General features: G+C 36.2%; 2 protein-coding genes across 2 annotated transcripts; one reads left to right on the top strand and one right to left on the bottom strand.

The window, feature by feature from the left end:
• Positions 1-36,223: 36,223 nt before the first annotated feature.
• Positions 36,224-37,141, top strand: LOC114756763 (uncharacterized). The gene is made up of 2 exons (XM_028945703.1): positions 36,224-36,436; positions 36,515-37,141. The coding sequence occupies exons 1-2, from the start codon at positions 36,224-36,226 to the stop codon at positions 37,139-37,141; spliced, it is 840 nt and encodes a 279-aa protein (XP_028801536.1).
• Positions 37,142-49,748: 12,607 nt separating this feature from the next.
• LOC114756762 (uncharacterized) lies at positions 49,749-51,152 on the bottom strand. Its single transcript, XM_028945701.1, has one exon. It carries the CDS (start codon positions 51,150-51,152, stop codon positions 49,749-49,751), a length of 1,404 nt encoding a protein of 467 aa, XP_028801534.1.
• Positions 51,153-72,089: the final 20,937 nt, after the last annotated feature.

The raw sequence follows: 72,089 nt of genomic DNA, 5'->3' as shown, positions 1-72,089 counted from the left end.
TATGATCATTACGAAAAAAATGGTGTTACATTCAACACATCTCAATATTCTAAACTCAACCACATCATGACACATACACAAAATACAAACAACAAATACAATTCAATACCAAAATTATAAGTTCTTGTTACCTCTTAATAAAATTGACTTCTTAATCTCTTTATTTTGTTATGGAGTTCTTCCTTGTCCAATTCCAATACCTATCAAACAAAAAACAATGACATTTCCAATCAAGTAATAATTCCATTAATACTTCAACCTAAAACCCTAACCATTTAACCTTCATTTTAGTGTTTTAGCATCATCTTCTTTAACTTAACTTCCACATGCTTTTCCTATATAATTTTTCATGTAGAATCCATATATGAATTTAGATTTATCAAAATCTAACCCTTTCCCCCATATCTAGACTTGGCCGAGAGGTATGTATTAGGGTTTAAAATTTTATTTTTAATTTTAATGCTGCCAAATACATGTTCTTCACATATCTTTGCACAATTTCTCCTTCCAAACTCATTGGAAGCATCAAAATAACAAAAATCAAACCCTATCTCTAAGAACTAGGTCTGGCCGAATGATACCCCTAAATTACGTAAGTTGATATTCTTTCAAAAACAAGGTTCTAACACCATTTTTCAACTATTTTCTATCCTCTAATCCATGCACAACCTTTAAATCATTCATTTCTCAACCTCAACCAATTCAAGTAGCATCCAAGATTAGGGTTTTAATGCTTGAAACTCTATCAAAACCATATTTAAAGCCAACAAACCACAAGACGTCATAAACTAGAAGGAAAACCAAGCCCTTACCTTGATTTGGAACTTGATTCTACCTAGCTTGAGCTCGATCTTTCCCTCCTCTTTCTTCTTCCTCCTTGGCCAAACACTCTTCTCTCCTTTTGCTCTTCAAGTTGGCCAAAAATGGCCAGGAGAGAATAATGGTGGCATATATATAAAATGATCCCAAAAATCTATTACATGGTAAATTCTATTTACCACTTACTTTTATGCTTGAACACTTGGCTTAATCTTGCTCCATTTCCCTTCATGATCTTGCCACATTAGTCCCCTTATGTGCCCTTTTATTCAATACCAAACACCACCTCACATAACACCTCACATGCCACCTAGCATGCTAGGAAAATGGTAATTTTTTATTCCATAATTCATTCTTCCAACCCTATCTTTAAACAATATGCACTATTCCACTTAGATCCTTCTTTCCTCTTTTTGGAGTCATTTTAACCAAAATCTTCCAATATTAGTTGAATTTTTCTTGGATCTTGTTAAATCCATTACTTTTAAAAATTCAATTTTTTTGCACCAATACCTTCCTTTTAACGAGGACAGGTTTTTCAAATTTTCTCATATTTTATTTTGACCTATATCTCCTCTAACTAAATTTTTTTCAAAATCAGCCTTTTACCAATATAATTCAACCTTGAATATTTTAAAGCTAACCTCTGCATCTCTAGAGGCTGGGAAAGATTCTTTTTTTTCTTTTTTTTGAATGAGGCTGGGAATAATTTTAAAATTCATAACAAGCTTTTAGATAATTTTCACCATTTTGTTCATGAATTATTGAGGCCTCTAAATATTTTGAATAATTCAATTTGACCAATTTTCTATTATTTAGCCAAAATTTCATGAAATCATCAAAATTCCAAAATAAATTATTTTTATATTATTTTTATTTTTCAAGCCTCAAATGTTACATCTTACTATTGGATCTACTTAAGGTTCAATCAAAACCATTTTAGATCACATTAGATGGTCTTGGGCTCAATTTTTAGAAAAAATGTTGATTTTCGAATTTTTACTATTCATTTGGTAAAAATCCAGTTTTCTTGTCCAATTTCAAAAAACCATAACTTAATCTAAAAAGATCGAAATAGAGTGGTTCAAAATTATTGAAAAGCACTTTGAATGCTCTTTCAAGAAAAAATAAACTTGTGGACCAATTCTTTTTGAGAAAGTGTCAGGTTTTTTTGGAAGTCACCACTGTCCTTTTAGTAAAAATTCTTTTTTCAAATTCTGGACCTTAATTTTGAAAAATCATTATAAATAGTGTAGTTGGCTATTTTTAATGTGCTACCTATCAAATTGAAGCTTAGAACGTGATCTACATTGACGCAAAATTTCATGATTTACTGCATTCAGTAACCTAGTCAAAATGTCATTCAAAGTTAGCTATGTAGTTAGAATTATAGCACTAAACAGCATAATATTTACATAACCAAAAGCCAATGAAATTTTTATGGTTTGGCACCATAATTAACCTTGAATCTGCAGCTTGCCCTTTGATGATTCAACTCCAAAAAGGTTAGATTTTATTTGGAAGGAATGAGATTTCAAAAAAATCCCAATAGCAAAATTAACCAACTATATCATCAACAAGCATCATTATTATACATAACCACATTAACTACTATTGGTGAACTAGCATGCTTATCATTTGGCATACTCAATCATGCAAAGGCCAAAACAAGAAAGTGCAAAGAGGAGCCATATCACAATCAAGAAAGTTCATCCATATAATAGCAATTAATCATGCAATAATCAATAATATAAAGTTAATGTTAGTAGTTAGGTTAAACTTTGCTGCCTTGCTCCAAAGACTTGAGCTTTCTTTGGTTTTCTTCCTTCTCTTCAAAAATTTCAAATCCTCACATAATAAACCACAAAAGGGACAGTAAAAATCATCAACCATTTCATATAAAATTAACAACATAGCTCAAGAACTCTTAAACCCTTTGAAAGCTTCTATCCTTGTTCTTGAAATTTTTAGAGTTTGTGTTCTTTAACCCTAAAAATTCCCTCCTAACTTATTCCTACATAGTTTTTCAAATTCTAAATATGTACTTGAATTTAAGAAAATAAAACTCCTTCTTCCAGTTTTGAACTGACCGAATCATAGGGCTTAAACTTTTAAAAATTGCAACTTTGATTGTAATGCTTCCAACACTTGTTCTTTAGGTTTATGCTACACCATTTTTCATTTTGAACACAATAGAAACATCAAAACATTAAAAACTCATCTTAGGGTACAGCTATGGTCTTGGCCAAAATGGTCCTCATGAAACATACCAAAGAAAACATTTCAAAAACAACCTACAACCACTTAACTATCATGCTTTGAAGTGTTCTAACAAGTTTGACCAACAAACTTTCTTCCCCTACCATATATATGTTTCTGCTAGTATAAGAAAAAGGTTTTTAACCATACAACCCAAGCAAATAAAGCAAGGTACAACTTAGAACCAAAAACTAACCTTAAACCTTGCATGGATTATCAAAGTTGGTGCTTCTCTTCTTGATTCCTCTTCAAACTCTTTCTTTTCCTTCTTTCTCTTCTCTTAGCTGAACTAAGGTTTGAAAAATAGGGGGAGGAAGAGCTCTTTAATGAGCAAAATATCCCAACCACCTTCATTAATGAAAATCCAAGTGTCATTACCCCCTTTAATCTTGTATTCTCTTTCTTAACTAACTAAATCTAATTGAAATTAATTACCACAAGTCAAAATCCTCTCTATTTGAGGTGTGACTCTTTGCAAATTCAAATCCTCTTCATTAGGGCTTGACACATGGCAAAATGTGAGCCATTTGAATTGCAAGACTCTAGTCTTTACTTTATCGGTGCATTTTGACTCCGTATTTAATTTTTTTCTATAATTACAGTACTTTGGCCTCTGTAATTATTTTTTGTCAGATCCATAATTTATTCTCCTCATTTTTATCTTCACAAAAAGCCCTCTTTGTCTCAAAATTAAATTTCTAAGAATTAAATAAAAAGGAAAACTAATTTCCTTCTCTTTATTGATTTTTCCACTTTTCAAAGGAGTTAGGAAAAATCTTGGATATTTAAGAGTCTTCTTTTAACTCCATAATCTCTTGTAATTTCTTGGGTATCATACAAATTTTTTTGGAATTTTATTCTCCTTAAAAATATTTATTTGGAATTTTCCAAATAAAATCCCTTAAATTGGCCTACATTACCCTTAAATTCCGTTGTAATTTATCTAAGAGTAATTTGGCCATAAAATCAATTATATGATCTCATATAATTCTCAAAGGATATGATCCTTATTTTTTCTTAGTTTTCTAAGGCTTGGAAATATTTTTTCATAATTATTTTTGACCAATTTTCCTTAATTAGTCAAATTTTCATAATTGACTTGGAAAAATCATAATAATTATTTCCCACCAAAATTATTCTATTTCTTCTTGTCATTTTTGGCCCTTAATTATTTAGAAATATTTTTTATTCCTAATTATCCATTTGTCGGATGTGACATTTCTCCCCCTAAATAAATTTCGTCCACGAAATTTAAAACATACCTTAATGGAAAAGTTCAGAGTACTTTTCCCTCATCTTAGTCTCCATCTCCCATATTGCTTCCTTAGAGGAAATACCTCTTCAGACTACTTTGACCAGCAAAATCTGCTTGTTTCTCAGTTGCTTGACCTTTTGATCAATGATTCGCTCTGGTCTAACCTCAAAAGATGGATTGTCTTAGAGCACAATGTCATCATAGCTCATGACATGTGTCAGGTCTGGATGATACTTCTTCAGTTGGGGGACATGATCATGAATTTGACTCAAGTTTGGGGGAAGGGCCGACTTGTATGCTACCAGTCCTACTTTGGACAAAATCTGAAATGATCCAACATACTTCAAACTTAGCTTCTTGGTCTTCAGGGATCGACCGACTCTCGTTGTTGGTGACACTTTGAGAAAAATGTGATTACTAACCTCAAACTCTAATGGTCTCCTTCTTATACCTGCATAGCTCTTCTATCTATTCTGAGCCATTAGAAGCCTTTGCTGAATAGCTTTAGTCTATCGGGAAGTTTGATCCACTATATCTGAACCAAAGATGCTTCTTTCACTAAGCTCTGTCCAACATAAGGGGGATCTACATTTCCTCCCATAAAGTGCTTCGTATGGCACCATTCAAATGCTTAAATGGAAACTGTTATTGTAGGCGAATTCGACTAACGATAAGTATGTATCCCAATCACCACCGAAATCCAAAACGCAAGCACGTAGCATATCTTCCAACATTTGGATCATTTATTCCATCTACCCATCTATCTAGGGATGGTAGGCTATGTTGAATCTAAGAGTAGTGTTCATTTCTTTCTGCAGGGACCTCCATAACTTAGAAGTAAATCTGGGGATGGTAGGCTGTGTTGAATCTGAAACAATACTGCTTGGGACACCATGCAACCTAACAATCTCCTTGATGTAAAGCCTTGCCAACTTTTCTAGAGAATCTTTAACATTCATAATGAGAAAATGTGCAGACTTAGTCAGACGGTCCACTATAACCCAAATCGTATCATGTTTAGCTGCTGTTATTAGTAACCCTATAAGGAAATCTATAGATATACCCCATTTCCACTCAGGGATATCTAGGGGTTGCAACTCTCCTACAGGCTTTTGATGTTCTATTTTCACCTTCTGGCAAGTGAGACACTTTGCCACATACTCTGTAATATCCTTCTTCATCTTAGGCCACCAAAAAAGCTCTCTGACATCATGGTACATCTTTGTCATTCCTGGATAAAGAGTATACTTGCTCTTATGGGCTTCTGACAATATCTTTTCCCAAAGGTCGGCTACTTGGGGCACATAGGTTCTTTCTTTAAACTTCAATAACCCTTCTTCAGAAATTTCAAAGTTCTTAGTCTCGCCTCTAGACAACTTTCCTTTGAAAATTTCTACTAGCCGATCCTGTGACTGCGCTTCCCTGATTTGATCCTTGAGCAGAGCTGTAAACTATGTTCTACCTCCACTTTCATGTACCAGCTGCATCTGATATAAAGGACCCCAATCTCTGAAATCCTCTATCAGCTTCTGCTCCTTGATTATTAGTAATGCCACTTGTACTGCCTTTCTACTCAAGGCATCTGCAACCACATTCGCTTTGCTAGGATGGTACTTGATTTGAAGATCATAATCCTTAAGCAAATCCATCCATCTTCGCTGCCTCATATTCAACTCTTTCTGATCATGGAGATACTTGAGCCTCTTGTGGTCGTAAAATAGTTCTATTGTTGCTCCATACAGGTAATGTCTCTGTATCTTTAACGCATAAACTATCACTGCCAACTCCAGGTCATGGGTTGGGTAATTCTCCTCATGAGATTTCAACTAGCGTGAGGCGTAGGCTACTACCCACTCTTACTACATAAGCACAAATCCCAGTCCCTACTTGTTAGCATCTGTGTAAACCATATAGGTTGCGAAGGATCAGGGAGTACAAGTACAGGAGTAGAAGTGAGCTTCCTCTTCAGCTCCTAAAAACTAGTCTCTCTCTTCTCATTCCACAAGAACAGCTGGTTCTTCCTAGTTGACTTGGTCAGCAGAAGAGTAATCTGAGAGAAGTCCTTAATGAATCTTCTATAATACCCTACTAGTCTAAGGAAGCTTCTGATCTCAGTCACCATCTTGGGTCTCTCCCAATTGAGTACTACCTCAATCCTACTAGGGTCGATAGCCACTCCCTCTTGGGAAATCACATGGCCAAGAAATCGGACTTCCTGTAGCTAAAACTCATACTTACTAAGTTTGGCCACAAGTTGCTTGTCTTTCAAGGTATTTAGGACAATTCTCAAGTGCGTCTCATGCTCTTCAAGAGACTTGGAGTATACCAGGATGTCATCAATGAATACTATCATGAACTGATCTAGGTAAGGGCAAAAAATCCTATACATGTACTCCACAAATATCACAGGTGCATTGGTCAATCCAAAGGGCATCACTAAGAACTCATAGTGCCCATAGTGAGTTCTAAACGCAGTCTTAGGGACATCATTAGGCTTAATCTTGAGTTGGTGGTAGCCAGATCTTAAACCAATCTTAGAGAATACACTGGCACCAACTAACTGGTCTAACAGATCATCTATCCTAGGGAGCGGATAGTTGTTCTTAACTGTGACTTTACTCAACTCCCTATAGTCTATACATAATCTTGGACTACCATCCCTCTTCTTGATGAATAACACTAGAGCACCCCATGGCAAAACACCTGGTGTGATAAAACCTTTTTAGAGTAATTCCTCTATCTGCTTCTTCATTTCTACCATTTCATTCAGGGCCATTCTGTAAAGGGCCTTAGAAATTGGTCTTGCTCCAGGTACTATATCAATCATGAATTTTACTTCTTTGTCTGGAGGTAGTCCTGTAACCTCTGTCAGAAATACTTCCAAAAACTGCTTAACAATTGGGATTTCTCCTATCCCTTCCTCCACCTCTACTTGCATCGAGAAGAAAACTAGGAATCCTTAGCAACCTTTCTGTAGGCATTTGTCCGTTTGGACTTCCGTTATGAAATTCAATCTAACTTTTGGATTCAACTCTAATTCTCTCGGAGGTAAAATCAGGGTTCTGTTCTTATAGTCCATTAGGATATTATGGGATGACAACCAATTTAGTCTGATTACCTCATCAATTTCATGGAAGGACATACATATTAAGTCTATGGTAGTACAATAGTGCTCATAACAAACTATACAGTGTAAACACACATTAGATGTAATTACCTATTATGTGTTAGTGTGGACATATGTATATCGTATGGCAACGTATTTATAATCAAGCTAAGTCTTTTAACATAGGCATATGAGATAAAAGAATGACTAGCACCTGAATTAAACATTACAATCACTGGGGAATTGTTAATCATGACCGTACCTTGGATCATCTCCGGAGATTTCTAGGATTCTTCCCCTGTGAGAGTAAACACTCGGCCTTGGGTGCGTGGTCGTGCCTTTTAAGTGTTCTGCGGGCATTCTCTTGAAAGATGTCTAGGTTTGCCGCATGTGTAGTAAACATTCTGCCCAGCCATGCATGGTTGGTCACCATGGTTCTTGCCATACTTTGCACACTCCTTGCCTTTTGGTGGCTTACCGCCTTTCTTGTTCTTGTGGTTGTCCCATGGTCGCTTTCTTTTATTACATGCATTAGAAGAGGTACCACCTTGACCTCCCTTTTCTACCCTGGGAGTAGTCTTGACAAGCAGATGATAGTTTAGACTCCTTTCTATGATTCGGTAGGCCTTAACTGCCTTGTTGAACTGTTCAAATTATCTGGGAGCAATCATCTGCCTCAAGGACTGCCTCAATCCTCAAATCATCTTCTCTATCATCTACCTCTCATCGTCTCAGTAACAGAGATAGCTTGAGTAGTGAGAGAAACGGATGAACTTAGCCAAGTACTCGTTGAATGGCTCATCATCTCTCTGCTTCAGGTTTAGAAATTTTGCTTCCCTTTCGTCTCTTACTAATCTCAAAAAGTATTTTTCATAAAACTGCTCTAGGAACACTTCCCAAGTCACCCTCGTGTTCCGAGCATCCAGAAGGATTTCAGTATTCTTCCACCAACGATCCACGTCTTTCTCTAACTTGTAAATTGCCATTTGGGCTTTTGGTTCCGTTGGGCAGTCTAGTACCTTGAAGATCTTCTCTAGGTGGTTAATCCAGTCTTCTACCACTTGGACATCAAACATTTGGTCGAATGATGGTGGGTTGTGTTTACAAAAGCGAGTCATCCACTGCTAGATGCTATCGGGGTCTGCTGCTGGCATTGCTGGTCTAGGCAATTGTTTTGATGCTTATGCTGTGGAGGTTTCTTCCTTTGGCTGCCTTCTGTCGAGGTTAGCCATTGTCGCTGCTACTGCTGTAGCTATTACGGCGTCCCTCTCTTGCTCCTGGCGAGTTTGTGCCGCCCTCATATACTCAATGGTCTTTTGCTGTTGCTTAAGACGATCCAGAATTAACTGTAATGGATCAAGAGGAATCATCACGTCCTGAGTTGGGTGTCTCTCTGGTGAAGGATTTCATCAAGTTCTGACCATCGTGTTTAACTAATTGGATAGCATAGCAAAGGAACAAGAAGTAAACATCATGCTTGGATTTCATTTAACAAAATAGGCATACGTCATTCAATGTTTAAGCATCAGCTATCAACAATGCAATTTAAACATACATACACCAAGCAATGCTAGCCTAACCTACTATGGTTAGCTATACCAAAATACGTCCTACATTAGTGATAGGAGGGTCCTAATTATCTAAAGAAAATGAATAATAACAAAACCCTTGAGACTTCGGATCCAATCCTCCACATTATCTCTAAGTATGTAGTTCAGGTAGACAATCTTGTGTGTCCAGAAAGGGGTTTTAGGTAGGACCTCTACCATCTCACTTAACCAATCAAAAAGTTCCAGGTAAGGGTTGCCTGATCCATGGGCTAAGTACAGCTCTCTCACGCCCTGGAGGTAATCTAGGTGTACTCTTAAGTCTGCGTCCACATTCTTCCTAATGTGACGCTCTAGAAACCTCAGTCTGTCACTCAGCTAACCCACACTATAGATCTCATGACTAGGCAGAGCTGGGGCAGGTACGACTGGTACTGCAGGTGGTACGGGTACTGCAGGTTTTCAAAAAAACCTGATTTTCAGATTTTTACTGTTCATTTGGTAAAAATCCAGTTTCTGGTCCAACTTCAAAAAGTTATAATTTAATCTCAAAAAATTGAAATGGAGTGTTTTAAAATTTTTTGAAAAGCTCTTTGAATGCTCTTTCAAGAAAAAAATAAACTTGTGAACCAATTCCTTTTGAGAAAGTGTCAAACTTTTGTGGAAGTCACCACTATCCTTTTGGTAAAAATTCTTTTTCCAGATTTTGGAACTTAATGTTGAAAAATCATTATAAATCGTGTAGTTAGCTATTTTTAATGCGCTACCTATCAAATTGAAGCTTAGAACATGATCTACATTCATACCAAATTTCATGATTTATCGTGTTCAGTTACCTAGCGAAAATGTCACTCAAAGTTAGCTGCGTAGTTAGGATTATAGTACTGAACAACATAATATTTACATAACCAAAAGCCAACAAAATTTTTATGGTTTGGCACCATAATTAACCTTGAATCTATAGCTTGCCCTTTGATGATTCAGCTCCTAAAAGGTTAGATTTTATTTGGAAGGAATGAGATTTCAAAGAAATCCCAATAGCAAAATTAACCAACTATATCATCAACAAGCATCATTATCATGCATAACCACATTAACTACTATTGGTGAACTAGCAAGCTTATCATTTGGCATACTCCATCATGTAAAGGCCAAAGCAAGAAAGTGTAAAGAGCGGCCACATCACAATTAAGAAAGTTCATCCACATAATAGCAATTAATCATGCAATAATCAACAATGCAAAGTTAATGTTATTAGTTAGGTTAAACTTTACTACCTTGCTCTAAAGACTTAAGCTTTCTTTTTTTTCTTCCTTCCCTTCACAAATGTCAAACCCTAACATAATAAACCACAAAAGGGGTAGCAAAAATCATTAACCATTCCATATAAAATTAACAACATAACTCAAGAACTCTTAAACCCTTTGAAAGCTTCTATCCTTGTTCTTGAAATTTTTAGAGTTTGTGTTCTTTAACCCTAAAAATTCCCTCTTGACTTATTCCTACATAGTTTTTTATATAGATTCCAAATATATTCTTGGATTTAAGAAAATAAAACTCCTTCTTTCAGTTTTGAACTAACCGAACTATAGGGCTTAAACTTTCAAAAATTACAACTTTGATTCTAATGCTTCCAACACTTGTTCTTTAGGTTTATCCTACACCATTTTTCATTTTGAACACAATGAAAGCGTCAAAACATTGAAAAACTCATCCTAGGGTTCATCTATGGTCTTGGCCAAAATGGTTCTCATGAAACATAACAAAGAAATCACTTCAAAAACAACCTACAACAACTTAACTATCATGCTTTAAAGTGTTCTGACAAGTTTGACTAATAAAACTTCTTCCCCTACCATATATATGTTTCAGCCAGCACAAGAAAAAGGAGAACCATACATTTTTAACCATACAACCCAAGCAAACAAAGCAAGGCACAACTTAAAACCAAAAACTAACCTTAAACCTTGCTTGGATGATCAAAGTTGGTGCCTTTCTTCTTGATTCCTCTTCAAACTCTATCTTTTCCTTCTTTCTCTCCTCTTGGCTGAACTAAGGTTTGAAAAATAGGGGGAGGAAGACCTCTTTAATGAGCAAAATATCCCAACCACCTTCATTAATGAAAATCCAAGTGTCATTACCCCCTTTAATCTTGCATTCTCTTTCTTAATTAACTAAATCCAATTGAAATTAATTACCAAAAGTCAAAATCCTCTCCATTTGAGGTGTGACACTTGGAAAATTCAAATCCCCTCCATTAGGGGCTTGACACATGGCAAAATGTTAGCCATTTGAATTGCAAGACTATAGTCTTTGCTTTATCAGTGCATGTTGACTCTGAGTTTAATTTCTTTTCTATAATTACAGTACTCTGGTCTTTGTAATTATTTTCTGTCAGATCTATGATTTATTATCCTCATTTTTATCTTCCCAAAAATCCCTCTTTGTCTCAAAATTAAATTTCTAATAATTAAATAAAAAGAAAAACTAATTTCCTTCTCTTTATTGATTTTTTTTTCACTTTTCAAAGGAATTAGGAAAAATCTTAAATATTTGAGGATCTTCTTTTAATTCCATAATCTCTTATAATTTCTTGGCATATCATAGAAATTTTCTTGGAATTTTATTCTCCTTAAAAATATTTATTTGGAATTTTCCAAATAAAATCCTTTAAATTGGCCTAAATTACCCTTAAATTTCTTTGTAATTTCTCTATGGGTAATTTGATTATAAAACCAATTACATAATCTCATATAATTCTCAAAGGATATTATCCTCTTTTTTTCCCTTAATTTTCTAAGGCTTCAAAATATTTTTCCATAATTGTTTTTGACTAATTTTCTTTAATTAGTCAAATTTTCATAATTGACTTGGAAAAATCATAATAATTATTTCCTACCAAAATTCTTCTATTTCTCCTTATCATTTTTAGCCCTTAATTATTTAGAAATATTCCTTATTCCTATTACCCTATCGCTGGAAGTGACATCAAATACTGTCCTAGACCCTTTATTCTATTTTTCATGAATTTTTAGAGATTTTTCAGAATTTTGGGCATAATTTCTAATTTTATCTTTTCCTGACCGAAACTTTTCAAAATGACGGTTAGGTTCTTTCTCAGATTTTACTTCAAAAGTTGTTTCATTTATACTTCTACTCTACTACTTGGCCTTTGGTCAGTCCTAGATTTCTTACTTCCCATGATGAAATTAACAAGATATGACATAAACCATAGAATTACCCCTCATTAGCCCTTACTCTCTCTATATCATTAGCAAAGATCTTTCACCAAGTCTATTAGACCTCTTGTCATATCAAACTACCTCCCAAAGACTCAAAATTCAGATCCATATCATCAAAGCTAAACAAAATCCTCAGGCTATTATGGCCACTCTTCATCATCAATGGTTTACAGGGTGCAAAGCCACTCTTTAGATCTTCATTTTCCAAATTCCAATTAGGATGCTCTTTACATGTTTACTGATAGATATCATGGCCTAGTGATGAGCCCTGTCGCTTGAGTATCAAATAAAACTAAGCTAAATGCAATGTAGTGGCACTAACCTAGATGCCGAACTCTTAAGGAACCTATGGATGTCTTAGTAATCTAGCACAAATATCAAATTAACCAAGCAATATATGTGAGTTGATTATGCAATCAATGAGTCTACCAATAACTAAAAGGAAAATTATCTAAGCTTTTTATAATTTCTAATCTTATGAGTGAGGAAGAATGCAATGTATAAATTATCCTTGATGGTCAAATCCACCAATCATCCTAGTTCTTCTCTTGATTGAGTTTCAATTGCTTTATTAGATTTGGTTTGTGAAAACCTTCTCTAAATAATGAATTCAATAAGTTAGAACCCTAACTCATCAAACTCATCTTAATGCCTAATATGGATTATGTTCTGCAAAAACTATTTTACTCTCTGAATTAACAACGTTAGAACCCTAACCGGTCAATGAAGAGATTCAAATACTTAAGATGAAAGAATCAATATAACAGAAGGAAATACCAAACCAATCTAATCAATTAAAGTGCATAATATAGTCCAAATGTAACACCTCATGTTTAAATCAATTAACTTTCCTTGCGAAAGCATTTGGAATCACTTTTGAAGGCTACAATTGATGAAAAATCAAGTTTGAAAATTTTCATTTACGGGTTACTATTCATTGTCACCTTAAAATGTGACAAACTTCAAAAATTCATAACTAATTGTAGAAAAATTGAAATTGAGTGATTCCAAGTTCTACAGAAAGCTCTTTGGATAAAATTTTGAGGAAAAATAGTTTCTGAACTGATTGCCTTGAAATTCGAGCTCAATTTCCTTTGAAAAAGTTACTGTTCATTTGGTCATTTTCGGATTTTACTGTATTTTTGCCTAACTTTAGAAAGGCATAACTTTTTGCTCGGTTACCGAAATCAGGCAAACTACCCCTCATTTTAAAGAGAAACATCAGATCTCTTTGCTTGCCAAATATTATGACCTAACTCACTCGTTTGATAGGTCAAACTAGAGCTACAAACTCACTGCTCCAGGACTTACGTTTTATCCCTTAACATCTCTTTAATTCTTTTTATTTCTTTGGCATACATAACATGGCCTTACTCTTTCCCGTTCATGCTCATACACTTTCATTCATGCCATAAATATTATAATTAAATACATGGCATCATTGGCATCCATAACATAGTTCACAAAATAGTAGAATTATACATTTATCAACAGTCTCATCCAGTAACAAGAATAATTTTGTGCTTACTTCTCCTTGCTTCTCATGCCATTATTGTCCATCATTGATTGACCTAAATGGTTGGTTAGGGAGGGGTGAGATTCGGGGGAATCTCAGTAGCAAACACTACCCATAAGCATGAAAGACATAATGCACATGCATGACATGTTATAACATTAACACATGAATACCATGGAAAGTAAGCTAAAGCATTTCATGCTTCCATAACATATTGCCAAGGCAAAACATAACATAAACTTGCAAACATAACTTTGCAAACATTTCATCATAGCTTAGTCACATTATGGCAACACAATCACATCATGCAAGCATACATATCAAGCACACAGTATAGGTAAGTTCACTACCTTGTAACATGGCTTTCCCCTTGCTTTTCCTTTGATTCCCTTGTCTTTCCAACCATGTGGACATTCAGTCAACATCACCAAACATCCTCTTGGATGTTCTAAAGGTCCTAAACATAGTCACATTGATCATACAATCCATTAGGACCACTAGATTACATAAAGTTCAAGACTAGCTTTCTTGAACCTCAACCCTTTCTCTTAGTCTTGGGGTTTTCTTTCCAACTTTTCTAACATAAATCTTATCATTTCTCATCCTTAAGATCCATTTCTTGTCAATTAGGACCACTTTAGATGGCCATAGATTCAAGAATACCAAATCTGGAAATTTTGCTTCGCGGGTACTGTTCACGCAGAATTTCCAGAATTTTTGCTCAACTTTGAAAATTCATAATTAATTATAGAAAAATCCAACTCGAGTGGTTCCAAGTCTCACTGAAAGCTCCTTAAGTTAAATTTACATGAAAATTAGTTTTAGGAACCAATTCTACACGAAACAGCACCGGAATTGTACAGAACTCGAAACTCTTCCAAAAGTTCAATACTGTTTCCAGATTTCAAACCCTAACTTTGAAAAATCACCATAAATCGTACACATATCCAAATGAAGTGTTCTATCCATGGATTTAAAGCTCATAGAGTGTACTTTAAGCATGCAAAATTTAGAATCAGATACACACAGTAACTAATCCGAAATAGGCATAAAATCAGGTGCTATAACCATCACATACCTTGTTTTAGAGCTTGATCTGGCTTGGAACCACTTGGCCTTTCTTTCTCCCTCTTCTTTCTCTCTCTAGAAACCATTTTGGAAGAGCTTCCCCATGGATTCCTTATGCTTGGACGAAATGGTAGGGAGGGGAGGGGGTATTTATAGAAAAGCAGACTGAATCTGGACCGTTGATCTTAAAAATACGTGGCTCAATCTGGACCGTCCATTTTCTCTTTTGATCTTACGGTGACAAGTGTCCTATGACATCATGTTTACCTCATCATGATGACATCATGCTTATATCATGAAGCCACATGTCTTTAATCCAATCGCACATGTGTCTTACATCCGACCGTACATGTGTCTTCCATCTAGCCGTACACGTAATATTTTCTTTTTCTCATTTAACCATACACTTGTCACTTTCATGTCTTTTCATCATTTATGACATTAAAATAGGGAGAAAATAAATGGGAAATTCGTGCAAAAATATTTTCTTAATTATTTCTCTACCTATCAAGCCAATCTTGCACCATATCAGATACTTTTTGAGTCTTGACTTACCCTGTACCGTTGGGACAACTTCTTCTTAAAATTCTGACAAATAAAAGATACATATATGGGGCCATCTCAGAGGAGCATAGATGAAAATAATTAGCTCTACTGACAGGCTACTTAACCTTACTGAGTCATGCAGTAGAGATTTCACTATAACGGGTAGATAAAAGACTGTCTAAAATATTCCTGTACTGCGTTCTAATTTTTATGATGTCCATAAATATCTTCTGGTGACTCAGCATGATGACTCATAGGTGTCATGATTACGCTTGATGACTCAGCATGATGACTCGTCGGTGTCATGATTACGCATGATGACTCAGCATACTGACTCAGTATCGTCATTATGGCTCTTAGATATTTTCTTTGGTTTTGTCTCCTATTTAGGGGACAAAATTATTTAATATTTGACTAGAGCATTTTATTCAATCCAGAACTCCAAAAATTCATCCAAAAACATCATAAAATTCCTCATGTTCTAGAGAAAATCTGTGAATTTTCTCAGGCCATAACTCAACCTGTAGCCCTACTTAAAAATCATTCTTTAAAATGCCCTTTTTTAGCACAACTGGCTTTTAAGTATTCTTAAAGCCATTTTGCTGGTCTTCTGGGGATGAGACTAATTTTATAATTTTCTATAGTCTCTTAGATCATACATCCCCATTTTACCATAATTTTCTGAGGTTTTCTTATGACTCAAACAATTAAATCTACCTTTACATCTCAAATTGAGCCATAAACTTATAAATTCCTTTTAAGTTACCTCAGGGGTATTTTCGTCATCTCTCTTCACAAAAGAGCCTTAGAATATTATTTCCCATTTTCTGGGATGTTCTTAGAATTTTCTAAGTACTTTTCCTTTTTACCCCTGATGGCCGTAACTTTCTGAATTTACGGTTTTACCCCTGCTTAGGCTCAACCTCATAAAACCATCTCTTTAAGACTTCTAACTTAACCTTTGGTCTGTATCTAGCCTCTTTTCTCTTTCTGGGCCTTTGAGACTTTATTGGAGCCTCTAACTTTGATTACACTTTAGCCCCTTAAAACTTTCACTTTGCAGTTTAGTCCCTAAAACTGCTTTAACTTCCTTTCTCATCTTTAGAACCTTTACTAAAAAGGGGTCTAGTAGCCTATCCCATTCAGGCTATTTCTAGTACTTCTAGGCCCAAAAATCAGGATGTTACACCAAATCTTAGTCTCAATGTAACCCAATCAAATTACATCTCATTACAATCACAACTCACAGATCTAAACCTTAGAAATTACAATCTATGAATGTAGAGAGTGAAACTAAGAGTAAGGTAGAAAAAAATCCCAACATAGCTTCTGGAACTTAGATTGGCTTCATTGAACATCAAGGAATAAAGATCTAGCCTCTCATGACTGAAATCACAGCTTCACCAAGCTTAAAAACTTCAACAACCATGGCAACAATGATCTAAGGAGGAATGGAGGAGAATAATTAGTAAACAACAGAAGAATTGGAGTAGAAATGATAAATTGATGATGGAGAATGATAGAGAAGTGAAGAGGGATGAAGTGAGAGAGTTTTGGATGGAGAAGTCTAGCAGGGAATAGAAGAAAACATTGAATCTAGTTTCTGGCATGTGATCTGATATTTAAATGCAGATTTCGGTTCTTTCACCGTGGCATTCCTTCTCATTCACCGCGGCACATACCAAAATGATGCCGTTTGGATTAGTGAATCTATACTTCTAATTAGGCACATTTGTCATGACGGAAATCAAAGTGTGTTGCAATAAAGTGAGGCAGAGTAATTGCTTCCTTGATTTCTTCAATCTTTGATCACCTATAATAGTCAAATTGATCTCATAGTCATCTAATGCAAAATATATATGAGGTATATAAGAGCCAATGAATGCATAAAACTCAAGAACTATCATATAAAGACACATAATTGACTCCCATACCCTTAATGCACAAAAACCTCTAACTTAACCCAAATTATAAATTAAAAGCTACAAAAACATAAGTTTGGGCTAGGAAATATAGGTCAAATATGAGATTTATCAACTCCCTCACACTTAGCCTACACTCTTGGGCAAATTATTTCAATACAAAACAAGAGGTAGGAATAAATGAACCATACAAGCATCAAAAATCACATTTGGTAATCACAATTCCATACTCACATCTAATCCATACTCATGTCATATGCTGAAAGAACTAATTAAATGGTGCAAAGACTAACCCAAATGAATGCTCAAAGGAACCTCCCAAGGACAAGTGTTTCACTCTTTACTCTCAGGGAATAATTTCACTCAACATCCACTTAATCATCCTTTACCATATGCTTGTAATGGTTCTAAGCTCTCTACCACTAATGGCAATGACATAAAAGATCAATATAACTTTTATTAGGTTGTAGTGTTGGATAGGTAAATGAATGGAAGGGTAAATGTATAAATATAATGGAAAAGAGATATGAATAATGGAAATGGACACGAACCAAATGCTTGCATGAAATTGAATGTGTGGGAGTATAGATGACAACTCAATAAAGTTCACTTGTTCCAAATAATACATCTTTCTCTTTTTTTATATATATTGTTTTTCTTCTTTCTTCTTTTCCCATTTCTATCCTTTTGGCCTTCTTTCCTTTTTCTCTTTTTTTCTTCTCTCTATTTTTTTAATTTTAGATTGTTCACCACAGTGCTTCCATATTTTCATGACAACGAATTATACATAAACGCTTTTTTTTCCTTTTAACTTGAGCATCGTGATGCTCGGTAGACTGCATCGTGGCGAAATTCACAGAATGGCAAACTTTCTTGCATTTCACTAGTATGAAATGTCACTATACTCAAGAAAAGATTGAGATGCAACACAATTGAGTTCATTCCCATATGAGAGGGTGAAGAAATAAAATGATGGGCTCGAAGGGCTAAACAAAGGATTAATGTTTAAGGTTGGCTTTTTTTGGTCAAACTAGCTTTTTTTTTAATGAATGCCTATGTCCTCTATATCATATCAATGCAAATGCAGCATCAAGCAAGAACTAAGACAAGCTCTAGAGAGTAATAGACTAGGTGGATATGTCACACATAAGGAAAATGAATAATAGGCTCAAATCCTTCCAACTAGGCTTTTATTCCTATCACATTCATCAAGCTTAGGCTATGCACCACAGCTAGAACTTAATGCATATGACATTCACACTTCATTTCAATAAGTAAGGAATCACAATCAACCAAAATGCAATTGAGATACAAAACATGGCTAGTTCAATCCAAAAGTGCAAAAAAATTTTGAAAAAAATTGAGCCCTTTTTGCTACAAGAGCTTTTTGAAAACCAAATACAAACAAAACACACAAATATACACCAAAGCAAACAAAGTACTAAACACTCCCCCACACTCAAATCTTACATTGTCCTTAATGTAACCCAAAAATAAGACTCAAACAATATGTTTGGAAATATAAACAGTAAAATAGAAGAACAATGCATCACACAAAATTTCAAAAACTATCTTTTTCTACTGGTATATCCCTCCCCACACTTGTTCAACTACATAAAGCAGTTAATTCAATCTAGATGCCTAAGAATAAGAGAAAGGAGAGATACAACCTTAGTTATAGAGGCTTGTAACTAGTATGGTAGAGGCGGAGGTGGTTAGCACTTGAGTGAAAATGCTTGCCAAAGCCATCCTTCACTTTACATTTTCTATTTGAGAGCTTTGAGACCACCTTCAAAGGTCCTATCCAAGTCTCCTTGAAGTTTTCATGAGGTGTGGAGTAATAAGGAATATATACCATGATGTCACATCCTGAAAAGTTTACCTTGACATAGGGAGTTAAAAATTAGAATGAGGGCCAAGTTAGAAAGTAAATAGATGAGCGAAACAACTTTTGATGTGAGACCCCGATAGGGTCCAAATTGATATTTTTGAAACTATCGGTCTAGGAAGGGCAAAACATAAAAATTTGAGAAAAATTCTAGAAAATTCTCAAAAAATAGTAAAAAGGTGAATTAGAGGTTTTGGAACCTCAATTGAGACCCGGAAGATGAAAATAGCTATTTACAGGATTTCCTGAAAATAGAGGTTTTTGGAGAAAAATTAAGGAACAAAAAACCGGATCAGAAATTAAACCGGTCAAGGCAGTGGGTTAAGGGTTATTGGTTGGACTGTGGTCGAACCGGGGTCGAACCGGTCATATTAAAATAATATAATTTAATTCATAATATTAAAAATATCATATTAATTATTAATCAATACTTTTTTTTACCAGAAGATTACTAATCAAAAAGTTGAAACCTCAATAAAGAAGATTGTGGAGATTGACTTTAAATTCCCCTGAATTTATGTCCACCGTTTTTGACGATGTTCATCAGCTTTGAAATCTCAATAAAGAAGATTCTGGCAAGTGGTGAAGATTTTTATGTCTGCAAATTTACCTTTGCTCATGTTCATATTTGTCCCTGGCACTTGTCAGCTTTCTCTCTCACGGTCAGTGATGGACACAATTTCATTTTCTTCAAGGGAAGCTTCAAGTTCCAATAGGCAGTGAAAAGTAAGCAAAATTTGCAGTCAAAAGTTGTTCTTTTTCTTCCATAGTGCTCTGGTCGTAGAATTCACCCGCTTAGTTTAAGTTCTCACTAGTTCAATCCCGAAAATCTGACTCGTGAATCATCTAGGAAATAGGTATCTCTTCTTCAAACCTTCGGATCTTCTTTTCCTTGGTCAGAATATGATTTCCACAATTTTGTTCCCTAATTGAAGGAGGGAGGAGCTAGTGCTGTGCGAGCGAGAAGGGAGGGAATCAGGGGAGGGAACATAAGGGACCCTAAATTGATTTTCTTCCAAAAACCACATCATACACCACTTAAACAAGCTTGTTCCATATCATATTTAAGATTTCTATCCTTCCCTAATAGCCAAGCAGATCAACTGAATTTGTGCAGCTTTTTCCCTTGATTTTTCATGCCAAAAACCCAACCAAAACTAGCTTAAAACTTAGGGATAGGAAGGCTTGAACATACCTTGATGTTTTTTTGATAAAAACTAAATGATTCCTTACCCAAATACCTCACAAATTTCAGCCTCCTTGGTCTGGACACAAAGTGGTAGCACCTCCCCCTCTTTTTTCTAATTTTCTAACATTTTTCTTGTATTTTAGGGAGGAGTATTTATAGAAAAATATATTTCCATTTTCCTCTGAATTTTGGACGCATAAAATGCCCCTTAATAGATGAGTTGGCAGCCATCAAATGTAACTTCAGATCTGTACAAGTGTCCCTTTTACTAGAGTTTTCCAATTTATCACATGAAATAAATGGGTTTTATTTTGATAAAATTATGATATCCAGAAGCTACATGACATTGGAAATTAATTGGGCTCAATATGGGCCACACAAATGGTCTAGGCTGGCCCACAAATCAAATCACAATCTCAAAACTATTCCGAAATTTTATCAGTTACTATTTACTAGTAACATTTCATAATTTTCTCAGACATCTAAAAATTCATTTCTCTTTATGATAATTTCTCTTCTAATATAAGAATATGATCTAAAAATTTTCAGAATTTTTTGCCAGCTCTAGGTATTTATTTTGAATTTTCTCTGATTAGGCCTCTATAGGTGTCATTGTGAGAAGATAAGTTCCCTAAAATTAATTCCTGACCTTCCAAGGACTAAAAATAATTTTATAAATTCTAAAAATATTTAGATGATTTTTCCATATTTTTTTTGAGAATTATTGAGCCTTTTAATTAATTAAAATAATTATTTTCCTTTGATTTCCCAATATTTCCTCGAAAAACCTCTGTTTACGAGAAATTCCATAATAATTTATTTTCATAATAATTCCACTTTTCAGGCCTCAACCGAGTTTCCAAAACTTCTAATTTCTATGTTTTCTATTTTTTGGAATTTTCTAGAGTTTTCTCAAAATTTTCTGTTTTGCCCTTCCTAGACCGATAATTATGAAAATGTCAGCTCGGACCTTATTGAGGTTTGACATTAAAAGTTATTTTGTCTCCCCATCTAGTTTTTACATTGGCCCTCATCTCAGTTTTTGATTGTCACATTCCGTATTATGGTAATTCGAAATAAGGAATATTTCTAAATAATTGAGGGTCAAAAATAATAAGGAGAAATAAAAGGATTTTGGTGGAAAATAATTATTATGATTTTCCAAGCCAATTATGAAAAGTTTGATTAATTAAGAAAAATTGGTCAAGAATAATTATAGGAAAAATATTCCAAGTCATAGAAATTGAGGGAAAAATAAGGATAATATCCTTTGAGAATTATATGAGATTATAAAATTAGTTTTAAGGTCAAATTACCCTTAGAGAAATTACAAAGGAATTTAAGGGTGATTTAGCCTAATTTAAGGGCTTTTATTTGGAAAATTCCAAATAAATATTTTAAGGAGAATAAAGGTTCAAGAAAATTTCTATGATATCTCAAGGAATTATAAGAAATTATGTAATTAAAACAACCCTCAAGTATCCAAGATTTTCCCTAAATTCTTTGAAAAGCGGAAAAATCCGTAAGAAAAGGAAATTAATTTTTCCTTTTATGTTAATTATGGGGAAATTAATTTCGAGACAAAAGAGGGCAATTTAGAAAGATAAACATGAGGAGAATAAAATAGGGCTCTGATAGAAAATAATTACAGAGCTTAGAATACTGTAATTATAGAAAAGGATTCAAACCCGGAGTCAAAGTGCACCGATAAAGAGCTTTGCATTTTGAATGATCCTCATTGAGCCAAGTGTCAAGCCCTTAATGGAGAGGATTTGAAATTGCCAAGTGTCATTTTCTAAATGGAGAGAATTTTGACTTTTGGTAATTAATTTCATTTGGATTTAGTTAATTAGGAAAGAGAAAGAAGGAACCAAGGGGGTAGTGACACTTGGATTAGCATTAATGGTGGTGGTTGAGATATTTTGAAGTATTAAATGAGCACTTCCTCCCCTAAAATTAGACCTCCATTTCGTGCAAGCCATAGCCAAGAGAGAAAAGAGAGTGTTTCAAGTAGAACCAAGGAAGAACTAAGAAGAAAGATAGCATCTTGGAGCACACAAGTGAGATTCAAGGTTAGTTTTTGGTTCTAAGTTGTTCCTTGCCTTGTTTTCTTGCTTTGTATGGTTGGAATTCTTGTTTCTCCTATTCTTTGGGTGCTGGACGAAATGATGATGGTGTAGGGGAAGGAGTTATGTTGCTCAAATATGGTAAAACACTTCAAAACATAAAAGATCCAAGTGGTTACAAGTGATTTTAGGGTGTTTGGAAGTGTGTTCTTTATTGTGTATTGTAAGGAGCATTTCGGTTTTGACACTAAATGGCCCCTAGGATGAAATTTTTAATGTTTTGATGGTTCCATGGTGTTTAAAATGGAAAAACATGTGGGGATAAGGCAAGAAAGGATTTTTAAACCCTATGGAAAACAAGTTCAAAAGCAAATAGCAAAGATGGAACCTTTATGAAGCAAGAGTATTTTTTAGTTATGTTCTTGCTTTTGGTTGAAATGGATAATGATTCTTGTTGTCATTTTTATGGATTATGATGCTCAGGTTTGACCTTTGTGAAGAAAAAGAAGAGAATCAAAGAAAGCACAAATCTTTGGATCAAGGTAGCAAGTTAAACCTAGCTACTACCACTAACTAGCATTGTTGATTATTGTATGGTTAATTGCTATTATTGTGGTTGAGCTCTCTTGATTGTTATGTGGCTGCTCTTTATAGTATCTCGCTTTGGCCTTTGCATGATTTAGTTTTCCAAATGATAAGCATGTTAGTTCATCAATAGTAGCTAATGTGATCATGCATAATAATGATGCTTGCTTGGTGCTATAGTTGGTTAATTTGCTACTGGGATTTTCAAAAATCTCATCCCCCAAAAATAATGTAACATTTTAGGGCCTGAATCCTCCAAGGGAAAGCTACAGATTGAAGGCTAATTTGTGGGGTTTAGCCACAAAAATTCGTGAGCTCATTTGGTTATGTACATATTAAACTAATAGTGCTGGAAGCACACTGACACTGATTGGTTCACGTGACTTTTTGATTATACTCCTGATTGCGTTTAATTATGAAATTTGGTATGATGAAAGAGAACGTCTTGAGCTTCAAATTTATAGCTAATACATTAAAAACGGCCTAGTATACAATTTATAATGATTTTTCAAAGTTAATGGTCAGAATCTGGGAATCAGGGTTTTTGGCAAATGGACAGTGTTGCTTTTCTCAAAAACCTTACTTTTTCGCATAAGGAATTGGACAATGAGATTATTTTTCCTTGAAAGAGGACTTAAATAGATTTAATTATAATTTTGAACCACGCCAATTGGATTTGTTTGGAATAAGTTATGAATTTTTGAAGTTGGGCCAGAAAAACTGGATTTTTACCCGATGAACAGTAAAAATCAGAAATTTAGCGTTTTTATGGTAAAAAGTGAGCCCGAGACCATATAATGTGTTCAAAAATGGTTTTAAAAGGAACCTAAGTCAATATATTAGTAAGGTGTGACATTTTTAGTATCAGACCGGAGGTACTGGCATAGGATAGAACGCTCCGCTTAAGTTACTCGTTAGATAACGGGATTGGTTAAGGAGGATTCAGTGAGATGGACCACTGATAAGTCTCATTATTTGCATATATTTCTAGCCCTAAACTCATGCTTTTGCCATTTATATTTGCATACTTTGGGTATAATTAGCTTTCATTGTGCATAAGAGTTGGTGAAAGGAATTGTGAGGTTTTGTAGGTGTTTTTGCATGTTTTTATAGATTTTATATGTGTGTACTTTTGATCCCTGTTTTGGTGTGAATTTTAGGGATTTTCACTAGCATTTTTCACCATTCTGTTTGAGGTGCCACGGCGGATTTGGGAAGGAGCCGCGGCGGATTTCCAAAGGTAATCTCGGTCAGAGGCGTCGCGGTGAATGATTAGAGGCGCCACGGCGGACCGAAGTTTACATGGAGCTCAAGATCACTAAGTGAAATGACACCGTATAGGCTAGGAGCTACGGCGGATGGACAAAGGCGCCGTGGCAGATGACGTAAAATTTCAGATTAAATACAGAGTCGTGCGTTACAACCAGGACGGCCAGATTCAGTTCTTCATTATCTCCAGACGCCGATTTTCTTGTTCTCTCCGCCTTCTCTCAATTCTCTCTTCCATTTTCGTCCAAATCCATCATTTTCCACCGATCATCTATGAATCTTTCATTGATTCTTGCTATTTCTGCTCCAATTCAGAGTATGAGTAGCTGAATTTCCAAGTTCTCCTAGCAATGAAGTTGACCTGAGTTCATAGGGCTGAACAGGGAGTCGTTTCAGATCTAGTTTCTTCTTTCTATTCTAAGATTCATTTGTTTCAGTTAAACATTTGTGATTAGAATGAAGGTTGAGTGATAGATTTATGTTTCTTGGAATTTAGATCTGATTGAACATTCAGATGTGAGTTGTGTCCTTGATTCAGTTGAGTAGAGGATTCTCTGTTGATTTGTAGATCTAATTCATTTTTACTTGGACTGTTGTTCTGTAATTCTGAATTTTGATTGAATGAATTGATGATTCACAGTTGTGATCATCCTTAGAGAATTGCAACTTGCCTCTCAAGTGTTCTTGTCAATTGATTTTCCTTCTCTACAGAGCAAGACAATGAATCTAGTAAGATAGTTGTTTTTGATATGTGTTTAGAGAGATTTGAGCAGTAGTTGAATCTATCCATTTAATTGACTTTGAGAGACTCCACATTATAAGATTGAACAAGGAAGGTTAGATAAATTGCTAGGGGAACTACTATCTCTTATCTGAATCTCTTTTGCATTTTACCTTTCATTGGATTTGTTTTCTTGTTTCAATTTCTCTTTTCTGGAACTCAAGCTTTCACCTTGGTAATTTGATAATTAAAGTGAATTGTTAAGAATTGAATTACAACTTAAGGCTCCTTGAGAAGAATGACCTAGGTATTGCCTCACTTGCTGCATTTCCCTAGTAAAATTTTGATTACCTAACGACAGGGTTTATCAAATGGCACTGTTGCCGGGGAGCCTTACTTGTTAAGGTTCGCAGCAATTCACTAGTTTGTCAAGAAAAAGAAATATATTTGAAAGCCCAAAACTACATAAAAAGTAGTTTTAGTGTTTCTGAGTTGTTTTTGCATTTTCACTCTTGTGCTTTGTTGTTGAGTTGTCTCCTTATTGTTGCGTTCTAAATTCATTCCTTAGGTTGTCAAGGAGTTAACACAATTTGGTCAGCTGTGAATTGTTTGAATCCTTGCTGTAGCAACCTTTTTCCTTTTAATTGTTCTTCAACTAAATCTGATGATGGTTGATTGTTTTTATACTTTTGAGATCTTCTTCTTGTAGGAAAATTAATACCATTGTGTTAAAGGTTCAATTTGCGGGAGTGAAGGTGTGAGCAGTGTCAGAAGCTGCTAGAAATCAGTTTACCTGGTTTATCAGGAGAAGACGCCGCGGCGGATATCACCAGACCGCAGCGCCCTTGACAGTAGCAATTATGTAACAAGAGCCGGGGTGGATTTCATCGGGCGCCGCAGCGCCTACCCAAATTTGGCTCGGGAGTTGTCTCTGTAATAGAGGCCGCGGCGGATTCGAGGAAGTGCCGTGGCGGATTTCACATGATTTCCTCTTAACTTTTTGGCTTCTCTCTGATCTTTTTTTTTGTCTAATTGCTTTTTCACATTTATTTCATTAGTCTATCCTCTTGTTCTTTAGTTGCATGTCCCAGGATAAGACCCTTTTACCTTTTGATTGGGAAATCAATAGAACTCTAAGGCAAATCAAGAAAACCAAACAAATAACTGAATCTAGTAAGCAACCTATATTGAGTGACCCTTTTCCTCAAGTTAAATCTTGCTCTTCCTCAGAATCTGAATCTACTTTAGGAGGGTTTATAGACAATCATTTTGTGATGGATCAAGATAATAACAATGCTCAAACTGAGAAAGGCGATGCTGCAATTAGACCTCAAAATGAAAGGCAAGCTGAAAATGTTCTTCATAATGCTAATCTTCAATTGAATAGAGATGAGGAAAATAGGAGCATTAGAGAAATTAATAACTCAAGTGTGAACTGTGATCCATGTGGTTTTTATAACTTTGAAGCCAATTTTGAACTTAAAGGTACCATGATTAATACCTTACCAAGATTTCTTGGTCTTGCAGGGGATGATCCATATAGACATCTTCAAAACATGCATGCTGTTTGTTCTTCTATGAAGCCCTATGGTGCTCAATTGGAAGATGTGCTAAGGAGAGCTTTTCACTTCACATTAAAAGGAAATGCTAAGGAATGGTTGCAAAGTCTATCTCAATACTTCACAACACTTACATGGGAACAACTTAAGAAGGCCTTTTTAGAGAAGTACTTTCTTGCATCAAGGACTTCTAAATTAAGGAAGGCTATGTATGGAGTTCAACAAGATAGTAGAGAGACCTTGTATGAGTATTAGACAAGATTTCTAGCCATGCTTTCTAAATTTCCAAATCATCAAATCAGCAAGTCTAATCTAGTCCAGTATTTCTATGAGGGCTTGCTATCTCATCACAAGAACACAATAGATGCTGCAGCCCATGGTTCACTGTTTGATTTGACTCCTCACAATGCTTGGGAATTATTGGAGAAGATGGCTAACAACAATCAACAATTCAGCACAAGGGATAACCAATCTGTTAATGAAATTTTGAGGTCAAATCCTACTAACTTTGACTCTCAAATTGCTACCTTGTCAGAGAAGATGGACAAGAGAATGACTAGGATGGAGCAACTCTTGTCTAGTAAACAATGTGGTGCTATGGGAACATCACAAGCCTTGGTAGCTCCCTTTTGTGACTCCTATGGTTCCATGATGCATTGGACTGAATCTTGCCCTTCTCAGTTTGAAGAAGTGGCAGCCATGTATCAACAAAGATCCAGTCAATATCAGCAATGAAACCCTTTTTCCAACACTTATAATGAAGGATGGAAAGATCATCCCAATCTTAGATGGGGAGGAGGAGAGAACAACAAGGAAAGGTTCATGCAGAATAAGTTTCAGCAATGTCAACATTCAGAACAAGCTATGGTTCCTTCCCAAACTACTCAAGAAATTGGTAATTCAAGGAATGATGACATGACTTCTTGTTGAAAAGCATGAACAGTATGAATGCTAACCTTAGTGCTATGGCATCTCAAATGGATAGAATTGATAAGCATACCACTGCATCTGATGCAAGAATGGCTGCTATAGAGAATAGGGTTGAACAATGGGAGACTAAGACTTCAAACTTGGCTAACTTTGTTACCCAAATTTCAGACAATTTCAGTAGTTTTCAAGCAAAAACAAGTGGAGCTTTACCTTCCAATACTGTGATTAATCCCAAGTCATTGAATGCCATAAATTTGAGAAGTGGAAGGAAAGTGACATTCAATGAGAATGATGAAGAATCTGACTTGGAGGAAGATCATTGCACTAAAGGGAACTCTGTCCAGTAAAAGAAACCACCAAGTGTGGAATCTGAAAGCTTAAGAGAGAAGCAACTTTTGCATGGAAGAAAAGAAGTCGGATTTAGAAGTGTAACTACTGAAGGTTGCATAACTCAAGCAGGCCCTTTAACTCAGGTTGATAAAGGAGTCTATGAAGCACCATTAGGAGAGAACTTGGAGCAATCTTCTTCAAGAATTTCAGAGCCTAACCAGGACAAAGAAAAGATGGAGCAAGATAAATATCTCACATGAACAACAAATCGGGAAGTAAAGGTAAAGAGGTAAGCTTGAAAGATCTACCTTTCCCTAAGGCTTTTATGTTTGGACAGAAGGTTGCAAAAGAAAAATAGAATAAAGAAGTCTTAGATTTCTTTAGTAAAGTAGAAATTAATATTCCTTTGCTGGATTTGTTGAAGAAAGTGCCTGAATATGCAAAATTCTTGAAAGACATTTGCACTAACAAAAGGAAGTTTAAAACTAATGAATTGGTGCAAGTTGGCCCTAATGTTTCAGCTCTTTTTAAAGCTCAATTACCTGTGAAATGCTAAGATCCGGGAGCTTTCTCCATTCCTTGTCAAATTGGTAAGTTTCATATCTCTAAAGCTTTGCTAGATTTAGGTGCTGCTATTAATGTGATGCCAAGTTCTGTTTACTATGCTTTGGGAGTTGAAATCATGAAACCTACAAGTGTCTTAGTGCAACTAGCTGATAAGTCTATTAGGAATCCCAAGGGAATCTTAGAAGACATTTTGGTCCAAGTAAAAGATCTTGTATTTCCTGCTGATTTTTATGTGCTCGATATGACTAATGAGGCCATAAGTGAAAGCACATTAATTTTGGGTAGACCATTTCTAAGAACCGCAAATACCATGATTTGCATGAAAGATGGGATTATAAAAATGGAATTTCGTGGTCAAGAAATTCAATTTAATATGTATGAGATGATGAAACATCCACATGAGGATTATTCTCTGTTGGGGCTTAATATGATTGATTTGTCACTTGAAAATGAGTGTGAATCTATTTTTGAGCATGATAGCAATGATGATACTGAAGATTCTTTTGTTTCTTTCTCTTCCATATATTCTCCTTCATCTTCTTTTTCTTCACACCTCGATGATGTGCCTAGCATTGATTCTAAAATTGATGGCTGGCTTTCCACTTGGAGTGAGTTGTCTTCAGTTCCATCCATTAAGTCTTCAATTGATGTTAATTCCACACTGTCAAGTGATGAACAACTTGCAAGAAGATTGCTTGTAGATTTCTCAACAGCACAAGAAAGTGAATCAATTCCTATACAAGAAGGGGAAGGTGAAGGGCACAAGAATCATGATTACAAGGCTAGACCAATTCTCATGAATGAATTCCCATTCAAGGAGCATGAAGCTGAACTTTCTGAACAACAAGATTTGTCTTTAAATTCTTATCATATTTTGTATTCCAATCCTGTTTACAAGTCACTTGACCTTAATTTCTTTAACTATGCAGAACTAGAATACTTCTTGGAAATCATGCAAAGTGCAGCTGCTCCCAAACCTAGGAAATTAAGCATGACACCAACCAAATTTGCCAAAATATGCAACATAAGGAGTGCTCTATTGCAATCTATTTTTACTTGTGAAATTGGAATTCCTCAAGACTATGCTGCATCTAATTTTGATTTTTCACTTGGATTTATAGATGTTTTAAATGCATTATTACAGGGACCCATTAAGGAGCGTTGCTCACATAAGGATGAATGTACAATTGCAATTTTTGGTGTTGAAGCTTTGAAGCAATATGAAAATAATTGCACTACCTTAGAGCTTAAGAAACTGATACCCTCAGTAGTTCAACCTCTTGAATTGGAGCTTAAACCCCTACCATCAACACTGAATATGCATTTTTGGCTGAAAATGAAAGACTACCGGTGATAATCTCTAACTCTTTGACTGATCTTGAAGAGTCTCAGTTACTTGCTGTTTTGAAGAGGTATAAAAGTGCAATTGGGTGGTCTCTAGCAGATATTCCTGGTATTAATGCTTCAATTTGCACTCATAGAATCTTGTTAAATGAAAATGCAAAGCCCATAAGGCAACCTCAAAGAAGACTTAACCCACTCATACTTGATGTTGTTAAAAAGGAAGTAACAAAGCTGCTTAGTGCTGGTATTATATACCCTATTTCAGATAGTGAATGGGTAAGTCCGGTTTGGTTGTTCCTAAGAAAAGTAGAATCACTGTGGTTAGGAATGAGAAAAATGAATTAATCCCCACTAGAATACAGAATTCTTGGCGTGTTTGCATTGATTATAGGAAGCTTAATGATTCTACAAGAAAAGATCATTTTCCCCTACCCTTTATAGATCAAATGCTTGAAAGATTAGCTTGTAAATCTCACTATTGTTTCCTTGATGGTTTCAGTGGCTATTTTCAGGTTCCCATTGCACCTCAAGATCAAGAGAAGACTACATTTACTTGCCCCTTTGGCACATTTGCATATAGAAGAATGCCATTTGGACTTTGCAATGCACCGGACACATTCCAAAGGTGTATGCTATCCATCTTTAGTGATTTGCTAGAGAATGGGATTGAGGTGTTTATGGATGACTTTACCATCTATGGAAATAATTTTGATGAATGCTTAGTGAACTTGGAAAAAGCTCTATCTAAATGTGTTGAAAAGGACCTTATCTTGAATTTTGAAAAATGTCACTTTATGGTCCAACAAGGAATAGTTCTAGGTCACCTAATTTCTGAAAAGGGAATAGAGGTAGACAAGGCAAAAGTTGAAGTAATTTCATCTTTACCCTATCCAACAAATCTTAAAGAACTTAGATCTTTCCTAGGCCATGCTGGATTTTATAGAAGGTTCATAAAAGATTTTAGTAAAGTGACTTTTCCAATGTGCAAATTACTGCAAAAAGATGCTTCCTTTGATTTCACTGATGAGTGTAAAATGTCTTTTGATGAAATTAAATCCAGATTGACTTCTCCACCTATTTTGACTTGCCCTAATTGGAATTTACCATTTGAATTGTGTTGTGATGCCTCTAACAATGCAGTGGGTGCAGTTTTGGGACAAAAAGATGGTAAGGCTTCCAAAGTTATTGCTTATACTTCAAAGACACTAGATAAGGCTCAAACTAATTATACAACTACTGAAAAGGAGCTCTTTTCTATTGTTTTTGCATTAGACAAGTTTAGACCTTACCTAATTAACTCTAAAGTTACTATTTTCACTGATCATGTTGTGGTTAAGTATCTTTTCAGCAAGCCGCAATCCAAATCGAGGCTCTTAAGGTGGATGTTGTTGATCCAAGAATTTGATATTGATATCAAAGACAAGCCTGGAGCAGAAAATGTGGTGGCTGACCATCTAAGTCGCTTACGAGAAACTAGAAGGGGAGTAATTGCTTCAGATTTTGTTTGTGATGAGTTTAAGGATTGTTCTGTTTCTGCATTGTCTCTCATGGAACCTTGGTATTGTCACATTGTCAACTTTTTAGTTGCTGGTCTAATTCCTTCTTCATTGTCTCATTTTCAGATGCAGAAGATTAAGAGTGAATCTAAACACTATATTTGGGACCCTCCAATCCTTTGGAAGGTATGCAGCGACCAAATCATTCGAAGATGTGTGCCAAATGAAGAATTTCAAGACATCCTATATGCTTGCCACTCTCAAACTTGTGGAGGTCATTTTAGTGCTAACAAGACTGTAAGAAAAATATTGGAAGCTGGTTTGTATTGGCCATCACTCTTTAAAGACTCTTATGAGTATTGCAAGAATTGTGATATTTGCCAAAGATTTGGTAGCTTAACTAAGAAACATGAATTATCCTAAGACCTAATGCTTTTCTGTGAGGTGTTTGAAGTATGGGGTATTGATTTCATGGGCCCCTTTCTTCCTTCTATGGGTTTTACATACATCCTTCTTGCAGTTGATTACCTTTCACGATGGTTAGAGGCCATAGCAACCAAAAAGAATGATGCTACCACTATTTCAAAATTTCTGAAAAATAACATCTTTTCTAGGTTTGGCATTCCTAGAGCAGTAGTTAGTGATAATGGCACTCATTTTTGTAATAACTTGCTACAAGGGTTATTCACTAAGTATGGTATGACGCATAAGACATTCACACCTTATCATCCCCAAAGTAATAGGCAAGCTGAAAATGCAAATAGGGAAATCAAGAAGGTGTTGGAAAGAATAGTTAAACCATCTAGGAAGGATTGGAGTGCCAGATTAGATGATGCTTTGTGGGCATATAGAACTGCATTTAAAACCCCCATAGGCATGTCTCCTTATAGGTTGGTTTATGGTAAAATGTGTCACCTACTAGTTGAAATTGAACATAAATCTCTTTGGGTTGTAAAAGCATGTAACCTTGATTTTGATTCTGCTGGCATGGAAAGATTATTGTAATTGGAGGAAGTTGAAGAATTGAGACTTGAAGCATATGAGAATTTCAGGTTTTACAAGGAGAAGACGAAAATGATTCATGACAAGCAAATCCTAAGGAAGACTTTCAAGGTTGGAGATAAAGTGTTGCTGTACAAGGCACGATTCACATTTAAACCTGGGAAGTTGAGCACCAGATAGGAAGGACCATACTTGCTCACTAAAGTGCACAAGTTTGGCATGATAGAGTTGCTAGATGAGATGAGCGGTAAGACTTTCAAGGTCAATGGCCACCTGCTCAAAATTTACAAGGAGAATTTTGATCCACCATAATCTTAGGTTGTCCCCTTCCTTACCTCCCATACTTTAGTCTGTGTTTATTTGATTATTATCATTCTTGAACTCCATTTTTAAACAAGTGTGGGGGAAGGGCATGACTAGTAGCAAGTGTAGGTTGTTTTTAGTTTATTTTGAAGTGTTCTGTTGTTTCTTTCCATTCTTTCCTTTACCATTTTTCCTTGCTTATCTTTTGTTCAAATTTGCATTGAGGGCAATGCAAGGATCAAGTGTGGGGGAGTGAATGTTGTGTTTTCTGTGTGTTTTGTGTCTTTTGTAAAAACCTCAGTTTTTCAACAACTTTTTGAAGGTTTAAGCTTGCTCAGGAATTCTAATGTTACAATTGTGATTGATTTTGAATCAGAAATTAATATCCTGAGGTGAAATTTTCTAATGCATAGAGATTAAGCATGATGTGTTCTTTAGCTGAAGTGAATGAATATGGAAGACAAAGCCTAGTTGGAAGGATTCTTTGGGCCTTTATATTCATTTCTGGTGTGTGCATTCACTTATTTCTTATGCTCTCTAGAACTTATCTTAGTTCTTAATCAAGACCACATGTAACATTAGTACTCTTGAACATGATTGAGGCATTCATTCAAATTAGCTACTTAGACCAAATGGCTAAACCCTACATGATTTATCCCTTGTTACCCATTTGAGCCTTTTAGTTGAATTTTTCCATTCATTTCACTCTCATTTATAAAACTTCTTTCTACAAGGGTGCATATTTCATTTCATTCATTCTTTTCAGAATTCACTAGCATTATGATGAATTCAATTGATGGATTGATATGAGGAAATGCATACTTGAACTTGAGTGTGGGAAAAAAAATGAAAAGAAAAAGAAAAAGAAAAAGAAAAGAAGAAACATGCGAAATGTAAAAGAAAAAAAAACAGAGAAAGAGAATAGAAAAGTTGAAGAGAAATGAAAAAGCAAGAAAGGAAAAGAAAGTGGGAATAAAAGCACTTTTACAGCTTTAGAATTCAAGATCAAGAAATCAAACCTTAAATTGAACATTACTAATGCTATTGAATTCTACACGTTTGATTCACATATTATCTCTACCCTCATATGCATTCTTGTGCATTTCTTCCCTACCTTTACATTACAAGCCACAAAAGTCCTCTTGATTCTTGAGTACTTATGTATTTAAGTGGTGAAAAGGTAGAGCTATTACAAGCATATGGTAGAGCATTTGAATAAGTGAATTGAGTGAAAGAACCCTTAATACTTGTGAGTTGAGTGATATACTAATTCCCTTGTGTGGTCTTCTATATCTTATTCACTTAGATTAAATTACATATCATTGCTTGATTTCTTTGCATTAGAATGTTCCATGGATGGATGTTGGTTGAAGAATCATTGTTGGTTGCAGTTGTAACCTGAACTTTCAAGCTTGCTTATTCCTTATCTCTCATCCTTCTCTTTCACGTTATGTTTAGACCTGATTTGCCCAGGAGTGCAAAAGCTAAGTGTGGGGGAGTTGATAAGTCTCATTATTTGCATATATTTCTAACTCTAAACTCATGCTTTTGCCATTTATATTTGTATACTTTGGGTATAATTAGCTTTCATTGTGCATAAGAGTTGGTGAAAGGAATTGTGAGGTTTTGTAGGTGTTTTTGCATGTTTTTATATGATTTTATATGTGTGTACTTTTGATCCCTGTTTTGGTGTGAATTTAAGGGAGTTTCACTAGCATTTTTCGCCATTCTGTCTGAGGTGCCACGATGGATTTGGGAAGGAGCCACGGCGGATTTCCAAAGGTACTCTCGATCAGAGGCACCGCGGCGAATGATCAGAGGCGCCACGGTGGACCGAAGTTTACATGGAGCTCAGGATCACTAAGTGAAACGACACCGTATAGGTTAGGAGCCGCGGCGGATGGACAAAGGCACCACGGCAGATGACATAAAATTTCAGATTTAAATACAGAGTCGCGTGCTACAACCAAGACAGCTAGATTCAGTTCTTCATTATCTCCAGATGTCGATTTTCTTGTTCTCTCCGCCTTCTCTCAATTCTCTCTTCCATTTTCGTCCAAATCCATCATTTTCCATCGATCATCTATGAATCTTTCATTGATTCTTGCTGTTTCTGCTCCAATTCAGAGTATGAGTAGCTGAATTTCCAAGTTCTCCTAGTATTGAAGCTGACCTGAGTTCATAGGGCTGAATAGGGAGTCCTTTCAGATCTAGTTTCTTCTTTCTATTCTAAGATTCATTTGTTTCAGTTAAACATTTGTGATTAGAATGAAGGTTGAGTGATAGATTTATGTTTCTTGGAATTTAGATCTGATTGAACATTCAGATGTGAGTTGTGTCCTTGATTCAGTTGAGTAGAGGATTCTCTGTTGATTTGTAGATCTAATTCATTTTTACTTGGACTGTTGTTCTGTAATTCTGAATTTTGATTGAATGAATTGATGATTCACAGTTGTGATCATCCTTAGAGAATTGCAACTTGCCTCTCAAGTGTTCTTGTCAATTGATTTTCCTTCTCTACAGAGCAAGACAGTAAATCTAGTAAGATAGTTGTTTTTAATTTGTGTTTAGAGAGATTTGAGCAGTAGTTGAATCTATCCATTTAATTGACTTTGAGAGACTCCACATTATAAGATTGAACAAGGAAGGTTAGATAAATTGCTAGGGAAACTACTATCTCTTATCTGAATCTCTTTTGCATTTTACCTTTCATTGGATTTGTTTCTTGTTTCAATTTCTCTTGTCTGAAACTGAAGCTTTCACCTTGGTAATTTGATAATTAAAGTGAATTGTTAAGAATTGAATTACAACTTTAGGCTCCTTGAGAAGAATGACCTAGGTATTGCCTCACTTGCTGCATTTCCCCAGTAAAATTTTGATTACCTAGCGATAAGGTTTATCAACCACCATAGAGACCGATAGCCTAGGATATTCAACAAAGGGGTCCAACATTTATCCAGAGCATTGGGCTAACCTTGTAGGGATTTTCATAGGACAATTACTGTACCTACCTGGACCCAGTGACTTGATAGATCCTTATCAGGCTAGTGAAACCCCTGGCACTTGCAATGCCTGGCCCTGATTTAACAGAGCTGAGGATCCATGGTCATGAGCAGTCTAAAGAGAAGTTAGAGTTCTTCAGTCATCATAGGAAAGATAAGGATCAGTAAGATTTACCTAGATTACCTTCAGGGGGTGAAGGTGTTGTATCAGACGTATAGATTAGATAACTTTTATCTAAATACTGAGGACTAGGATTATATGATAATGCACATGCTTCCATATTTACCCTCGTGGGTGAAGGCATCTTGTCGCCTGGATCAAATAGTAGGTTAGACTGGCGATGCTTGGTTATAATATTGTTTGCTTTTTATATGTATGTTATGAACTTGCTGCTTTGGTTGATGCATAAGTATTGTATGCTGAATGTTTTGGTAAATGAAATCCAAGCATGATGTTTACTTCTTGTTCCTTTATTATACTATCTGAGTAGTTAAATACGATGGTTAGAACTCGACAAAACCCTTCATTAGAAAGACCCCTAGTGCAAGACGCAAGGGTCCCTCCTGACCCACTACAAATAATTATGGATCGTCTCGAGCAACAGCAGAAGACCATCGAAGAGATGAGAGCAGCATAGGCTCACCGAGAACAAGAGAGGGATGCCGCGATAGCTGCAGCGGTGGCAGCAGCAATGGCTAACCTCAATAGGAGGCAGCCAGAGGAAGAAACTTCAGTGGCGCAAGCAACAGAACTATTACCTAGAATGGCAATGCCAGCAGTAGACCCTGACAGTATCCAGCAAGGGATGGCACATTTCTGTAAACACAACCCACCATCATTTGACAGAGTGTTTGACGTCCAAGTGGTAGAAGACTGGATTAACTGCTTGGAGAAGATTTTTAAAGTATTAGACTGCCCGAAAGAGTGGAAAGCTCAGATGGCAATTTACAAATTAGAGAAAGATGCTGACCGCTGGTGGAAGAATACTGAACTTATCCTGGATGCTTGGAACACGAGGGTGACATGGGAAGTGTTCCTCGAGCAATTCTATGAGAAATATTTTCCAAGGTCAGTCAGGGATGAAAGGGAAGCAGAATTCTTGACCTTGAAACAGAAGGATAATGAGCCATTTGACGAGTATTTAGCTAGGTTTATCCGTCTCTCCCACTATTCTAGTTACCTACGTTACCGAGATGATGAGCGGTGGATGACGGAGAAGATGGTTCGAGGACTGAGGCCATCTTTGAGGGAGATGATTGCTCCCAGACAATTTGAACAATTCAACAAGGCAGTGGAGGCCTGCCGAATCACAGAAAGTAGCTTAAACCATCACATGATAGTCAAGACAACTCCTAGAGCAGAGAAGGGAGGTCAAGGTGGCACCTCCTCAAATGCCAATAGGAAGAGAAGGAGGCCATGGGATAATCAAAAGAATAAGAAAGGAGGCAAGCCCTCGAACGACAAAGAATGTCCAACGTGCGGCAAGAGTCACGGTGATAGATCGTGTATGGCCGGGCAGAATGTTTGCTATACTTGCAGCAACCCCGGACACTTCTCGAGAGAATGTCCACAGAACACGGAAAAGGCAAGGCCACGCACCCAAGGATGAGTATTTACCATCATACAGGAAGAAGCCCAGAAGTCACCAGAAATGATCTAAGGCATGATCATTATTAACAACCTCCCAGTGATTGCAATGTTTAATTAGGGTGCTAGTAATTCCCTTATTTTGTATGCCTGAGCTAAAGACTTGGCGTAGTTACGAATATGTTGCTGTATGATCTATGTGTCCATGCCAACACATTATAAGATAATTACATCTGATGTGTGCTTAAACTATATAGTTGTTGTGAGCATTGTTTACTGCCTTAAACTTAATATGTATGTCTTATATGAAATTGATGAGGTAATTGGATTGAATTGGTTGTGTCCCACAATGGCAAGGACAAAACCTTGATTCTACCCCTAAGAGAAATGCAGTAAAATCCGGAAGTTAAGTTAAACTTCGTAACGGAAGCCCATACGGGCAATGGTACGATGAATGAAGCTATGTAAGTCATGATAAACCAAGGGAATTAGTGGCAATGGATGAATACAGAGTGGTTACCAAAGGAGGTAGTAACTTCCATTGCTGCAAACAATGATTCTAGTCATGATGAACAAACACAATAACTCTCAGATGTTGAGGTAGTATCTCAACGAGACGTAACGACTTTTAAAGGTCGCAGAGAGTAAGATAAGTAAAAGTTAAGAAGAGAGCAGTAGCCACTATTTAGAATTACCAGATTCCCCCTTAAAAAAGAAAAGTAATGATAAGAAGTTATACAAGACAGTTAGAGGTTGAGTGTACATGCCACTAGAAAGGTGGAAGTAGTCACCTAAGCTAGACAAACTCTTACAGCCTCGTTAGGGCTAGGGCACCATGATAGAGTAGCTATCTCAAGTCCTGGAATAGATGAATAGGAACTTGGAGATAGTGCAGTCAAAATGGAGAGCCCTAGTGAAATGTCATAAGGATTAAGAAGAGGAGGATGAGACAGATAGCTATGCAGGGAACTAGCTTAGAGGTTGGCATGTTCCCTTAATGTTAAGAGATACTCAGTCGCTTGGGGTTTAGGTTGAGAGGCACCCTTTTCAGGGGATAAGGTCTTGGCTAGGAGTTTTCCTAGAGTGGGTGGGAATTGGTCCTCTAGATTAGAATTCACATTGCTCAAGATAGAGCAAGATGCCCTATCCGAGCAGGAAAGGGAAGTAGCAGAGGCAAGGCCAGTGGAGTTGACCTTACCCAATGGAAGTATGACTAGCGAAGAACGAAGCTAGGCTTAGATGTATTTGAGCTTAGCAGAGTACTAGAGCAAGTAGAAAGAAGAAGAACCTCAAAAGTCCTCTCCCTATGACTTCCAGAAGCAGCTGCAAGCAGAAAGAGAGGCTCCCTTTGGAAGGGATAAGATGTCTGGATGGCACGCTACAGACATAGCAACCAGTAAGAGCTTGTACTTCTTGCATTGAAATGCTAGGCATTATGCATGTTAAAGTATGCTCATACTGAAAGGTAAGGTAGAGGAAAGAGAAGTTGCATAAGTCCTCTCTCTGCACCATTCTAAAATAATAAGAAATGGTAAGAGCAGCTGAAGGAATAAGAGAATTCCTAAGATAGATTGGCTTAGGCACCTAAAGAGATAAATAGATAGCCTAGGAAATTGACACAAGGCCCAAGGGAATGGTATTGGTTCTTGGAAATAGTTTTGGGGAATTATCAGTTAGGTGACCAACTGAGCGAAGGTAACTTTACTTGGTCCTATAGTCTATGTCCCCCAGGGATCAGTACCTCTCTGGGAAGATAAGGACTAGGGATGAGTTGAAGTTATAGAAGCCTCCTTCGGTTGTAAACTGATACTGAGAGAGTACCTATGACTTCCTTCGAGATAACCTTATCATTAGTTAGGCTGGGCTCAATTTCCTTCCAATTGATAGAGGAAAGCCAAAGTTAGAAGAATTAGAGCTGTAAGACCTGAACAAGAGACATTCAGGCTAGCTCTAAATACAGGAAGAACTCCATCCGATACAGAGACAGACTGAGTATTGACGGGCAAATCCTTAAGATGAGGCAAGAGACAAGAATGTGAGCTAAAAAGACCCTACTAAAGGTAGGTCAGGAAAGGGTCTAAGATAGTAAAGTGCCAAAGTTGAACCTATCAGAATCAGTGCCTCAGATTCCCGTCAGCACTGTTCACTTAAGCGTGCCTGAGCAAGAGTAACCCAGTGATAGGTAACCTTTGGAAAGTAATATAAGAGGGTGCAAAAGCCAAAAGTGTTAGCTCTTTTGGTAAGAATGCACTAAGTCTAGCAAAGAATGAAAGGTAAAGGTTAAGGAAGCTGTTAGGCTACCGAGTGTCCTGAGCAGTATGGTTTCGGACTAAGACCCGAGATTTACTTGAAGTTTTGGGGGTCCTTATAAAAGAAGTGGACACTACCCTCAGATTCAATGTACGCATCTGCGCTTATTTTTGATGGTAACTTGGAGGCGTACTTACCGTTAGCTGAAGTAGCGTAAGATGGTAATTTCTATGCAAGTATCCAAATGGCACCATACAAAGCACTCTTTAGGAGGAAGTATAGCTCTCCCTTGTGCTGGATAGAACTCAATGAAAGAAGTAAGTATGGTCCTAAGATAGTGGATCAGACTTCCTAGTAGATTAAAGTTATTCAACAAAGACTTCTAACGGCTCAAAATAAACAGAAGAGCTACCCAGACATTAAAGGAGACCGTTAAAGGTTGAGGTTGGTGATTAAAGTGTAACAATAAGGGAAGTCGGTCGATCCTCAAAGACTAAGAAGCTGGGTCCAAAGTATGTTGAATCATTTCAGATTTTGACCAGAGCTGGACCAGTAGCTTACAAGTTGGCCCTCCCCTTGAATTTGAATTGGATTCATAATGTCTTCCATGTCTCCCAATGAAAGAAGTACCATCCAGACCCGACACATGTCATAAACTATGATGACATTATGCTTTGAGACAACCTGTCTTTTGAGGTTAGACCATAGCGAATCATTGATCAGAAGGTCAAACAGCTAAGGAACAAGCAAATTCCACTGGTCAAAGTGGTCTGGGAGGGTCTTTCATCTGAAGAAACCACATTAGAGATGGAGACCGAAATGAAGGAGAAGTACTCAGAACTTTTCCATTAAGGTACGCTTTAAATTTCGAGGACAAAATTTATTTAGGGGGGAGAAATGTCACATCCAGTATTATGATAATTCGAAATAAGGAATATTCCTAAATAATTGAGGGTCAAAAATAATGAGAAATAGAAGGATTTTGGTGGAAAATAATTATTATGATTTTCCAAGCCAATTATGAAAAGTTTGACTAATTAAGAAAAATTGGTCAAGAATAATTATGGGAAAAATATTCCAAGTCATAGAAATTGAGGGAAAAATAAGGATAATATCCTTTGAGAATTATATGAGATTATAAAATTAGTTTTAAGGTCAAATTACCCTTAGAGAAATTACAAAGGAATTTAAGGGTGATTTAGCCTAATTTAAGGGCTTTTATTTGGAAAATTTCAAATAAATATTTTAAGGAGAATAAAGGTTCAAGAAAATTCCTATGATATCTCAAGGAATTATAAGAAATTATGGAATTAAAAGAAAACCCTCAAGTATCCAAGATTTTCCCTAAATTCTTTGAAAAGCGGAAAAATCCGTAAGAAAAGGAAATTAATTTTTCCTTTTATGTTAATTATGGGGAAATTAATTTCGAGACAAAAGAGGGCAATTTAGAAAGATAAACATGAGGAGAATAAAATAGGGCTCTGATAGAAAATAATTACAGAGCTTAGAATACTGTAATTATAGAAAAGGATTCAAACCCGGAGTCAAAGTGCACCGATAAAGAGCTTTGCATTTTGAATGATCCTCATTGAGCCAAGTGTCAAGCCCTTAATGGAGAGGATTTGAAATTGCCAAGTGTCATTTTCTAAATGGAGAGAATTTTGACTTTTGGTAATTAATTTCATTTGGATTTAGTTAATTAGGAAAGAGAAAGAAGGAACCAAGGGGGTAGTGACACTTGGATTAGCATTAATGGTGGTGGTTGAGATATTTTGAAGTATTAAATGAGCACTTCCTCCCCTAAAATCAGACCTCCATTTCGTGCAAGCCATAGCCAAGAGATAAAAGAGAGTGTTTCAAGTAGAACCAAGGAAGAACTAAGAAGAAAGATAGCATCTTGGAGCACACAAGTGAGATTCAAGGTTAGTTTTTGGTTCTAAGTTGTTCCTTGCCTTGTTTTCTTGCTTTGTATGGTTGGAATTCTTGTTTCTCCTATTCTTTGGGTGCTGGACGAAATGATGATGGTGTAGGGAAAGGAGTTATGTTGCTCAAATATGGTAAAACACTTCAAAACATAAAAGATCCAAGTGGTTACAAGTGATTTTAGGGTGTTTGGAAGTGTGTTCTTTATTGTGTATTGTAAGGAGCATTTCGGTTTTGACACTAAATGGCCCCTAGGATGAAATTTTTAATGTTTTGATGGTTCCATGGTGTTTAAAATGGAAAAACATGTGGGGATAAGGCAAGAAAGGATTTTTAAACCCTATGGAAAACAAGTTCAAAAGCAAATAGCAAAGATGGAACCTTTATGAAGCAAGAGTATTTTTTAGTTATGTTCTTGCTTTTGGTTGAAATGGATAATGATTCTTGTTGTCATTTTTATGGATTATGATGCTCGGGTTTGACCTTTGTGAAGAAAAAGAAGAGAATCAAAGAAAGCACAAATCTTTGGATCAAGGTAGCAAGTTAAACCTAGCTACTACCACTAACTAGCATTGTTGATTATTGTATGGTTAATTGCTATTATTGTGGTTGAGCTCTCTTGATTGTTATGTGGCTGCTCTTTATAGTATCTCGCTTTGGCCTTTGCATGATTTAGTTTTCCAAATGATAAGCATGTTAGTTCATCAATAGTAGCTAATGTGATCATGCATAATAATGATGCTTGCTTGGTGCTATAGTTGGTTAATTTGCTACTGGGATTTTCAAAAATCTCATCCCCCAAAAATAATGTAACATTTTAGGGCCTGAATCCTCCAAGGGAAAGCTACAGATTGAAGGCTAATTTGTGGGGTTTAGCCACAAAAATTCGTGAGCTCATTTGGTTATGTACATATTAAACTAACAGTGCTGGAAGCATACTGACACTGACTGGTTCACATGACTTTTTGATTATGATCCCGAATTTTTTTAATTATGAAATTTGGCATGATGAAAGATAACGTCTTGAGCTTCAAATTGATAGCTAATAAATTAAAAATAGCCTACTATACGATTTATAATGATTTTTCAAAGTTAATGGTTAGAATCTGGGAATCAGGGTTTTTGGCAAATGGACAGTGTTGCTTTTCTCAAAAACCTGATGCTTTTTCATAAGGAGTTGGAAAATGAGATTATTTTTCCTTGAAAGAGGACTTAAATATATTTAAGTAGAATTTTGAACCACCCCAATTGGAGTTTTTTGGAATAAGTTATGAATTTTTGAATTTGGGCCAGAAAAACTGGATTTTTACCCGATGAACAGTAAAAATATGAAATTTAGCGTTTTATGGTAAAAAGTGAGCCCAAGACCATCCAATGTGTTCAAAAATGGTTTTAAAAGGAACCTAAGTCAACATATTAGTAAGGTGTGACATTGATTTCCTATGTTCATTTGAAAGTTCTCGGGATGTGACAAGCAGCATCCACTGCTTTCTGAACTGAGATTTCTTTATTAGACTCAGTTTTTGATCGTTCAGAAACTACAGGAAGTTTGGATTTTGACCAAGTCTTTTTGTTACTCGGTGTTTGTTGAGAAGAGCCTTGCAACTGACTCTCTCATATTTTTAACATGCCACTCCTTTGTGGTTTATCTTGTCAAATCTTGGGCCTGTACTTTGTTTTGGCACTTGATGGTGTTGTTGTTTTAGATAGAGTCTGTTTTTCAGTGCTCTTGATCTTATGTCATTTAAAACCAAATTTAATACTCTAAGAATGCAACAAAGTAACTTCCAATCAAAGGTCAATCTCAAGGAACTCAAGAGTCTAATAGTGTTATTAAGTGATTAAGTCACAATTTAGGAAGAAATTAAGTGAATGCATTGGCAACTGAGATGAAATCATTTCTAAGACTGTAATCAAATGCTACTAAAATCAAAATTCAAAAAAGAGAATGTTTTTAGATTGAAAATCAATGAGATGAAGATTCCTAGGAGGTATAACTTTGCCTTCACTGCCTTTCTTGCATCAATCAGAATTTAAATGCTTTAATTGAATTAATTTCTAATGAGGTAAGATTTATTAAATGGAGATTCAGCCACTTCCAAAAGAAATATTAACCCATACTACTCAAGAATTCAACCACAATGTATAAATCCATAATTAGACCTAGCTAAAGAATCATACATCATTACTCTAAATCAAGAAGTAACTTCTGAATATAATTAACCAAATCTCAACTCACAGAAATGGATAGAGAGGAGTCTGAATCCAGAAACAAAGATTGACAACACAATCAAAATGTTACTAAAATTAAACACCCATAAACTCTAAACTCTTCCCTATTTAACCATGGCTCAGGCTCCATTATAACTCCTAGAAATCCTTAAAGCTTAGCTGGACATGGAGAATGAAAGACTCAAGTTGGAGGATAGGAACTTCATTGCAGCAACGGTAATGGTTGGGAAATGGATGATCTGGATGGAGGATTCTAGAAAAGACCCAAAAATACAAAGCGATGGAGATGAAAAACTAAAAACTCAATCTCAAAACTCAATCCTCCCCTAAATGCTTTTTCTCCCTTGTAACTAATGCCTCCCAACTAAAAATCAGTTTAGGATCCACGTACTGGAGCTCCAAGATCCAGTTCCATTTCGTCCCAGATTCTATCGTGCGCCTTCTGGTTCAAATTACTGATTTCCGTCATCCGCCGTGGCGCCTATGATCATCGGCCATGGCGCACATCCAAAACTGCATCGTTTAGATTAGTGACTCTGAGCTGCCTATTGAGCCAAATCTGCCGTGGCGCTTTTTAAATCCACCGTGATGCTTTTCACAGAGAGTCTTGCCACTTTTGCATACTAAGTCCCTGAGTGTTTGTTTCTTTGATTTTTGGACCTGAATTCTCATGAAATTACAAAACACCCCTTCTAAGCAATTAGTAGTATTTCATCACCATTAAATCCAAAATTAAACATATAATACCATGAAAATCATTCTAGAATCAATGAAATATAGAGAGATATCAAATTCCCCCACCCTAGCACTTTGCACTCCGGGCAAATAATCACCAATTCACTTCCCAAAACACATGCCAATCCAAGTGCAATCAAAATCAAAATCCATACACTAGTTGTATTATTTGTTGAGCAAGCCAACCCATAAAACTTTCAATTAATGACAAGAAAATTAATGCTAAACATAGCTCAATCATTACAAGTGAAATAAGAGACTCTGAGATTAAAGTGTTTCTCTCTACTTACCAGGGCTTAAATTTTCTCTCCTCTCTACTAGTCTATGTCTTACCATAGGCTTGTCAAAATTCTCGACATCTCCACCACCGTACCATATGAGTTCAATGCATCAAGAGGTCTTTCTTAAGGTTGTAATGTTGGAAAAGGCTAAAATGGAATGAATGAACTAACAAGTGAAATGCATGAGTAGTGAAATGTCAACTCAGAGTAAGCTAAAGTATAATCTTGAAAAGACACCAATGTGCAGATTTAAACTTTTGGAACAAAAAATCCTTGCTCTTCAAACCACCATGGAATGCCTTATTTCAAAAAAAAATTTTTATCACAACTTCTTTTCTTCTTCTTCTCTCATTTTTTTTCTTTTTTTTTATATATTTTCTTCTTATTGCCCTTTTCCACTTTTTTTTTTATTGGCACCCAAACCCAAGAAGACAAAGATATAGACATTCATGATGCACTTTTCAAAGTGAAAAAACCAAATATAACTCACACAAAACACTTGCTACAAAACAATGAATGAAATGAAAGTGAAGGCTCAAAGGGGTGAACAAAGGTTAAACATAAAAGGGTTTGTGTTTAGGTCAGAATGGGTTTAGAATAAAATGCCTCTATCATATGCATCTTGCTCATATCAAAATGCAGTCTCAATGAAGAATTAGGACAACTTCTAGAGGATCATAGGACTGGAGAGTATGCACACAAATTCAGAACATATAGGCTCAAATTTCTTCCATGTGGGTTTTCTCTCATCCACTTTAATTGAATCATATCTAGTCACTAACTTAATTGCAACCAAAATCAGTCCCATGGTAAAGGTTTGTAACAAGAATAATATCAACCAGGCATAGATTCTGATATGATTGCAAAATGGATTTCCAACTTGCAAGAATACATCAAGGGTTATGAATTGATTCTCAAAAAGGTTTTTGAACAAACAAAGTGTTAGGTGAGCAAATCCAATTGTCTCTCCTTAAAAAGGTTCTAAACCAGCACAATACAATTACTCAGTGACACTTTAGCATCAAAAAGGAGGTGTTCACCTTCATTCAGGAACAGGCGCTGCAGCGCCTTTCAAAATAGGCCACGACGCTTTTCACATAACCGAACTTCCATCAGGCGCTGCGGCAGATTACTCAGAGGGCCACGGTGCTTTTCACAGAACCGAATGTTCCAACAAAAATCATCATTCAAATCCTAACAAATACAGCTTTAAATCACAGGAACATGCAATGCATTATTAAGAACCAAAAACCTTTGAATTAAATCACATGTTCAGCTACAAAACATGGCTTAACTACTTCAATCACAACTCAAATATCAAAACAATCACCATCTAACTAAGCCATCAGCAATACTTATCTCCCCCACACTTATACAAAGTATTGTCCTTAATACAAAACCAATGAGCTGTGCAAACAAGGAAAAACCAATTAAAAGAAAACAAACGAACAAAGATTTTCCTAAGCTAATAGAGAAGGGTTTCCCCCACACTTATTCTCTTAACAAGTTCAAATATGCAAATAAAAGTGCATGAGATAAGGTGGAAGAAACAACCTATAGCCTCATGGGGGGTGGAAGTGCTCATGATACAACTTGAGTAAGTGACCATCAACTTTCAGACTTTGGCCACTTTTTTCATCTATTAATTCAACCATTCCAAAAAGATGTACTTTGGTGACTACATAAGCCCCATCCCACTTGGTTTTTAATTTTCCATGTTTAAACTTGCACTTAGCCTTGAATAATAGGACCTTATCACCCATATGAAATTGTTTCCTCATAATTCCCTTGTCATGAATGATTTTACTCTTCTCCTTATAGGTTCTAGAGCTCTCATATGCTTCCATTCGAATTTCTTCTAGCTCTTGCAGTTGCAATTTCCTCTCCATTATAGTAGCTTCAAAATCCAAATTACATGCTTTAATTGCCCAATAGACCTTGTGCTCTAGTTCAACCGGGAGATGGCAAGGTTTTCCATAAACTACCCTATAGGTGACATTCCTATGGGTGTCCTGTATGCAGTCCTGTAGGCCCACAGAGCTTCTTCCAATTTAATGCTCCAGTCCCTTCTTGATGGTTTAACTATCTTCCTTAAAATCTGTTTAATTTCTCTATTGGAAACCTCTGTCTGACCATTAGTTTGGGGGTGATAAGCTGTGGACATCTTGTGAGTAACTCCAAACTGAGAGAACAATCCATTTAAGAGCTTATTGCAAAAGTGAGTCTCACGGTCACTTATCATAGCCTTAGGGATTCCAAATCTTGTGAAGATATGTGACTTTATGAATTTTGAAATTGTGACTGCATCATCTTTCTTTGTGGGAATAGCTTCGATCCATCTTGAAACATAATCCACAGCCAAGAGAATATAATGATTTCCAGAGGATGGTGGGAATAGACCCATGAAATCTATACCCCATACATCAAAGATTTCACAAAAGAGAATAGGATATTGAGGCATCTCATTCCTCTTAGTATTACCTCCAAACCTTTGGCACTTGTCACAACTCTTACAAAACTCATAAGCATCCTTAAAGAGGGTAGGCCAATAAAATCCAGATTCTAAAATCTTCCTTGAAGTTTTCTTAGCACTAAAATGGCCTCCACAAGCATGAGAATGGCATGCCACCAAGATACCTTGAATTTCTTCATTTGGAACACAACGCCTAATCAACTGGTCATTACACATCCTCCATAAGTGAGGTGGTTCCCAAATGTAATACTTGGCTTCAATTTTGAGCTTCTAAGTCTGAAAATGAGACAATGTAGCAGGGATTAAACCAGTAGCTAGAAAATTAACCATGTTTGCAAACCATGGATCATGAGAAGCTATAGAACAAAGAATAGCAGTTGGAAATTCATCACAAATCAGATTAGGGTCAGAAACTCCCTTAGTTCCTATTGGTAATCGACTCAAATGGTCTGTAACATGGTTTTCAACTCCACTTCGGTCTTTGATCTCTATGTCAAACTCTTGCAGAAGGAAAACCCATCTTAAAAGTCTAGGCTTAGTGTGTGGCTTGCCAAACAAAAACTTGACAGCAGCATGGTCAGTAAAGACAACCACTTTTGATGCAAGAAGGTAAGGTCTAAATTTGTCTAAAGCAAATACAATAGCATAAAGTTCCTTTTCAGTGGTTGTGTAATTAATTTGTGCATTGTCAAGGGTTTTTGATGCATAAGTAATGACTTGAGACAGCTTATTTACTTTCTGACCTAACACAGCTCTAATAGAAGTATGAGATGCATCACAAGCAAGTTCAAAATCTAATTTCCAATCAGGTGCAGAAAGTATAGGTGGAGAAACAAGCATGCTCTTTAATGAATCAAAAGCCTTTTTGCAAGCATCATCAAAAACAAATGCCACATCTTTTTGCATGAGCCTAGAAAGAGGGTTTGCTATTTTGCTGAAATCTTTCACAAATCTTTGATAGAAACCAGCATGTCCAAGGAATGACCTAAGTTCTTTCAAGTTAGTTGGATAGGGCAAAGAAGCAATAACTTCAATTTTAGCTTTGTCTACTTCAATTCCTTTTCTAGAGACTAGATGACCCAAGACAATTCCATTGTTAACCATAAAATGGCATTTTTCAAAATTCAAAATCAAATTCCTATCAATGTACCGAGATAAAACCCGATCTAGACTTTCCAAACAATCATCAAATGTGTCACCATACACAGTAAAATTATCCACAAACACTTCCATAGATGAGCCTAGAAATTCACTAAAAATGGACATCATAGCCCTTTGAAAAGTACTTGGGGCATTGCATAGCCCAAAAGGCATCCTCCTGTAGGCAAATGTTCCAAATGGACAAGTGAATGTGGTCTTGTCTTGGTCTTCCGAAGCAATAGGAATCTGGAAATACCTTGAAAAACCATCTGGAAAGCAGGAATTAGTTCTTCCAACTAGTCTTTCAAGCATTTGATCAATAAAAGGTAGAGGAAAGTGATCTTTACGTGTAGCATCATTCAATTTCATGTAATCAATGCATACCCTCCATGAGTTTTGGACCCTTGTTGGAATTAATTCATTCTTTTCATTTTTAACAACAGTAATACCACTTTTCTTAGGAACCACTTGCACAGGGCTAACCCACTCACTATCTGAAATTGGATATATAATTCTAGCACTCAAAAGTTTACTCACTTCCTTTTTCATGACATCTAAGATGAGTGGATTAAGTCTACGCTGTGGTTGTCTCACTGGTTTTGCTCCCTCATGAAGTAAAATTTTATGTGTATAAATGGAGGGGGTAATACCAGGAATATCAGCCATAGACCAGCCTATTGCTTTCTTATTTCTTTTCAAAATAGTGAGTAATTTCTTCTCCTCAATATCATATAAGGAGCTAGCTATGATAACAGGCAATTTATCGTTTTCAGCTAGATATGCATATTTCAAATGAGAAGGCAATGGTTTAAGTTCCAACTCTGGTGGTTTAATGACAGAAGGTACTAATTCCTTAAGCTCCAAAGCTGCTAGACATGCTGAAGATATGCATGGGGAATATACATGATTACAAGAAAACTCCCTATCTCGAATTGTAGAGTCGAGCATATCCTTTCCCCTTATTGCTATGAAAGAATTAGCTACTTGTTGTTGCTCACCTTGACTTTTCTTTCTTTGGTCCACCTCTGTAGAAAGGCTAGAAAAGAAATTAGCAAGATATCGTATAGTGTGCAAAGAATTAGCACAATTAAAATGAAGTGGAATAGAAGAAGTAAGTATAAATTCTAGAGCAAAAGCTATGTTTTCTTCCCTTTCCTTGTTCAATATACCTTGAGCTAGCTTTTTCACTTCTGTAAAATCAGACACAAAATCCTTTCCAAGCTCTTCGCTTGATGCATGAGAAAATACCTCATCATTAATAGAAGAGAGATCAAAAGAAAAAGATGACAAAGTGGAAAGTGAGCTATCAACTGTCAAAGAGTCAATACTACACACGTCATCATTATCATCCAAAAATGAATCAAGACAGAAAAGAGAATTGACATCAAGAAAAGAAAAACCAATATCCAAAGTTTCTTCTTCATTTAATTTATGCAAAGAGGATTCATATTCTTCCACAGCCTCATCAATCAAACAATCAATAGCATTGACACCCAAAAGTGAATAATCTTCACAGGGATGTTTCATTACTTCATAAACATCAAATTGAATTTTCTTATCCCCTACTTCCATGGTTATGTATCCATCTTTCAAGCTTACACTGTATTAGTAGTCCTAAGAAATGGTCTACCCAAAACCAGTGTTTCTTGAACATGGGGTAGGGTATCCATATCCAAAACATAAAAATCTGCAGGGATAACCAAGTCCTTGACATTCACCAAGACATCTTCCAACAACCCTTTTGGCTTCCTAATGGTCCTATCAGCAAGTTTTATTAACATGCTAGTGCTTTTAATAGTTTGAATGCCTAAAGATGTGTATAAAGAAATAGGCATCACATTAATTGCAGCTCTTAAGTCCAAAAGAGCATTAGTAATATTCAATGGACCAACAGTGCAAGGTATTGTGAAAGATCCAAGATCAGCACACTTAATAGGTAGTTGAGGTTTAAAAATGGCAGAAACATTAGAGCCCAATTGCACTTTCTCATTAGGTTTACATTTCTTGTTGTTTGTGCATAATTCTTTTAGAAACCTCATGTATTTAAGTACTCCTTTCAAGAAATCAAGTAAAGGAACATTCACAGCAAGTTTGCCAAACAAATTCATAGCATCCTTCTTAAGTTGATCATTAGATAACTTTCCAGATACTAGAAATGAATTAGGAAATGGTAAATCAAAAATTTTTACCTCCTTCCCTTTCTGCTTGATGATTTGAGAAATATGTGTTGGATTCTTGTTGCTTATGACTCCTATGTTCTCCTCTTGCACCTGGGAAGATTCAGCTTCTTCCTTATCTCCAGAATGTGTATGAGAGGTTTTCTTTTGCTGTAAGAGTGTCCTCTCTTTTCCACTTTCAGATTGCACAGTAGGTGCAGAATCTTTTTCTGAACTAGAATCTGATTCCTTGTGACAGCATTCTTTTGTAAATCTTAGTTTCTTCTCACTAGCCCCTACCTGCTTCCCACTCCTTAAGGATATTACATTCGGAGACTTTGGATTTGTCATAGTGTTGGAGGGTAAATTCCCTCCAATTTTAGCTTGCACCTCACTTAATGAGTTAGCTAGTTGAGTGACATAGCCAGAAAGATTGTTTGTTTTATTTTCCCATTGTTCAAACTTGCTATCAAACTTACATTCTATGGCAATAAGTTTGGAATTAGAAGAAGCTACAGTGCTTTCAATCCTTGCACCCAAATCACTCATTCCTTCTTTCATACCTTTAAGCAACTCAACAATACCATCGTTTGAAGAAAGAGTGTTCTGAATAGGAACTATGACTCTTGAATTTGACTCGAAAGATGGCCTTTGATTCTGAAATTTCTGTTGTGAAGTTAATTGCCTATCATCATTGGTCTTCCACCTCAAATTAGGGTGATCACTCCAACCCTCATTATAAGTTGAGGAATATGGGTTCCTCTGTGAGTATTGTCCTTGTCTGCCTTGATACATAGCAGAAACTTCTTCATAGTGACTTGGGCAATCATCACTCATATGCATGGTTGAGGCACAATGTTCACATAATGGTCCAACTAATGCTTGTAAGTAGTTGACAACACTATAATTCTTCATATTTCTTTGCTTTTCTAAATTTTTCACTCTTTTGTTCATCTTTTCGGTGATATGCAACAATCTCTCCAGCAAACTATCTTGTAAAGGGTTTGCAGAAGACACTTGCCCTCTTTGAGATTCTCTTGTGTAGTACTATTGATTGTTGTTGGCCATCCTCTGTTGGAAATTATGCCATAGGGGCCAATCATATTGCTATGAACATTGTTGATTTATGAATTTATTAATTATATTATTTGCATGTTTACTGTGATGACTATCCTTGGATAACTCACGGTTTATCCTAAATGTCCCTGGTCGGTCATCTATGTGGGAGCAGAGATGAAATAAGACCAGTATGACTTTAAAGATATATAGAGATATAAATTAAAGTCATAGGCACATGTAAGAGTACAAGGTGTTGGACCGACCCGCTATGAGAGAGCTGCATGGGTTAAGTCATAAGCTTCTCTCATATATAAACCATGTCACTGTGCCCTCTGACCTGAGATCATTATGGATTCCTACATGAGAAACGCTTAGCTTTGACCTAGTCAAAAGTCACTTTTGACCGAGTGATCATAAAGACTATGTTCAGGCTTAGTGGTTTTTCATGCGGAGGAATGTGAATGGTCAAGATGGAATTTGTCCCTCACATTCGTAGAGAGATATTACTGGGCCCCTCAATGAGTGAGTCTGAGAAATGTATGGCCATACTATAATGAAAAGGTAGTTCTATTTCTATACTCAGACTACTCAGGGATCGAGAAAGTAACGGTCATAAATAGGAGGATGACGTTCTCCATGCCTCATCCATGACCAAAATGTCGTGTGACAAAAGGGACGCGATATGGTTGTATGAAAGGTTACATCGTTCAACGATCCTCATATGATTTGGGTAGTCGTGATGTCTTGCTAGAGACCGCTTACGACTTGTGAGTCATTATAGTTAATGGCCCACTACCAACTTCATATGGGCCTACAAGGTCGCACACAAAATAGCCCAACACGAGTTATGATGTCCAGATTCATTGAATCTAAGATATGTCCAGATTCAATGAATAATATAGGGTGGACGTGTATATATATATATAAATTCGTATATATATACATATTATATAAATATAAGAGATATTAATTGTTAGATTTAATTTATAAGGATAAATTAAATCTATATAAATTAATTCCGTCATATCTTTGTTTTGAATCAAATAAATAGGTGAATTAAATTTGTGAGACGGATTTAATATAAACCATATTTATTTAATTGTTCTCTTATCTGATTAGGCAATATTTGATATTGTATTAATTTCGGAATTAATTTAAGATTAATTTCGAAATTAAATATCATTCATAAAACCTATAGCATCCTATATATTTGATATGAGGAGTTAGGGTTTTGGGTGTGAGAGTGAAAGCACTTGCAGATAAGAGACGGCCAAAAGGAGAGAAGGGAGGACGGATTCTTTGAAAACCCTAGACGGACAAAGACGCTAGCACGTCGTTCGAGATTGAGAGCTATTCGTGTGGATACCGATAGAGGAAGCTGACCGGAGTTGTCGACTTTGAACGACAAAAGGAGGCGAGCAGAGGCATCCTGAATGGCGAAATCACCGAGCCACCAAGAAATCAAACACCGAAGGTAATGCTTCTTACTACTTGACTTAAACACGATCGGTAGATCCGGGCAAGGGATTGAGTTTTTTTTTTAATTTATTTCTGTTGCGCATTTTTCAATTCCCTTCATCCTCTCTAATAGACTCCAGGCACTATTAGGAGTGAGCTCTAGGATTGATCCATGTGCAACAACATCAATAGTCTCCTTATAAGACACTAACAATCCTTCATAAAAGTATTGTACTAGGTTTGATTTTAAACATTTTTGGTTGGGGCACTTGCTCAATAAAGCTAAAAACCTAGTCCAATAGTCATAGAGAGACTTTTGGTCTTGCTGAGATACTCCATAGATTTCCTTCCTAAGCCTTGAAGTTTTTGAAGCTGGGAAATACTTATCTAAGAAGGCTTTCTTGAGTTGCTCCCATGTTAGAGTTGAGTAATGTTGAGGAAGGGTGGTTAACGATTGTCTAGCATTTCCCTCAAGTGTAAAGTGGAAAACACTTCTTAATACATCTTCTAAAAAAGCTCTGGGTGGCTTCATAGTTGCACAAACTATATACATCAAGTCCAAATGCTGATATGTATCATTACTTGCAAGTCCATAAAATTTGGGTAAGGTACTGATCAAACCACCTTTTATCTCAAAACCAAGATCATGAGCATGAAACCCTCTAGGTATACAATTAATAGTTGAGTTATTCAATTCCCTAATACTCCTATTATCATCATCAGGGTTCCTAGGAACATGGTACTATATGTTCTCAGCTTCTTGCTCATCTTGATGCTGCCTATTAGGGGATCTTTATGGAAGTCTATAGCCAGTATCATTTAGGTTAGTATTAACCCTATTTTGACCAATATTCTGCCCTTTTTTAGGAGCTGGATTCTCTTGTCCTTCCATTACAAAATGATTGTCATAGAATTGACCCAAATCAGATTCAGAATCAGGTATAGGTTCAATTGACTTACTAACACTAGATGAAGGAGGTGAGTAAGGGTGCATGCTTGTGATTGTGTCAAAATTTTTATTCTTTTTCAACAGTCTAAGTGTTTTATTTATCTCCCTATCCAATGGATAAAATGTTTTGTCCCTGGTCATGCACCAAAGCCACCTAAGAGAATTGAACTAAAACAGCAAAAGTAAGAATCAGGTCTAGGCACGGTAGCCTTTGACTTGAGGCGCCGCAGCCTCTGTGACCTGAAGTTACTAAAAGCTGAGGGAGAAAAGGTACTGCAGCCTCTGTGACTGAAAGTGACTTCCAATCAGGTGAATGCATTGGCAACTGAGATGAAATCATTTCTAAGACTGTAATCAAATGCTACTAAAATCAAAATTCAGAAAAGAGAATGTTTTTAGATTAAAAATCAATGAGATGAACGATTCCTAGGAGGTATAACTTTGCCTCACTGCCTTTCTTGCATCAATCAGAATTTAAGAGCTTTAATTGAATTAATTTCTGATGAGGTGAGATTGATTAAATGGAGATTCAGCCACTTCCAAAGAAATATTAACCAATACTTCTCAAGAATTCAATCACAATGTATAAATCCATAACTAGACCTAGCTAAAGAATCATACACCATTACTCTAAATCAAGAAGATAACTTCTGAATACAATTAACCAAATCTCAACTCACAGAAATGGATAGAGAGGAGTCTGAATCCAGAAACAAAGATTGACAACACAATCAAAATGTTACCGAAATTAAGCACCTATAAACTCTAAACTCTTCCCTGTTTAACCATGGCTTAGGCTCCGTTATAACTCCTAGAAATCCTTGAAGCTTAGTTGGACATGGAGGATGAAAGACTCAAGTTGGAGGATAGGAACTTCATTACAGCAACGGTGATGGTTGGGAAATGGATGATCTGGACGGAGGATTCCAGAAAAGACCCAAAAATGCAGAGCGATGGAGATGAAAAACTAAAAACTCAATCTCAAAACTCAATTCTCCCCTAAATGCTTTTTCTTCCTTGTAATTAACGCCTCCCAACTGAAAATCAGTTCAGGATCCGCGTGCTAACCAAAATAGAGCTCCAAGATCCAGTTCTATTCCCTCCCAGATTCTGTCGCGCACCGCCTTCTGGTTCAAATTGCTAATTTTCGTCATCTGTCGCGGCACCTATGATCATCCACCGTGGCACACATCCAAAACTGTGTCGTTTAGATTAGTGACTATGAGCTACCTGTTGAGCCAAATCGGCCGTGGCTTTTCAAATTCGCTGTGACACTTTTCACAGAGAGTCTTGCCACTTTTGCATACTAAGTCCTTGAGTGTTTGTTTCTTTGATTTCTGGACCTGAATTCTCATGAAATTACAAAACACTCCTTCCAAGCAATTAGTAGTATTTTATCACCATTAAATCCAAAATTAAACATATAATACCATGAAAATCATTCTAGAATTAATGAAATATAGAGAGATGTCAGCTCTCTTATTGACTTGAACCAGGTTGTCTACCTTAGGACATTTCTGCGTAAGATAGGATGGGTTTAGAGTGATCAAAAGAGCTCAGAAGGTATTTTTGGATGAAGTTTTGTGAGAAATTTAAAGGAATAGGTGAGATTTTGACCATTGCTAGAAAACAGGGGTAACGGTTATCGAGTTAGGGTTCTGAAACTGATGAGGGAATTTTAACATTTAAATGGATTTAAGCCCAATTTTTACCTAAAAAATCAATGGAATGTTCTTGAATAAGAACACATGGCAAGATTAGAAATTTGGAGGCATGTGATGGTAGCCACATGGCATCTTAAGTGGCAGCATAACACGCCAAAATGGAGGGGGAGTCAGATTTTGTGCTTTATAAATACCCGCTAATTACACTTAATTGGCTAAAAATTGACAAAAGAGGGGAGGTGCTGCCAAACTAAATTTTTGAGCTTAGAAGTAAGCCTTAGATAGTGCATTTGAAGGGAGAAACACCAAGTTTTGATCAAGGATTAATTGAGGTAAGTTTGAGCTTGATTTTGGTTAAGTTTAAAGCTTTTTTTGGTTAAAATTTAAGTGTTATGGTGCTATCCATTTTCGGTCAAGAAGAGCATGACTTAGGGAAGGATAGAAGCCTTGAAAATGAGTTGCAATTATCATGTTTAAATGGTATTTAGATTGATTTTTAGAAGAAAACCAAGTTAGGGTAATTAGACATACTATTCGGCCACTTTGTGTTATTGGGGTAAGAGTTTGTTTCAATGTGATTTGATGATTTCAATGAGTTTAAAAGGTGTTTTGTGCAGGGGAACACTAAGAAAAAGTGTTTGAAACCATTGGAATCAAAAACGAAAATTTTAGAAGTTACACTACCCTATTTGGCAAAGTTGAAATAGAGGGGAAGGAATGCAATTTTTGTAAAATCTGATTTGATATTTAAATTTTGCATGAAAAATTATGTAGGAATGACCCAAGAGATTGATTGAAACAAAGAAGAAATAATTATGTCAAAAATCAAGAAAAAGGGGTTTTAACTGAGCTTAATGTCAAGCATAAGTGTTTATGCTTGAATCATTGGTAATTTGGAATATATTTTTGCTTGGAATGATAGGCATATTGCAAGAGACCAAAGAGGAACGCAATTTCCCTACACAGGCCGAATTGAGTTGTCAACCAAGAGGTAGCATTGAACTCATAATTTGATTGCTTTCTTACTTGTTTAAATGTATATGTGTTATGTGATTTATGTTGCCATGATGTGATTAAGCGAATCATGTGATTATGTATGAAATTATATGTTGAATTTGCCTTGACAATATGTATAAGGAATGGCTTAATAGCTTGATTAATTGCCCTCTTTTCATGGCAAATGGCATGCACATGAAATATTGCATAATGATGTTGATTTTATGTACACATGTCGCATTTTTACATAGCATGAATTGTATGATGATTATAGTTCTTTGCTATTGAGATTTCTATAAAATCTCACTCTTTATGTTCAAAATTCACCATCTAGCAGTTGGATCAAGCAAAGACAAAGGTAAGGAGGTCATTTTGGGAGAAAATTGACTAATATGCCTCTTTGAATAATATTTGTAATTATTGTGGATTATTGTGGATTATTTTAAATATTTGTGTTAATGATTAAGGGTAGTATGTATGTGAACATTTTCTCAAAGGCCATGCTTTAGTATTCAAAGTATGAGTTGATTGATGATTTGAATTGACAAGGAAAGAAAAATCAAATATGGTAACTTAAAGGGATAAAAGTTGACTTTCTATGGGTAAAGTCTAGAATTGCAATTCGTTAGTGTAACACCTTATGTTTGCATCCTTATATTATGCCAAGTTAAGATATTCGGAAGTGCAATTTCAGGTTACCGGGTTGAAAAACCCGAGTTTAAAAATGTCCTTTCCCGCATTACTATTCACTGTAACTTTAAACTTGGCATAACTTTGAAAAATCATAACTAATTCTAGAAAAATCAAAACAAGGTCATTCCAAGTCTTGCTTGAAGCTCTTAACATCATCTATCAAGGAAAAATGACCTCAGGTTCCACTTTAATCAGAAACGCATCCGATTTTAATTTCAAAAAGTACTGTTCATTTGGTCATTTTTCTATTTTCCAGGATTTTTGCCTAACTTCGGAAAGGCATAACTTCTTACACAGAGCTCCGATTGTGGTGCCTTACCACTCATTTTAAAGGGAAAAATAAGATCTATTTGCATGCCGAATTTCAGGGGAAAATTCAACCATTTGGCCAGGGTCTTAATTGGTCAAAGTTTGGTCAAATCTAGACCATTTTTATCCCCCTTTTTCACTAATTCTAGCACCATTTCGTTTTTCACTATAAGCATACCATAATCACATATAAAGGTACTCTACCATTAATATACATCCAAAAAGGGTATCATGTTATGTGTTCATGATCAAAATATGCTTACATGGCTTGGAAGAGAAAGGTTTAAAACTATATAATACAATACATAACTCATAACTTCCTCAAGCCATGATTACTTCTTTTCCCTTCTCTTTGGAAGTAGTGGCACCTAGGATATCATGTTATAGGAGGAATGAGATTTCATAGAAATCCTAGTAGCATTGAACATACAACCATCAGGTCAACATGCATAAGATGTCATGCTACATGCAGTAAAATAACATTGCTAGTCTTCATGCCATGCCATAACCATTCTGTATCCATGTCATCATATCATGGAGCATATAATCATTCTAGTCAAAACTCAATCATGCAAGAGCCAAGGCATACATTGCAAGGAGTTCACATCATCTGGGCATAAACATTCTCATGGCACATAAACACACATAGCAGAAGCACCAAATGCAGGTCAACAAAATAATTGCAAGTTCACGCTACCTCGGTTCCACGCTTACTGTTTCCTCTTTGTTTTCCTTGCTTGAGGTCCTCCTAGGTTTCCAGAAATTGCCTATCAACCATACAGTAAGGGTATGGTAAAATCCATATCCAGTATACAATTCTTTCTCAATATAATACTACCCTTGTGCCTTTCAATTTATAACTTCTGTATACCTTTCCTAATCCTTTGACTTTAGTTTGACCAAGCCTTAATCTTCAGTTAAGGTCTTGGAATTCTTCCTTAATCTATGATTAATCATGCTTTCTTGGTTAATCACTAACCCTTAATCCTTAATCCAATATTTAATTAAGGTCCTCAAGTCACATAGTCATTAAATCAACATAATCCTCTAAGATTAAGTCACCAATCCCTTATGGATTAACCATTAATTATTCTCTAATCAACATGATTAACCTTCAATCATTCCTTAATCAACATGATTAATCATAATTAATCCTAATCTTCCTCAAATAAATAATTAACTAAAAATAATTAACACTTAGGGAGGTAAACATACCTTAATTAGCGCTTAATCGGCGATTAGAGGTGTCTAACTTTGCTTTCTCGCTTTCTCGCTTTCTCTCTCTTCTTTCTTCCTTTCTCTCTCCTAGAACTCAAGCACACAACATTCCCTCACCAAGCAACCTCCTTGGCCAAAATGTTCATGAGAGGGGGTATTTATAGGCTTTGATTTTTCAAAATTCCAAGAATGCCTTTCGGGAAAAAGATGCGATCTTGACTGTCCATTTTTTTTTCACTTTACACTTGGACAAATCCTAGAGCACACACCACAAGAAATTGACACATGGATGGACACCTATTCACCATGTGATTTTCATGTGGTAATAAAATATTATTTTAATGTTTTGTCTCTTATTTCCCTTTATGCCCTTGAACATTTGGAAAATTCCAACTTTGTCCTCCCCCCTTATTTTTGGCCGAAATATTACTCTAAATATTGGGAGAAAAATGACTCATCCAATATTCAGTGCAATCCACTGATTATTTGTGTATTTTTGGTCCGATTTTCCAACAATCCTGTCCAATTTACTGTCACAAAATTTTGATTTCAACACCTCCTTAAATTCCCCTCATTCCAAGGGTATTCCATGATTTTTCTCAAGTTTTACCTCCCTCTATAATTTTCTAAATTTTATTTCGTCAAAAATCAATATTCTACCGATAATAATTCAGTAATAAATATTCTTTAAGCTAATCTCTGTACATACATCCAAAGGTGGGAAGTAATTTTATAAATTAGGATAATATGTCACATAATTTATCCCTATTTTTTCTTGAATTTTTTAGGCCTCTATATATTTTAAATAATGGAAATTGGCTAATTTTCCTTAATTAACCAAAAATTCCAATAATTACAAATAATTCCCTGATAAATTATTTTTAATCCTATATTCACCTTCTAAGCTTCAAACATTATTTTGTACCCTCCTTTCTATTTTTCATGATTTTTTGGAAATTTTCAGGAATTTCGGATATTATTTCCAATACTGCCCTTTCTTGACCGATCTTTTCAAAAATGACCGTTATGTCCCTATCCTAATTTTTCCTCATAGCCTGGATCCTCTACCAATCTACTATACTATTTGACCTTAGTCAGTCTCAAATCATTCATCAATTAGGATAAAATTATCACGGTGTGACAGTTAGGCTTATATATCTCAGTTTTAGCTTTAAAAAAAGTGATAATTTATCAAATTTGGAGTTTTGTATATAAAGTTATGCCCTTCTAAAGTTGGGCATAAATCTTGAAAAATTGAAATTTACCAAATGAACAGTACTACTTTGAATGAAATCTGAGACAAATTGTTGAATTCTAGATGCCAATGAGTATTTTTTTTTCCCCTTTAAAAAGCATGTGAAGAGCTTTCTATAAAACTTTGAATCATCTCATTTCGATTTTTCTAGAATTAATTATGATTTTCCAAATTTTGGCCTCTATTAGAGTTATAATGAATAGTAATCTGAATTTTGAGAAATTTGGAGTTTAAATTTTTCCAACTTTAAGCCATAACAAATGATTCCAAATAGCTCTAAATGAGATAAAATGGGGTACAAAAGTAAGGTGTGATAGATATTGTGGGTATGAGAAGGATCTATTTACATACTAGGTATGACCAAAATTTCCTCAATGGTATCAAAGTATAGAGTTTTTCTGTGGCCTGTATTCCTTTTCTCTGCCTTGTTTATGCTTTTGTGTTTTTTTCCTAATTTATCTGTCTATTCCCAGATATGATTTGCTCTCAAATATTATGTAAATCCCTCTTTATAGCATATTGGCATTTTATACCCGTGAATATAAATGTTTGTGTGTTGGTTATTGCCTCTTTAAGTCTGGAATATTGAGTTCTCTATTTTTTTAGGTTTCCATGTTTCCCTTGTTTCCTGTTACTGTGTGTTAGTAATCTATAAAAGAAGTGTAAAGAAACAATTGAAAACATCCAAAAAATAATTAAAACATAGACTTGGAGGTATGAGACTCATAATATGTGAGAACCTATTTTTTGAGCATTTAGCTTTTGTTTTTAGGTCCTTTGAGAATCAAGTTTTCAGGTTCTAAAACTTATCCTATTGTGAAGAGCTCAAGAAAATGAAGAAAATGAGACCAAGAATGTGAAATAACATTGTTTTGGTGTTTAGGTACCTTACCCATCTTGCCAGCTGGGTCAAGTTGACTTGGTTGGAGGGTGAAGATGAATAGTGGCATTGAAACGACATTATTTTGGTGTCTAGAATTTATTTAAAAATAGAGTGCGGGTCAAACGTTTTAAAAAAAATTGACTCAGTTTACACGAGGCTCAAATATTTAAAAAAAAGGTTTTTTTTATCTTGGTCAAGGGCCAAAAACTTTTCAGGCCCAAAATTTTAACCAAAAAAATTTAATAAATAAAATCAAATAAAATTAAAAAGGGCCATAACTATTGATAGAACCTAATCTTTATATGGTTTTCTTAAGTGTTTTTGGGTGTTTTGCAACACTTTTATCCTCATTTTGCATGCGTTTATATCCTTTTGATTATATCGATTTATGCATTGTATTTTGCTGATTTAAGGATAAAAAGGGTCAATTATCTCGTTCAAACTGTAATTGCCTTGATCTTTAATTTGTTTAATCCTTACAAAGCTCTTTGCTTGTGTTTTCAAGCATTTGGAGGAGGATTTAAGACTAAGATGGACCATTGAAGGAGCCACAAGTTCATGGTAGCCAAAATGCAAGACTGGAAATGTCTCTACATCCTTAGGTCGTGACATGGACTTCTCAGGTCGCGACTTGGATGCTTTTTCAATGAAACTACGTATTTTGGAGCTAGGTCAATCTGAAGTGTCTCTATGTCCCCAGGTTGTGACTTGAACGTGTTTTAGTGAGGTTATGTATTTTGGAATAGGTCATTCTGCATTCAGACTTAAGGGAAATAGTAGCCATGAACCAAGAAGAGCTTATTCTGCAGATTTGCAAGGATAGAAGTCTCAACAATTCTCTCTTAAGCCTCCATTCATCCCATACCTTAATCTTCCCTTTTTCTTTATCTCTCCACCATTTTCTACGTTTCTATACTGATTAAGTCACTTCTAGCACCTTCTTCTTTACATTTTCAACCTCATTTTTGGCATTCCCCATGGCAGAACATACTTGGAGTGATAGTAACAAGTTTGAAGCTATGAGAGGCTAAATCTTTAGTCTCTTGGTGATGGAGGACGAAGCTTGAGCTCGTGTGAAACATCCTGCCTTTAACTCCTCAGAGTACACATTAGTAAGCATTATGGTTCAAGCAGGTCATGACACAAGCTCGTGGATTTAAAATTTCAACATAATTACTCAGGTTACTATTCATTATTTAACTTCTAGATTACAAGTCTAATTTCAAAAATTCATAACTAATTCCATAAAAATTGTATTGAGGTGTTCTAAAATTCTACAAAAAGATATTTTGATGCTCTTTAAGGAAAAAAAATCCAATAGGACTTATCCTTGCCCAATTCATACAGTTTAAACAATAAATATTACTGTTCATTTCGTAAATTCTGGAACTTCCAGATTCTATGCCTTAAATTTGAAAATTTGTATCTCCTTGTGTACACATCCAATTAAGGTTATCTATATCTCATTTTAAACCTTGGGATGTTTACTATGAGTATGCCAAACCTCATGACTTAACTCATTTGTTTGATAGGTCAAACTAGAGCTAAATCTCCCTGCTCTAGGACCTATGTTTTATCCTTTAACATCTCTTTACTTTAATTCTTTTTATTTCTTTGGCATACATAACATGGGCTTGCTCTTTCCCATTCATGCTTATACAATTTCATTCATGCCATAAATATTATAATTAATTATATGGCATCATAGGCATCCATAACATAAATTACATAATAGGAGAATTACACATTGAATAATAATATCATTCATTAACATGAACAATTCTCCACTTTCTTCTCCTTACTTCTCATGCCATTATTGCCCATCATTGATTGACCTAAATGGTTGGTCAGGGAGGGGGTGAGATTCAGGGGAATCTCAGTAGCAAACAATACCATATTAATCATGCTAGATGGATGCTAATGCACTACACGCAACTTGTTTATTCTCTTGTTAATTAGTGACATATTAGCATGCTCAAAGCTAACTTCTTGATGCATGACCATGAAGACATAATCTACTTATCATGAATAGCAATTACAGCAGCTAAAATATGTCACAATAACATTCAAATAACATGTACACAGCAACATACAAGCATACAACATCAAGCAATGACAATAGGTAAGTTCACTACCTTGCACCTCAAGCTTCCCTCTTAGTTTTCCTTTGACTCCCGTGACTTTCCAACCATGTGGGCATTCAGTTAACATCACCAAACATCCTCTTGGATGTTCCAAAGGTCCTAAATATAGTCACATTGATCATACAATCTATTAGGGCCACTAGATTACATAAAGTTCAAGACTAGCTTTCTTGAATATCAACACTTTCTCTTGGTTTTAGGGTTTTCTTTCGAGCTTTTCTAACATAAATCTCATCATTTTCCATCCTTAAGATCTATTTCTTGTTATTTAGGACCACTTTAGATGGCCTTAGATTCAAGAAGATCAAATTTGAAAATTTTGCTTTGCGGGTACTGTTCACACAGAAATTCCAGAATTTTTGCTTTACTTTGAAAATTCATAATTAATTCTAAAAAAATCAAAACTGAATGGTTCTAAGTCTCACTGAAAGCTCCTTGAGTTCTCTTTAAAGGAAAAATAGTTTCAAGAACCAATTCTATGCTTAACAGTACCATAATTGTACGGGATTTGACACTCTTCCAAAGGAGAAACATTGTTTCCAGATTTCAAACCCTAAATTTTAAAAATCACCATAAATCGTACACATATCCAAATGAAGTGTTCTACACATGTATTTAAATCTTAGAGTGTAATTTAATCATACCAAATTTTAGAATCAAATACAAAGAGTGACTTATTCAAAATAGGTATGAAATCAGATGCTACAACCATCACATACCTTGATCTTGAAGCCTGAATCTTGTTCCTTCTTCTTGGCCTTCACCCCTATGTTTTTCTCTCTAAATTTTGGCAGAGTTTTCCCTCTACAAATGGCTGCCAAAATGACCTTCCAAGGTGGAGTATTTATAGCCAAAACTTTGGCTTGAATGGACTAAAATGTCCTTGGTGGCTAATAGAAAGAGTAAGGGCAATCTTAGAACTTTAAGTTGACTTTTACATCATCATTGCATCATCTTATTGCATCATCCTTATCTCATTCTTCTAGAAGATGCTAGGTGTCACAAACATGGTGGAGGAGAAGTGAGATTAGATCCTAGCCATTGGATCAAACTTGTTCCCTAAGTTTCCTCTGAATTTACTTGGCCCATATTTCTTTAACTTTCTTTATGGCCTTCCGGAACTCAGAAAATTTTTCTGTCTACTCCATAAATTCCTTTTAATTCTAGAGAATATTTATAAATTTTTTTAGGCCATAAAACTTCCTTTAAGCCTTGCATTAAAATTCATTTACTAAAATACTCTTTTATTGGCATAATCGGCTCTTTAATTTATTAAAGCCATTCCGTTGGCCTTTTGGTTGTGGGACTAATCTTATAAATTAGTACAACCTTTCAAACATTTAATCTCATTTTTACATATATTTTTGAGGTCTCTTGCTATTTCAAATAATTACCTCAAACGGTATACTTTTTACCGACCATAACCTCATAAATTCCATTTAAGCTACCTTAAGGGTATTTTCGTCTTTTTTCTTCATAAAAGAGCCTCAGAATATTATTTCCCATTTTTTGGGATTTTCTTAGAATTCTCTGTATACTCTTCCATTTTTACTCTTGTTGGTAATAACTTTATGAATTTATAATTTAGTCCCTGCTTGGACTTAACTTCATACAATCTTCTCTTTGAGGTTTCTAACTTAACCCTTGGCTCGTATCTAGCCTCTTTTCTCTTTTTGGGCCTTCGAGACTTTACTGGAGCCTCTAGCCTTGATTATACTTGAGCCCCTGAAAACTTTCACTTTGCAGTTTAGTCCCTAAAACTGCTTTGACTTCCTTTCTCATCTTTGGGACTTCTGCTCAAAAGGGGTCTAGTATTTCTGGTACTTCTAGGCCCAAAAGTTTGGGTGTTACATCTTGGACATATTGGGAGAGTTTTCTTAGTCTAATTTTGTGCTGAAACATGTGTTAGATATTTCTAGATTTAGAAATTTCTACTCTTGTGTAATACTTGATTATCGATTGGTAAATCTTGTGATTAGACTATTAGATTTGATGCTATTTTATGTTGGATTTATATATACATATACCAGTTGTGATTCCTTGTTTGTTAGTTGATTGTCAATGATTATTGATAGTTAATTTGCTTGCTTGGTGATTGAGCTCAAATTATTAGTTTCTTTTCATATCATTATCCATGATTTTGTCATCCTTTCTGGTCCTTTTTAATGAAATTTGTGCTTAACTGAGATTTATGGTTCTTACTTTAAGTTAGTGTCATTTTGAGGATTAAATTGTCATAATTGGTTGTTAATTGGATTCAATTGACTTCTAGGACAATTGATACTTCATTTGTTATTTTTTATTGTAGGACACTAAAGATTTGGAGCCAGAATTGAAGAACTCAAGGCAAAAGAAGCAAGAGAAGATCCTCTGCCTAAGTTCGCCGCGGCCAACATCTCACTTTGCCGCGGCGAAAATCCATCCGTGAAGACAGGTCTCTGCCATGTTTCGCCGCGGCGAACCTCTCGAAGCAGCAAATCTCAGACCCGACCATTTCGGGAAATTTTGACCTACCCATTCCTAAAAACCGACCCATGCACGTAAGTTTCGGGTTAGAAACCCTATTTTGGGTATGATGAGGGGGGATGACCATTATTCAGCCACCATCTACGTATCTTCCATCCTCTTCTCTCATTTCTACCTCAGAAACCCTAATCCCATTTCCATTTCTCCCATCTGCTGCTGCCATGGCTGAAGAACAGTACCTAGTTGGAGTTGATTCAAGAGTTATGACTAGCTAAGCTTCTCAACTCTTGAATATGGTGGAAGAAGCATGAGTTCACAAAGCTTCAAAGGGGAGTTAGCTTCATCTATAAGTTCTAGTTCTTTGTTTATGAATTTCTAGGTCTTAGGATTTGTAAATTTGGGTTGAACTATTTTGATTATGGTTGTAATCAATTCTGGATGATTGTTTTGTGTATTGGATTATTAGTGTTGAATTTGAGCTTCAATACATGTGGTTACATGTATGTTTTTATGCAACTCTTTTGATACTCTCTGTCTTGCATGGTAATGTGTGATTGTTGAGTTGATCTGGGCTTGCATTTAACCAAGTGCATTAATTAATCTTAATACACACACTAAGTGAGCTTAATAGGATCTTATGAAATGGGTACCATTGATTAAGATCCTAGACTTAAAGAGTTCTTTAAGGTTTTTCATTTAGAAAACTTGGTGATTTCTACTCCCATAATTATTTTGAACTATGATTGCTTCAAAGCTATATTCAAGAGATTACATATCATTAACTTCACTTCATTACTACTATCTTAGAAAAATCCAAAAACATAGTCACTTAGATTTGAATTAATTGCATTTAGTTTGAGCATTTCATTAATGGATAAAAACACCTAAAACCCCTTTTTCATTACTCTGCATAGCATTAATCTAACTTAGACATCTAATTTAGGCTCCCAAAAGAGAACGACCCGAGTTTGCACTACTGCATAGCTTGGATAAATTTTGAGCGAGAACCTCTAAGCGAACGACAAGAAAAGGCTCTCTTTCAAGTGGCGCCGTTGCCGGGGAGCCAAGAAATTGGTTCTCTAGGTTAGCTTGTGCTATTTGATTGTTGATTGAAGTTTTGATCTTTGTGGGTAGCATTTAGGATAGTTTAGTTGCATATTTGTTCATAGTATAGGTTTTCATCTTGCATAGCATCAAAATTTTTGGAAATACAAACAAATATACTGATTTTCTTGATTTTCAGCATCTCCCACGTTGCATCAGTGAAGTCCAGTGTCTGATAAGCGCTCTGTCAAATTTCGCCGCGGCCAACCTTTTGAATTTCTGAGGGAATCCTCTCGGGACTCATTCGCCGCGGCCAACCTGTTCTTTCGCCGCGGCAAAATATTTGAAAAAACCGGAGGGTTTCTCTCGGGACACTTTCGCCGCGGTGAACCCCTGTTTTCGCCGCGGCCAACATCTCTGGAAGTTTTTAAAACTTATATTCAGCTTCTTTATCTGTGCATACTTACTCATACCCCACCCATACATACTCATACTCATCTATACATACTCATGCTCATCCATATACTTTCATACTCACACCATACACTTGCATCCATCACATTGCATACTTTTATTTGACTTTGTGTGCTGCAAGTCAATTTTGTTACTTTTTTCTTGTGATACTTATTTTGCATGCCACGAAAAACCAAGCTTGTGCCCTATAACCCGGAGATTGAGAGAAGACTCACAGAGATAAGAAGAGAGAAAAGAGTCGGAGGGACAAGTGAGTTGGTGGGTGAGCAAGAGAATATTTCAGTGGAATCTAGCCTATCCAGTAGTGAGAGTGAACCTACTGACCAAGAGATAATGGCTGATTTACCACAAAACCAACCTCATCCTAACCCCAATGCCAACCAAGTAAGGAATGGAGGAAATGGTGAACAAGAGAGAGTGGGAGAAAATAATGGGAACCCTAGAAGAAGAACAATTAGGGAAGCTACCACATCTGATGTTAACTTTGACCCATTTACTGCTGCATGTCCAAATTTTGAAGTTAACTTTGAGATTAAAGGCTTATTGATTAACTCTCTTCCTAAATTTCATGGCTTGACAGGAGAAGACCCATACCTCCATCTGCAATCTCTTTCCATGATTTGTCAGAGTATGAAGCCTGTGGGAGTATCATTGGATCAAGTGCTATGGAAGGTTTTTCATCTATCCTTGGAAGGAAAGGCTAGGGAATGGTACATGAGCCTTCCAAGACATGTAGCTGATGCATACCATAGCTGGGGGAACTTAAGGAAGGCATTTTTGGAGAAATACTTTCCGGCTTCTCGTACTTCATCAATGAGGAAGGAGATTTATTCTGCCAAGCAAGACTACGATGAATCCCTCTACGATTACTGGAATAGATTTCAGGACCTACTTTCAAGATGCCCACATCATCAAATTCCGGATGAGCAACTGGTGCAGTACTTCTATGATGGGTTGAAGAACCAAGAGAAGGGTATTGGATGCTGCATCGGGAGGATCTTTGATAGACTCTACTGCTGCGGAGGCTTGGGATTTGATAAAGAAGATGGCCCTGAATCATCAACAACATGGGGTGAGAGATACTAAAGGAGTACATGAGATGGGAGCTGCTTCGGTGCACAACAGAAGAATGGACGCTTTGGAATCAAAGGTAGATTCTTTGGGAAGCCAAGTGACATCTCAATTGTCTTTGATTACTGCTGAATTGAAGAATATGAGTGTGCATCACCCATCCACTCCTATGGACATTACAGCGCCTAGTTGTGACACATGTGGATCAGTCATGCATATATCTAGCGTTTGTCCGGGCCGTTATGAGGAAGTGTCTGCAGTCTTCCAAGGCCGCCCAAATCAAAAATGGGACCCCTACTCCAACACTTACAATGAGGGATGGAAATCAAACCGTCGATTGGGCTGGAGGAATGATGATAGTAGACCTCCAAATAGATTTCAGAAGAGTGGAGGAGCTGGTCCATCTTCAAATCAGTTCCAAAACCAGTCTCAAGCCCTTGCGGTCCCACCTAAGGATGAAACGAATCAACTTCTACAGAACATGATGGCTTTAATGAAGGAAGAAAGGGCTGCAACGCTACTCAGTTCAACTCCTTAGCTTCACTAATTCAACAAGATTCATCCAAGAATGATGCTAGATTTAGTGCTTTGGAAAAGAGAATGGAGCAATGGGAGACTAAATCTGAGAACATAAACTCCTATGTAACTCAGTTATCCAACAACATGAGTGAGCAACAAGCTAGAAGCAGTGGCACCATTCCTTCCAATACTGTCATAAACCCAAAGGGTTTGAATGCAATCACGCTGCGAAGTGGGAAGCAAGTAAGATTCAGTGAAGAGAAAGAGGAATCAGTTGATGAGGAGATTGAGTGTGATAAGCCTCTTCTTACACATTCAAGAGTTAAGAATTCTGAGAGTGCAGAAGAGAGAGAATTGCTAGATGAAAAGAAGTCAACTCTTCTAAGTAGCAAAGGAGCAAAATCTGAGAGCAATTATGAGAAAGCAGCATCAAAGGAGCATGATGGATCATCTAAGCATGGAGCTGGTAAGCTGAATGATAAAGAGGTAAATCTCAAAGACCTTCCTTTTCCTAATTCGTACTTGATTAGCAAAAGAAAGTCTGAAACTAAGTATGAAAAAGATATTATTGATGTGTTTAGTAGAGTGGAAGTTAATATTCCTTTGCTTGATCTTGTTAAGAGAGTTCCTGCTTATGCTAAATACCTTAAAGACTGTGCACCCATAAGAGGAAGTTTAGACCAAATGAAAGAGTTCAAGTGAGCTCCAATGTGTCTGCCCTGTTTAAGCCTCAAATCCCTGTGAAATGCCAAGACCCTGGATCCTTCACCATCCCTTGCACAATAGGAAAAGTTTCTATAAGGGGAGCCTTACTAGATCTAGGAGCAGCTATTAATGTGATGCCTAAGTCTGTATACACTTCACTAGGAGTCAAGACGCTTAAGTCTACCACTGTAGTACTCCAGTTGGCTGATAGAAGTATTAGGTATCCGGAAGGCATCATAGAGGATATTTTGGTTCAGGTTAAGGATTTGGTCTTTCCTGCTGATTTTTATGTACTTGACATGTCCTCTGAGCTTGTCCATGACACCACACTGATTCTTGGTAGACCTTTCTTGAGGACTGCTAACACTATGATTAGCATGAAAGAAGGTACCATCACTATGGAAGTAGGGGATCATAAGGTTTGTTTTAACATGTATGAAGCAATGAAGCATCCTTATGAAGACTATTCTCTCTTGGGTGTAAATATGATTGATGTTGCTGTTAATGATGCCTGTTCTGAGTTCGAATTGCAAGATGACTCCTCTAGTTCTGAACTTTATTCTGTTAATTCTGATGATGAGGATGACACTATTTCTTCTTTTTCATCCCTTTACTCTACACCTTCTTCTTGCTCATGTGGTGATAAAGATACATGCCTTGATTGCACTGTGTTTAATTGTATGCTTTCCCTCCCACATGCATTTTCTATTTCCTCCCTTGACTCCAAATTAGGCTTTGATCCCTCTATTGTCAGCGATAATTCCCTTGGGGAAAGGTTTTCTGTTGCTATTTCAGATATGGAGGAAGAAGTCATGGAGGAGATTCCCTCTAAGGCAGTTGCTGTAGATCAACTAGAAGTTGGTTCAACGCTTGGAGAGGAAGCTATCTGCAAGGTTGAGGAACTCTCACTGATTGAAGGAAAGGGGAGTAATCTTTTCTCTCTTGAACTTCATAATTTGATTCCCTCTATTGTGCAACCACCTACTCTTGAGTTGAAACCCCTGCCCCCTACTGTGAAATATGCTTTTCTAGAGTCTGATGAGCGATTACCGGTTATTATAGCTAACTCCCTGTCTAAGGTTGAGGAAGAAAGACTCCTTACTGTTTGAGAGAGCATAAGAGGGCTATTGGGTGGACTTTAGCGGACATTCCTGGAATTAGTCCAGCCATTTGCACACATAGAATCTTGCTTAGTGAAGGTTCAAAATCAGTGAGACAACCCCAGAGAAGACTAAACCCCCTATTCTTGATGTGGTTAAGAAGGAATTACCAAACTTCTAAGTGCTGGGATCATCTATCCCATATCTGATAGTGAGTGGGTTAGTCCAATACATGTAGTGCCTAAAAAGAGTGGGGTTACTGTTATTAGAAATGATAGGGATGAGCTTATTCCTACAAGAGTGCAGAATTCCTGGCGTGTGTGCATAGATTATAGAAAACTCAATGATGCCACACGGAAAGATCATTTCCCTCTTCCTTTCATAGACCAGATGCTTGAGAGACTTGCAGGCAAATCTCATTACTGTTTTCTAGATGGTTTCTCTGGGTACTTTCAAGTACCTATTGCACCGGAGGACCAAGATAAAACCACTTTCACTTGCCCTTTTGGTACCTTCGCCTATCGTAGGATGCCTTTTGGGTTATGTAATGCTCCAGGGACTTTCCAACGTTGTATGATGGCTATATTCTGTGAATTTTTAGAGGAATGTATGGAAGTCTTTATGGATGATTTTACTGTTTATGGTGGTTCTTTGATGATTGTCTTGCTAGTCTTGAAAAGGTTTTGAAAAGATGCATTGAAAAGAATTTGATTTTGAACTTTGAAAAGTGCCATTTTATGGTCAATGAGGGGATAGTTCTAGGACATTTGATTTCTAAAAAGGGAATTGAAGTTGATAAAGCTAAGATTGAGGTTATATCTTCTTTGCCTTATCCTGCCTGTGTTAAAGATATTAGATCATTTTTGGGTCATGCGGGATTCTATAGGCGGTTTATAAAAGATTTCAGCAAGATTGCTTTACCTCTCTCCAAGCTTTTACAAAAAGATGTGAAATTTGATTTCGATGATTCTTGTAAAGTTGCCTTTGGTGATTTGAAATCTAAACTCATTTCTCCTCCTATTCTTGTTGCACCAAACTGGACCATGCCCTTTGAAATTTCATGTGACGCTTCTAATTTTGCTGTAGGAGCTATGTTGGGCCAGAGGGAGGAGAAGCTCTCAAGAGTCATTGCCTATGCTTCGAAAACACTGGATGCAGCTCAAGTCAATTATACCACAACAGAAAAAGAGCTATTTGCAGTTGTTTTCGCTTTAGAGAAGTTTAGACCTTACTTGTTAAATTCTCATGTGACTGTTTTCACTGATCATGCAGCTGTTCGCTATCTTCTTAAGAAACCACAATCGAAGCCACGATTGATTAGGTGGACATTACTTCTTCAGGAATTTGACATTGAAATCAAGGATAGAGCCGGGGCTGAGAACCATGTAGCCGATCACTTAAGTAGGCTACCTGATGATACACGGGGAGTAGACTCTTCTGAACTCACCTGTGATTCCTTTCCTGATTCAGTATTATGTGCCTAGCTGTTAAAGAGCCTTGGTATGCGCATATTGTTAATTATCTTATAACCGGACTCACCCCTCCTTTCATGTCTAAATTTCAGGCACAAAAACTTCAAAGCGAATCGAGGCACTACATCTGGGATGCCCCTCACTTATGGCGGATATGTAGTGACCAAGTTATAAGAAAGTGTGTGCCTAGTGAAGAGTTTGAGTCTGTCATTACAGCTTGCCATTCAATGGTTTGTGGTGGTCATTTCAGTGCAAGGAGAACATCTAGGAAAATTCTAGATTCTGGTTTTTACTGGCCAAC

Source organism: Neltuma alba, unplaced genomic scaffold (assembly GCF_004799145.2).
Source record: "Neltuma alba isolate B1F8T4 unplaced genomic scaffold, ASM479914v2 tig00010489_pilon, whole genome shotgun sequence".
Lineage (NCBI taxonomy): Eukaryota > Viridiplantae > Streptophyta > Magnoliopsida > Fabales > Fabaceae > Neltuma > Neltuma alba.
Note: the sequence above shows the minus strand (reverse complement) of the source record. Positions and strands in the feature narration are given on the sequence as shown.

Bases quoted from the DNA above. Each gene is read 5' to 3' on its own strand.
- LOC114756762 (XM_028945701.1), bottom strand. From the start codon at position 51,152: ATGCATATGAGTGATGATTGCCCAAGTCACTATGAAGAAGTTTCTGCT.
- LOC114756763 (XM_028945703.1), top strand. From the start codon at position 36,224: ATGGCTAACCTCAATAGGAGGCAGCCAGAGGAAGAAACTTCAGTGGCG. The intron at 36,437-36,514 runs GTATTAGACTGC...CGCTGGTGGAAG, and splicing joins GCTTGGAGAAGATTTTTAAA to AATACTGAACTTATCCTGGA.